The sequence below is a fragment of the Eucalyptus grandis genome, chromosome 8 (genome assembly GCF_016545825.1).
Source record: "Eucalyptus grandis isolate ANBG69807.140 chromosome 8, ASM1654582v1, whole genome shotgun sequence".
In the NCBI taxonomy this organism is placed as follows: domain Eukaryota; kingdom Viridiplantae; phylum Streptophyta; class Magnoliopsida; order Myrtales; family Myrtaceae; genus Eucalyptus; species Eucalyptus grandis.
In genome coordinates this window covers 33,643,874-33,715,962 of record NC_052619.1, presented here as the reverse complement: position 1 = coordinate 33,715,962, position 72,089 = coordinate 33,643,874, and the positions used below count along the sequence as shown (strand labels likewise).

Here is a 72,089-nt window from a genome sequence, read left to right as displayed (position 1 = left end):
AAAGGAATTCAAAAAAAAAAAAGGGAAAAGGGGGGGTTATTTTCAAATGGGCCTTAAACCCATTTGGCCTAAGCTGCTAATGAATGGCCAGCCCTGCCCAATAGTGGCCCAAGGGAGAAGTAGTCGCCGGCCCAAGGAGGGGGAGGCCCAAGCCCGACTCAAGGCCCATCTTGCATGTGTAATGACAAGTGGCATGAGGGGAATGGCATGCATTGGCCATTGGAGGCAATCTCATGATTGCTAATCATGAGCTTTTAGGGAAATAAAGGGAAGGAAAGAGGAGAGAATGGCCGGTTAGCCATTTTGTTCGCCCAAGGAGAGAGGTGTGCGAGAGAGGAGGAGCGGCCGAGAGAGAGGAAGGAGGGAGTCGCCATTCGCCGCCGTGTCCGTCCGCCGTGCGCCGTCGATTGTTCATTATAGAGGCAAGTGGAGTCCTCTAACTTCTCTTGCATGCTTGTATATTGTTTGTTTGTTAGATTTTGGGTGTTTAAGTGAGAAAAACCGAGGTAAGGTTGGTTTGTTCTTAAGTTGTGTGACTGTTCTTGCTCGGGTTGTGTGAGTCAGTAACTTGTTTGAGCTTGCATGTGTGTTTGGAGACCTATTTTGGCTTCTATGTCTTCATGAAAGTTGTAGCTAACATATTGTACTATAATATACTGAAATTTCGTGAAAAATGATGGAGATTTGAGGGGTTAAAGTCTTGTTATACGGAGACCTCAGATCTGGAGAGTATTTACTGACCTCTTTCTGGATTCATGGTTGCATGTTAGTTTTTGTTGAGAATCTCACTTCAATGTCTTCATGAAAGTTGTAGGAGACATCTTAAACTACAACATAATAAAATTTTAAGTGAAATGAACAAGTGTAGCCTAGTTAATCGACTAGATCTTGAAGAAGATGATTCTGGTGATGTATTTTGAGATACCCGAGACTTCAAGGACCTAAATGATGACTCTAATCTGGTTATTTGACTTGGATCTCTTCATGAAACTTGTAGAGGATACCTTTATGTATAAAATATCCAAATTTCAGAGGAAACGAAAGAGAATAGGTAGGTTGAATCTCAATATTTCGGAGATGTGTTCACTGGACGATGCGGTAATGGATCCAGAAGCTTCGTGAGGTTTTATAAAATAATATAAAAATAATATGGCTTGGAGTTCTTCATGAAAGTTGTGCGAAAATGTCTTGGCTATCACTCTGTAAAATTTCGTAATTTTGGGAGGCTATATGGATATTTTAATCGAATTTATTCGGAAACCGTGCATTCTGGTTTCATCCGAAAAGCATAGGATGTTTTGGGAAAATTATGAATTTTATAAAAATTCAATTTGGCCATGAATTTTGCAAGTAATTATCATCCTATGGGTTTGTTTAATAATTTCTTGAATTTTGATAATTTTGGGAGTTTATAGTTATTTAAAAAAAATAAAAAATAAAATTAATAATAAAAAATAAATAAATAAAAAGGAATTATTTCATTGGCCATAGTTTCCATTCAATTAATTTATGTTGCATGTGTAATAAAGCTTTGATATGTCTATGATTTTGAATTGAGATGCACATGTGATAAAAGTCTTGATATGTCTATGATATTGAATTGAGATGCACGCGTGATAAAGTCTTGATATGTCTATGATATTGAATTGAGATGCACATGTGAATAAGGTCTTGGCATATGTATGGCAATTGAATCAATGCATGTGTGAATGTCATGCCTAGTATGATTTGTTTGATATCATGCCATGTGCCATGTTAAAATGTGAATAAAATACTGGTGAACATGGGATGATGGTAAATGAGGAGATGGTTGTGATGGCGGATGATGCTCGGAATGTATAGAGATACATTGCCGAAATTCCTGGGAGATTCGGGATGCTCGGAATGTGGGGGCGGAAAGCCTGTCGGGAGGTTTCTGCCCGAAGGGAATGCCTCGCGATGCCAAGATTGGGGTGCGAGATGCCCGGCTAGAAGGGTAAAGGCCGAAGCCCTGTCGGAGGTTTTTCGCCCGAAGAGAATGCCTCGTGATGCTAGTTGAGATGCGAGATGCCCGGAATGTGGGAGGGCCGGAAGCTTGGTGGCCATGGGACGGCTAGAATGCTGGGAACCCTATCGGAGGTCTTTGCCCGAAGGGATGATGAAATTGATGATATGAGAAGTGGGTGATGTGGTGATCAAATTTAAAGATAAAAGATGAAAAATTAACCCATGATATGATATGCATGATGATGATGATGATGATGATGATGATGATGATGATGATGATGATGATGATATGTGATGTGATATGATGATCACCCATGATATGATATGCATGATGATATGCATGATGATGATGATGATAATGATATGTGATGTGATATGATGATCACCCATGATATGATATGCCTGATGATATGCATGATGATATGCATGATGATGATGATGATGATGATATGTGATGTGATATGATGATCACCCATGATATGATATGCATGATGATATGTATGATGATGATGATGATGATGATGATGATGATATGTGATGTGATATGATGATCACCCATGATATGATATGCATGATGATGATGATGATGATGATATGTAATGTGATATGATGATCACCCATGATATGATATGCATGGTGATATGCATGATGATGATGATGATGATATGTGATGTGATATGATGATGCATGATAGTGTGTGCCTGGCTTCAAGGTAAGTAACGCCTGCAATGCATGTATGATCTGCCTGATGCATTGAGTTGTTATTGGATTTCCCTATCTGCTGAGTGGTTGTACTCACCTCTTTGGGGATAACATTTCTAATTAGCCAGTATGCCGCTTCCTACTATGACGCGTGGTGTATTTTATGGTCTACCATCCGATGTAGAGGTCAAGTGTGCTGAGTAGATTGTCCCTCTGTTCCCGGACTGACTTTTATCCGAGTACATTGTCTAGTGATATATGACGTAGGCCTGGCTGAGGGTCCTGTCATTCAGGAGTTCATTTCTGTGCACGTTCGTCGGGATGGAGCGATGCGAGGGATATTGCCGCCGCCACCGCCTGATGCATCGGGTTGGGTGTGAGACCCGCGTGCGCGATGAGTAGGAGCTGGATCTTTTTGATGTAGATAGCCGACACTTATGATGGGGGTTGTTGCACGTGTGATGTTGAGGGTCGAGGTATCTTTTTGAGGTTTTAGGTTGGACGTGGCTGAGTCCTAGCTTTTCCTTTTGATGTACCGACCCAAAAGAAATCCCATCTTGAAAATATATATGTAAATAAAGTGTCGTGGCTTGTTTATAAAATTATGGTGATTAGTGGTGTGTATTTGTATCATGGTTGGTAGGGAGAGACGGTGATGTTTTAATTTGCTTCCGCTAATGAGTCGCGCTGGGACCGATTGTTTAAAAAAAAAATGTGTCTGCGAATTAGGACACTTCTTCAAAAAAAAGAAAGGTAATAAGGTGTAACATCGGCGCTGGTGACGACTTGCGAAGGGTTCGAGGTGTCACACTATGTCCCGATCAAATAAAGACCATGTAATATTTGTCAAGTCATCAATTCGATCATATGCACAAATCTAATTGACGTGCATTTTATTCAAGACATAAACAATTTATTCTCGGTTACAATCCTAGCCGAAGATTTCAATGCAGTGTCATAATTATATCGCATAGGACATCATTATTATACCTTACATGTAACAATGAGATATATTCCATATTGCGCACATGTGCAACTTCGTATATGAACAAACTATGACTATCATGTATAAAGACAGATCAATAACTCGGCATTATGTGCACCCGTGAACCATAGTTGTTCGACACATAAGTTAACACTATACCTCAGGTCTAAGGATTATTTATACAATACCAAAGCACGAACAATTAGACATTGACCACGGTAAAATCTTCCATGTCGCTAATCATTCCATATGCGTAACGTTCAGTGAACTTGTCTAATACAAACACTTGTGTTCTTAACTTAGGCATCACAATGCCCAATGACTTGTGACTCATCATTCCCTTAAGTATCCAATACTTAATGGTGAAGTTATGAACACACCAATCTTAACAAGTTATTAATATCCACTCAATAATCCATCGACCAGTGTCACGATCAAATTTTCAGGTATGAACCACCTAAGTTTTGGCTAATGGATTGTTAAGCCTAGACTTAACTTGGGCTCTCCCAAGCCCATACCAATTCGCGACTTAAATTTAAATTTCTTAACATATAAATGAATTTTATCTAGGATTCACCACTAATCAATTTATGGTAGGTCGATTAAACACCTAAGTAAAATAATTGGAGGATTATTTTACTCATACGAACAAAAGACTTTGGGTACGAAGACTTGGTTACACTAGACTTCTCTAATGCCCTTTCGGTACCATTTCTTTTTATTTTCAAAAATGTTTTTGCAGACAATTTGGATTGATTTTAAATCTATTTCTCTAACATGTGAGGTGATCATGCGGGTGTACAAACTACCAATTTAACACCCAAGAAAGCGATGAATAAATTACGAAACTTACCTTGTAGTAACGAAAGCACCTGCGTGTTAACGCGCAATTTCTTTTTGTTTTCATTTAACTAATGAGAATCATGTTTTATACAATGTATGCTACTAATCTAACATGAAATGATATGACATGGCAATCTGACTTAAACTAAATGACATAAATAAAATATAAGCATGCAGTCTATCTTAAAGAATGAAATTGATTAATTCTAAGGCAACTTTTTTGTATTTCCATGAAATTCGAAATTGGAAAAATGCAAGGATTATCTAGCTAGATTAAGATATCAATCCAACTTATATTAAGAATTGGGTTAGGCCAAATCCTAATTTAAACTAAGATATTATCTTAATTTAGCAATCTCTAACCTAAGATGCAATCTATCTAAAAATTAATCTAAACCTATAATTACTAAAAAAAAAACATGCGATCTTATCCTAATACGCAATGACGTGAAAAGAATGCCCTAATTCTACATGACATATGCATGATGATTTTGTATTTTTATAAAATTCGAAATTAAAATTGCCAAATAATTAAACGTGTGATTTAAATTTAAAAGAAACTAACATCCTAAATGAATGCATCTTTTTTGATTTTTATTTAAGGAATTCGAAATAAATAAATTTCTTATTCTAAACATGCAAAATAACCCTAAAACAAGTAATGTTCTAACATGAACCTAGTCTAACTCAAACATTTATTTTTTTGGGTTTTTCTTTTACAGGAGCAATCAAATAAAGGCATCAAGAACAACACGGCACCAAATCAAGCAAGATATCATCCATGTCCATTTAATTTTGGGAAATAAATTGACAATTTGTATCTCATGCATGAGATCAGATTGACCAATTTTTAAATAAAATCACAAATCGTATTTCGAGCGTGAGATCGAATTAACAATTTTTCCGTACGATTGCTGTGGCACCCCTCAAATGGCCCCCGATCCGTTGGGGTCGCCGCAGTACGCTTACCTTTCTCTTGTCCTGACAATATATCACTCAATCGGTCCCTGCACAATTTATATAGTGGAAGCGTATCCAAACAACTCCCTTCCCTATATTCAGAAAACAATGCACACCAACTAAACATTTTATATAAGTTAAAACCGTACACTTTTATTTACATAACTTGATGGACATCATTAGTCGGTACATCAAAATGCCAAGGCTTTCTATACTCGGCTAAGTTCAGAAAATTGTGTGATGAAAAAGGAATAGAAAGACAGTTGTCTATTCTATATACTCATCAATAAAATGGTGTTACGGAGAGAAGAAACAAAACCCTACTGGAAATGGTTAGATCCATGATGGCGCATGCTAACTTACCTATCACTTTTTGGAGTGATGCGTTGTTAATTGTTGCCTATATACTTAATCGGGTGCCTTCCAAATCAGTTACTTCCACTCCATATGAGTTATGGATAGGTAGAAAATTGGACTTAAGTTTTCTTAAGTTATGGGGTTGTGCTGCCTATACTCATGAGTCCTCTCACAAGTTTGGGAAATTGGATCCCAAAGGAAATAAGAGTATTTTCATGAGATACTCCGAACACTCGAAATGGTATATGTGTTCATAGGTGAGCAGGAAAGTGGGAGTATAACTGAATTTGAATCACGGGATGTCACATTCTTAGTGGATGAATTTCCTAAGAAGGGCGAAATAGGGGAATATTACTCCATATTTGAAACCTTGGATCAAGATAATGATATTAGTGGAGTTCGTCCAAGTGGGAGTAATATGAGAAGTGATGAATTGAATCCAACTCATTCTCAATTGCAACCACATCATGAGACGAAGTCATTATTATCTAATCCTAGTGGGAGCATAATGGGAAATGATGTGCTAAGTGTACAATCTCCCATATGGTGAACAAGTCGCCAAAGTATTCCCCGTTGACGTTTTGACATTGAAGGGGAAACTTTTATGATTGCTTCACAAGATGAGGATGATCTAAGAAATATTAATGATGCTCTAAATTGCCTTAGTAAGGAAAAATGGATTTATGCAATGTTAGAGGAAATGGAGTCAATGAAGTCAAACCATGTTTAGGAACTGGTTAATCTTCCAAAAGGACGCAAAGCTATTGGGAACAAGTGGGTTCTCAAAATAAAGTGAAAGGCTGATGGCTCAATAGAAAGGCATAAGGCTCGCCCTGTGGCGAAAATATATAATCAACAGGAAGGAATTGATTATGAAGATACATTTTCTCCTGTAGTAAGATTTACCTCGATTCGCATAATTCTAGCAATAGTATTTAGTATGGATCTTGAGTTACATCAAATGGATGTAAAGACTGCTTTCCTCAATGGAGAATTAGAGGAAGGAATATATATGGAACAACCTGCTGGTTTCATAGTGAAAGGCCAAGAAGAAAAGGTATGTTGACTTTGGGGGTCGATATATGGCCTTAAGCAGTCATCAAGATAATGGTATATACGTTTTCATAATGCCATAATGGCATATGACTTTACAGTGATAGATGATGATCATTGTATATATATATCAAAAGATCAAAGGATTAATTTGTGATCATATCATTATATGTTGATGATATACTAATTGCCGGAAGTAATATGGAGTTTGTTAATAATGTCAAGAGTTAGTTGTCTTTCAACTTTGAGATGAAAAACATGGGTGATGTTGCATACATTCTTGGAGTTATGATTTCAAGATTGTAAACCCATAGATACTCATATTACTAAAGGCGAGGGATTGAGCCACAGACTATATCCAAGGACTCCACAAGAGAAGGAACAAACGAAATATGTTCCTTATGCTAGTGCTATTGGGAGCTTGATGTACGCTATGATGTGTACAAGACCTGACATATGTTTTACAATTGGAATGGTGAGTAGATACCAATCCAATCCAGGTCAAGCACATTGGAAAGCCATTAAAAGAATACTAAGGTATCTAAAGGGAACTGCTGATTATACGTTGAGTTATTAAGGAAATGATCTACGACTCTAAGGCTATTTTGATGTTGATTGGGGAGGAGATTTAAATGAAAGGAAATCTACCTCTAGATTTGTTTTCTTATCGAATAATTGCACCATATGTTGGAGCAGTAAGAAACAAACGTGTATTAGAAGTGCTGCAGATTCATTGTTGGTTAACTGTGATAGCCAAGCAGCAAAAGTGTACACAAAATATCCAAAATATCATAGCAAGACCAAACCTATAGATACCAAGTATAACTTTTGTCAAGGATATAATTGCACGAAAACATGTGAACTTAGAGTACATACTACGCATATAATGGTAACAGATCCTATGACAAAGCCAATACCTAGAGATGTGTTTTTGTGGCCATATGAAATCTTTAGGATTGCGTAAAGGCTGATGTACTGAATATTGTAATTTCCCTAAGTGTTCACATATGATGAATTTGTGTTTTTCATCATTAATGCCTATGAATCTTTGTTTGATCTTTATGCATCTTAATGCTTAGTGCATTACTTTAACTTGAGAAAGTATGTCGGACATATATAAGATTAGCCCACTCACACGGGTAATCGCCTCTATTTACTGTGTGATAAATAGAGATGAGATAGTTTTAAGCTTATTATCTAGGTGATAATTGAGAGCTCAAGCTTAAAATATGTATGTCGCCTTAACTGGGTGTTAAGATGAGGACATAATATTTACTATGTCCGAAAGTAAAATACCTCACATATTTTACTTTATTTGTTTATGATGCCAGATGTGAGTTCTGATGAATTTTGTGAATGAGTAAAAATGTGAACTCAAGTTAGACATTGGATATGTCTGAACTATCATCTGTACGGTATTGAAGGTGTAGACATACACTCAATGGGAAATGAGTTATTACCGTAATACGTATTTCATACTACGTATGCATGAAACGACCAATAAGAGTGGCGAAAGTATGATCTCAACTTTTATGTCGTGTGAGACTCTTGAGGAAAAAAGTTCCTTAATTTTTTAGTCCCCTCATGACTCTTACTTATTCTCAAGATTTCTATTTAGTGTTTGCTATCTTAGGATGTTGCCAATGGTCATGTGTTGATTCGATCTAATGGGACATTTCTAGAAAAGCAAACTGAACTGAAAATTGAGAGTTTGAAGGAAAGAGGAAGATCGATTTTGGAGAATCACATTGTAGTTTTGTATTCACCGGTTAACCAATTATGACTGTCTTTGGGATAATCATAATTGTGACAATATTTATATCATTGTTTAAAAGAAATCAAAAGAGATATAAATGTGATCGATCGATCTAGGGTACTGCATACTAAATCTACTCAGGATGTGATGCCCATTATAAGCTGTTATATATTCCTAACAGATGTATGGCAACGAGCTCTCTAAGTATGCTGGTTGCACGGATTATTCACCGGTATGAATGTTGAAGAGAGGTAAAAGAGAATTCTGTTCAGCCCACCATGTGCGAGTGGGAGATGATGGTTTTTAATGTTGGGCTTAAGGCCCATCCGCTCATGTTGGGCCTAAAAGCCCGGCCCACAAGAGTAGGGCCCATGGACGAAGGGACACGATTAATTGTTTTTTTTTAGGGACATATATAAGGGAGGAGAGAGAGGGAGAAGACACCTTTTGGCATTAACGTACATACGTCTCCCTCTCTTTCCAACGCTCTCTCTCTCTCTCTCTCAAATAGAAGAAACAGTAAGCACAAGGCAACTTTCTTCTCCCCTTCCAAGCGAATTGTCGTCATCGGATCGAACAGGACCAATTTCTCTTCTTTACTTCAGCATTGGTGTTTAATCTGTGGCTAAAAGGGTACGCTCGAATCCATGGTGTGCTTTAGGATCGGTGATACGTGATTTTCCCGGGCTTCGTCTTCCGCATTCAGTTTAGGAGTTCGATTTAGTGTCGAATCCGATTTTGGGGATCCGTTAATCCCAACAGGTACGATCTCCTTCCTTCCCTCTCACTCTCTCTCTCTCTCTCTCTCTCTATCCGGTTTCACTCGGTCATTCTCTCTCTCACTCGCGCTTGCTTGGTTTTTCTTTGATTCACCGCCAGTTGACTATCCTAGTCAATAGAGAAATGCGGTGGCTTCATTGATCGAAGACAGCTGGGTATAAACGTGGCAAATGGCCATGGTTTTCGGTCGCCAGCTCTCCCCCCTTTCTGCCTTGATTTTTTCCCGAATGTTGACTGCATGGGTCAACATTTGATGTCTCTCGGTGGCTGTTGCAATGAACGGCAGCTGGATTGTGCGTGTCCATCAGCTGGAGTTTCCTTCTTGGACGCACGCCACCTTGCGTTCCCCATGCAAGGACATGGCCACAGCATTTTATTTTATTTTTCCAAGTCTTCATTTGCTTGTCGAGCACAGAGGAGCAACGTGGCCACCCTTGGCTTTCTCTTGGTCAACAATTCCCTTCTCAATTGACCACCACCATTACGTGTGCATGGCCCAAAAATCTAAAGCCTTCGAGCAGCATGAGAGAAGGCATTCAACGTGGGCTTTCAATCAAATGGACTTCTTTAGTTGACTCCCATAAACGTGATTTTCAATTGCCGCATGAAGAAGGGAAATTTGGCGTGACTAATTGGTCCTTCGTGCATGGCCGCGCATGAATACTCCAATGGTCTCATAGGAAAATATGTTAGATGCTTCGGGACGTTAGGTGGCGATGAAACAGTGGCACATGTGGTGCCGACAATGACGATGATACAACAGGGTCCAAAATCGGTACCGATGGCGGAGTTTGACACAACTTTGTCAATCTTATGGCGTATCATCATTTTTCCAAGATTGGCTAAACACAAACGAGGTTGGTCTCACTTGAACGTATGAAAGGTTTCCAATAAGACTATGATTTATTCAACGATCGGACCATTACTAAACAAGGCACATTGGTCCAATGATAATAACAAAATGATGTCCGTTGTGGTGTCGATAACACCGTCGCTCAGTTAGGGACCGTCGCATATTCGAGGGTCGTCAAAATTTCCGGATGCCACAATTGTGGGTCGTATTTCGAGTGTGAAATTGGATTGTCAATCATATATACGTTGCAAAATTAGGAAAATTTCCTAATTTAAAAGACTAATCGATATTTTGTGGATATGATGGTATCATTCAAATATTTATACGAGATAATCCCATAAATTAGGCATTAAGGATATATGAAAATCGAATCAAAAGCGATTCTTACCTAATATTTGGTGTCACGTGGACTACGTTGTCAAGTTCGGTCGAACGACGGATGGCGGGATGACTCACGGGCGGCGGTTCAAGATGACGTGCTGCTCAATGATGATATCTCACTAATAAGTAATAGCAAATTTTGAATGGTGGCTATTACTTCACTGATTTGGCCTGATAAGGTCAACGAAGTTGACCAACACAGCAAGGGGACGTCCACCAGAAGACTTGAACAGCAAAACGGAAGGTTGTCGGCATGAAGATTTGAACGTCCAGGGCTGGTCTCCAATGTGACTTAGGTGCACGCAAGAGACACCGGGACTCGTGGGAACCTGAAAATAAAAGCACAAAAGGTCGCCGACTCGGTGGGGTAGCATTCACCGGTGGAGAATTGACGGGTCAGGGAGCAACGGTGAACAACGGCAGCAAGTGGTGACAGCGGCTCGTGCCATTGGACCTACAAAACAGAAATTTCGCAGGGAATAGGATGAGCTCGACGACAGCTCAGGCTCAGTGTCAAGTCCATGGGTGGCTCTACGTGATGGCGCAAGGACGGTTTGCTGTGGTGGTTGCTTCGACTAAGGAACGGTTCTGGACAGTAGCCAGGGCGTCGCCGACTGCAATATGCGAATAGCGGCCGTTGCTTGCTATTTGTACGCTTGTCCAACTTGCGTCACAAAAGCGAGAGATGCTGGCTTCGCAGGGATTGACTCGCCAGACTTCATTGGTCAATGAGGCAGGGAGAAGGTGAGACGTGATGGCCTGCAAAGAAAAAGAAAGTGGTATTTCTACTCTCTTTTTTTATTTCTCTTACGTGTCCTCTCTCTTCGCTGGCAGATTTCAAGAGAACAGTGATTCACTAGTACTATAGGAGGCTTGGTGAAGCAGCGCGTCGACACGGCGATAGGACAGCGTCGGAACGGGACTCGTCACACGGCAGGGTGGCATTAGCACAACGAGATAGTAACAGGCCTCGACGTCGCAACGAAGTCAGCAACAACGTCGGGACAGAAGCTTCGGCGTCATAGATGCAGCTGGAGATGACGGCTCAAGAGGATGAGACTCGGCACCACTCGAATCAGTGGAGGGCGACGCCAGCAAAAGTCAGCGGCGGCCTTAGCAGCGCTGAGTCGTGAATTTGGTAGACCCCAGTCGCGGCTATGAAGGCTCACACTCAAGGAAGAAAAACCGCAACTCTTTCTCTCGTGTGTTCTCTATGTATTGCTCGAAAAATTCCCCCGTCTCCTTTTCGGCTCCGTTACGACCCCCTTTTATAGACAAGGAATCAGCTAGGGCTTTCAGATTTTCTTTCCTCCTTCAAATCTACCAATATATTCATTCTTTCAACTTTCTCGCCCGTATCCCTTTTCTTTCCTATTGCCTGCCAGCTTTTGTTTCCTCAAAGACGTCTCCACCACATCTTTCCTTTCCTTAATTAGTAAAAGTCACGTGCCCACACAAAATTGAAAGAATTTTTGCACGGGTCAATGAATCAAAACTTTCACTAAGCTCCCTCGTGACTTTCAAATCCCCATGGCCGACACAATGTATACTTAAATGAAATATGCCCCATAATATCTATATGCTAAGCAATTTAATTTAATATTTTTGCTTAAAGGCTAAATTTTAGTCTCCAATTTTCTATGTAATGAAGGAATGATTAGGTCACCAAAATTTAGATGTCAACAACTAGGAACGGTTAAAGATTCATTCTAACTATAAACTCGTCACATATATTCTTGACGTCTCAAGAATAGGTATAGTTAAAACTGATATTATGGAATCATTCATAAATATAAAATAATAGGATAAATGAATAAATACATCATTTATATTAATTAAATAATAATAATGAAAGTACAACTGAAATTCATAATATGTAACTATTACATAGTAGCTTTAGGGCATACATCCAACATGAACAAGGGTGCAGGTTGGTTGGAATGAAGTTGATGAACTATAGGTTGTTGCTACTAGGACCAAGCATTCTGGTTGGAAGCGTGTCGCAAAAGAGCTTGAGCAACAAAGGCAGGGCCACCATGACAGATCGACTGGCCTTCCTGAGTATACATTAGTACGCGTGCATCATTTGTACCACCATCATCGCTGACTTCTTGGAGAAGTCGGCGATGCAGAGAATACACGAGAGATTGCCACAGTATATTCTCGATCAGCTGGCTGGGTCCCAGATGATGGTGGTACAAATGATGCACACATACTATTGTATACTCAGGAAGACCAGTCGATCTGTCATGGTGGCCCTGCCTTTGTTACTCAAGTTCTTCTACGACACGCTTCCAGCCAAAGTATGTTCCAATAATGACCGTCAGCAGGAGGCGCTGGTCATTAGTCATCGTGCCTTTGCCTGCAGGAGCAGCGGTGGATGGCGCAGCTGTATTCACCAGTTAAGCCATTTTCAATCAGACTGCAGGACAATACGACGTCAGTCGAGGAGCAGGACATCAGCAAGAACATGTATAATCTTTCTTGGACTCAACAATCACAGTAAAAGTTTGCTGGACAAATGAAAGAATTGAAATTGTTGCATGTTCAAAGTACTTTCGTTGTACGAGTATATCATGAAAGATTGACTAATTGTTTCACATCATGTGAATAGATATTTGTTTTTTCATCATTCCTCACACACAACTTCATGAGCACATCAAAATTAACCAAGAAGAACAAGAGGGCAAGGTAGCAAACCTGTATGTATGAAGAACTTGGTCTGATGCTTTGGGCCAGAGTAATCTTTAGAGCATTGACACTAGATAGTGAGTGAAAGAGTTGGGTGTGGCCACAGTACTGGCAGAAGGCGAGATTTTATAGTGCTGGCTTGCCTCTATGAGGGGTAGTATTGCTATTCAACAGCTTTCTGGATTCACTTTGTGGTTAAGATTTTATTTTCCTTCTTTGTTCGGACAAAATTGCTATTAATCCGAGAAAAGAAAGTTATCCATGCGGACCAATGCTAATGAGTAGGCAATTTGGTTTAACTTCCTATTAATACGTTGGTTCTTATCTCCACTTGCTGACTAAAATATGGAAGCCACCTGTTTGTTACGTATCACGTCCAAATGGGGTTAGATCCGGTCAAACATACCAACAAAATCTACAAAATCCAGATGGTCCTTAATGTAACAAAAAAATAAATAGGTTGCATACTATTATATCCATTTAATGACGAGCCCACTTTAGTGAGCAGAATCGGATATTTCTTTCTATTTTGGGCAAATCAGTTTAAATGAATTGCTTAAATTCAATTTTCTCCAAACATATTATGTTTTATTACGTTAACGGGTTGGCTCAATCATTAGCCAGGGAAAGACTAAAAAGAGCATGCAAACTGTATAAGGTGAGTTCAGTGTATTGTGCCAATTAACCATAAAAGGTAATGGCCAATATAAGTAAATAACCATACAAGGTATCGCAAAAATAAAACTAAGCATAAAAGGTGCATTCCAGAATAATAGAATTCTAACCAAAAAATAAAAAATAAAAATATGATACTCAAGTTCAATTACGTGCTTTTACAGGTATCGCAAAAATAAAACTAAGCATAAAAGGTGCATTCCAGAATAATAGAATTCTAACCAAAAAATAAAAAATAAAAATATGATACTCAAGTTCAATTACGTGCTTTTCCAGGAAAAGGAGAAAAATTTATTACTTGTGTTGCCCATTTATGGAATAAAAATCATATGAATTATAGGAATGACAAGAGTAGCAAATCCTTTCATTCAAAATAAAAAAGGTGAAAAAAGAGGACAATTCCAATCTAGTCTGGATTGAGACATTGCTGTTCTCCGTATTGCTAAGATGTAAAATTGTCAATGCTTGATATAAGCTTTCTTTTACAAGAATTATGAATTGAGTCTCTTCCTTTTTGACTATTCCAATTATGATTGCTTGTTCACTTGCCACAGATCCTTACTCAGGGGGTCTCTAAAGTAAAGTCGGGGGTGTAAATTTGCGGTGCCAATTAAATTACACAACATAATGGCCGAAATTAATATATTATTATACAAGGTAGGGCAACGACAAAATTAAAAAGTGCACAAATGAATATTCTGACGGAAAAAAGTGAAAATTATGTCACTCAAGTTCAATAATATTATGAATAAAAAAAGTTCAGTAAATTTTTTTCCTGAGAAAAAAAGAGATAATTGGCTCTTTGTGTTGCCCATCAATAGAACAAAAGTTATGTGAATTGTATGATTGACAAGAGTAAAAAAATATTTTCAGGAGAAAAAAGGAAACAAAAAGTGAAAGAAATGAATCTGTTTTAGATTGAGACATTGATGTTCTCTGTTTTGACAACACGTTTTGGCAAGTACCAACATTTGTTTATATTTAAAAAATTACTAACGATTTTAATAATCTACCAATATTTATTTTGATGACTTATCAATTTTGTAGAAGTTTATAACTTGTCTTCAAACTATTAACATTAATTTGACTAACGTGCCAACATTCGTTATATTAAGACAAATTAATTTTAATCAGTTACCAACTTTTTATTTTGTTTGGCTTTAAAAAGTAGCTGCATTTTTTTTTTCTACTTCCAAGATACCAACTACTTTAATAATGTATCAACATATTTTGCCAAATTGTCCATTACTTAATAAGAGGAAATGAAAATTTGAAAAGAAGAAGAAAGCTCTAAAAATAGAGACATGAAGTGATACTAAGTGCGAAAACAATGATGGAAAAGACGATGCAAACATTTGTTTAATGGTAGACTCAAAGTTAGAGGAAGAGAATGAGGTTACAAGAAAGAGGAACAAGTGATACTTAGATAATGGATGTTCAAGACACGTATCTAGAGATCCAAGCAAATTCATCAATCTTACCAAATTCAGGAAATGTATTATTTGGAGGCAACACCAAAGGAATAGTCATTGGCCAAAGACTATTCCAATAGGATGCTTAACAATTAATGATGCCTCTCTGGTCAAAAGATTGAACTCCAACTTGATAACCATAAGTCAACTGTGCAACAATGGATTCAAGATAAACTTGGCAAAAGAAGCCTAAAAGTATCAAAAGTTGTGTACGACATTTACTTTAATGTTAAAAGTTTTTATAGATCACTAAAGTGTTAAATCAGAGAAAAAAATCATTTAAATGCTAATGGCGAAAAATTTCGACTAGAAATAATACATGACTTTTATAATTAAAAATTCAATGACTCGTGGCATTTCCACATGGCATATTTGACACTAAAGTGATTGCTTTTTAACAATAGTTGGCATTCAAATGATAACTATTTATGACTTTTAAATAAAGTCGTTTAGGGCTTATATGCGATCACTATTTATAACTTTTAGACGACGTCGTTTAGGGATTATATGTTGAATGGGCACGTCAGCAAACCACATAAGATTGATGAAGTAATAAAATATGACCACTTCAAATTTCCAACAACCTAGATTAAAGAGCTTTGATAACTATATAAGAAGATCATTTGATGGTCAACTTGAAGATTGACAACTATATATGAAAATCAATATATGTCGTAGATGTAGAGTTGATGAATAATGAAATACAGAGAAATCAAGAGAGCTTTGCTTCTTAATACATTTGTTGAGCAAAAAGTTCTATTATTGAAAGTAATACATTGATTATAATTTCTTTTGAAAAATTTGCAAGTGTTGTAGTAATGCATTAGTTTTTGTAGAGTGATCTACCAGCTATGGGTAAAGGTAGCAAAAGTTACAATCATAACATCTCAAAGAATCACTACTGGAAAGCCTATTGATGATTAATGTCAAGAAGAGTGGATATAGGATTGATTTAAGTTAAATCACTATAAAATTATGTGCATCTATCTCAATTCCTTTGATAGAAGCACCACACATATCATTGGTAGTTTTTTTTTTTTTTGATACTTAGATCTGCTAGGCCCGCCTTTCACTTACGCTAATTGACAACCCACGGCTCGTATAGTGCTCGGATAGCATCTCAGACCAAGCATCAATACCTAGGGAGAAACTAGCACAAGACCCCACCACCATGATTCCCCACTTAAGATGTTAGCAATTGTAGGTTTCAAACTCTCGATCTCATCGATAAGGGAAAAGCTCTCAACCAACACAACTATCTATCGGTGGGTGATGTATCAATTGTAGTTTTTTTTTTTTTTTTTTGGTAAAAATGTATCATTTGTAGTTCATTCTTACATATATCAACATATTCTGATTTATATCCACTTGACATTTTTGTATGGCAAATTTTTATCAGGTTGTGTAAGTCAACCTATTCACCCTCTTTAAGTTGCATATATACCCATAACAACGGAAACCAGGGATATTATCACAATCTTCTTGAAATTATCAATACTTCATCACAAAGAAAACCTGTAGTTATCAAGTCAATATTAAATCAAAGATAGTTTTGAAATTATCAAAATACCATAGAGAGTTTTCCCAATAAAACCCACAACCATGATTCCTCAGTCAAAAGCACGAGAATGCCCTTGTCACAGGTCAATTATTAAGGGTAAAAAGTACCTATATTTCTTTATACTTCCAAGATTACCAACTACTTCAATAGCCTACTAGTACTTATTTTTGTAGCTGATCAATGTCTTTGAAGTTACTTACTTTCATTCAAAATTGACAACCTTTATGTGACTGGTGTTCCAGCATTCGTCGTGTTAAGATGCCAACTGATCACTTATTGACATCTTATCTTTGCTTAATTTAATGACGTACCAACATTTCTTCTTACTTAAAAGAATCCTAGCTATTTAATCATCCGACAAGATCAACGGCCATGGAGGAGGAATAGCGGAGCCTATCGAGATATGGACGACCCATGGCTGTTGAGCTCACTGAGATCTCGATGAGCTTGTCATCGAGCTTATGGTCATTATTTGATTTCAACTTCTTTTTTTCTTTTCTTTGATTATTGTTACGTTTCATCTTCTTCACCATGAGCGGTCTCTCTCTCTAATCATTCATAACTTTTTTGGGTCAAATTTATTTCCCTCTTCTGCAGCTCGATAATTTCCAAATAATAATAATAATAATAATAATAATAATAATAATAATAATAATAATTGCCAGGTGGACCAGTGCTAGTGAGAAATATCGAAGGTACCTATCTGTCGCTATTAGTAATTATTAGGGCCAAATAAGGTTAGATTTGGTCAATTACACCAGCAAATCTACAAAATGCAGAAGGGCCTTAATTTCATTATTAGAAGGCCCTTCTGCATTATTATATCGTGTTATAAGAAGAGCAAAATTGGATAATTGTTTCCATGCGCATTCATGATTCTTTTAAAGAAAGCAGATATCAACTATCGACAATTTACAGATCTCAGCAAAAATATAGAGCAGCTATGTCTCAACTCAATCAATATCAGCTTGTCCATGAAAAATAATGTTATTGAACCCTTGAGTTTCGTACTATCAGTGAAGGTTTACACATTGCTTTTCCTTTTTCCCCGGAACAAGGGATAAATACAGTCCAGTTAAGGTAAAAAAACATTGTAAAGTATTCCTATTTTGAATTTCTTGATGAACATAATTCACTTCATCCGTCGATTCTGATAGTCACGAACAGAAAGGAATATCTGATCTTACTCAGTAAACCAATCCAACCTCATTGAGCCTAATAATCAAAACCGGTAACAGATAAATACTTTCCATATTTCTAAATATATGGAGACAAGAACATAGCGAAGAAAACAAGGGTTGATTTTTCCTCGGAATTATTCAACTTGTGTCGGAGTGCACACCAAGAAAATAAGAGTTGCCCGAATAGTTGTGAAATTTGAGAACGGTTGACTAACAAAACGACCAGCATAGTAGAAGCTTGAGTTCTGTCGGCCTATAGGCCACTCAGTCGTTACTTACTAGCTAGAATTTCAGTTCACTCTGGTTTGATTAAAACCCCAAATCATTTCCATCCTAGTTCTAAGAGAGAACGCCAAACAATAAGTGCACTTCACACTGCTTGTTTACCTCTTCTACAAGCTGTAGCCTTTAGTTGTTCATGAAGTTACTCATATGTAAAAAATGATGAAAATCGAATGTGTCGTCACAGGACATGAAAAAAGTCGATCCTGCTTTCTGATAAATCTGAATAAAATAACCATTATTTTGATGTCTCAAAAAATAGTTCTTACAATGTTAAGAGTGACTTAAGGGCCCTTGTCGAGACTCTTTAACTCTGTTAATGGCGTTCTTATCGTTTTCTTATTTTCATATCCATTACATGAATGAGATACAGTTCTCTCTTTAAAAACCAGATAATTGTTGCCTTTCCCAGGGAAACAGATTGCGCAAGAAATTTTTATCCGGTTGTGATTTGCCCAGTCTTTTTGTTACCACATCCTGACTCTTGCACATTAATGACCATTAAAAGCAGATATCAGCAAATCAAACGAGTTAAGTTCAATGATAACAGACACATATGACCGTATCAAAGCAGATATCAGCGAATCAAACGCATTAACTTCAATGATTACAGACATCTCCCTATAAAAACGGAAGTTCTGCACTTGTTTCCATTGAATCATAGAGCTCAGAGGAAACTTAACGTTTGGCCTCTTAACCTGTGGAGACTGAACTAAATCTGGCAAAGTACGCCAATACTACATGCTGCAAAATATTGACTTTGGTCATCAGGAACATACTGGAACTGGTGGGAGGCCTTACGTCCAGAGCCATGTCACATTTGCTTTTTCTTTTTCAAGTTTCACGAGAAGCATGAGGAGGCAAGGAGGACTCAAAGTGTCCCTCACGGCACGATTCTCATGATATCACCACAAACCACGCTACTCTCATGTTTTCCTGAAGGAGAACATGATATAAATGGTTAGCATAAAAGCCTCTTTGTCCAAAGGAAAGTCCTCTAACACTGTCAAGGACCAGGCTATATGATAGGAGCCATTTCTTGATTACTCTTTGCAGTGCCGACACTTGGGGCTTCTCTTCTCAGATATCTGGTCTGAAGAACGTTTCAGCCTTCCAAGGAGAGGGAAGCTGTTATCTCTGCTCTATAGGCTGTATGTAGTAATTTAGCTTACGCCACTATAAAAATGACATTTGCATTTCAGAACATATCAGATATTTCACAACTCAATCAGAAAATCATGCAAATTAGCTTTTCATAACTAGCTAAAATTGTTGCTAGGGAACAATTGATTTCATGATTTTCTTTTCTTTCTTTCATTGAGAGAAATGGTAGCAGAGTATAGCTTACTATCATTTTTGTTTTGTCAGTTTCATGAATTTCAGGATGCTCTTGCATTTCATGTATCTGCATAACTTACGTTTTTATTGCTATGACCTGTTCCTCACCCGATACGGCCTTCTGTGCAGATTGCAAAATGGTTGAAGCAGTGAATACTGCTGAACCCCAAAATCGATTCTTTGCCTTGACCGGCAAAACAGCAGTTGAGCTCTGAAGATGGAAGTCCGATCTCTAAGGGCCTGAGCGAAGTTTCAATGATTGGAACTCCGGATAGTTGTCGTCTTGTCGATATATGATTGGTTTGCTCTCGACTAAGAGCATGGAATGTCATTTTTGGAACTCGATGGAAGATGGTGAATCTCCAATAAGACTGGAGTCCAGGCAAGGTTCCTGCCCTTTCTCAAAGGCTTATTTCCTATTGTTTACTCAAGGACCTCTTCTTATTACAGGTATCAATCCAGACAATAAACTCCAGTTCATATAGAGAAGGTTCAGGCTTTAGTATGGCAAGACAGGAAGCCAAGCCAAATCTGCTGTCGCCCAGTGCTGTTGTGGCTAGGGACGTAAATGCTTCTCTTGACAATCATTCTTGGAACATACTTCTGGCTACATCTCAAAGGGGAAGGGCTGGCCCACGAATCAGCAATGCAGAGACTAGTTGAGAGGATGCTGCAATTCACTCTTAAACAGCTGGGCGGGTTCCAGATGATGGTGGTGCAAATGATGCACGCGTATTATCACATACTCAGTAAGGCCAGTCAATCTGTTGTATTGACTGCATCTTTGTTGCTCAAGTTCTTCAATGACGCCTCTTCCAGTCAAAGTGCTTGATCCTGGTAGCAACTACCCTCAGCTTCATTGACCTCTTCCCTGCTGACCTGTACCCTGGTTATTTAGTCAAAGAGAGACTTGAGAATATTGATACATTGCATTCAGCTGTAACCGAGTTTCTCTTGCCTCAGGCCAAAGGTACTTGCAAGGTTAAAGAATGGGATGTGGCTGCAGGATTCATTCTGGAGAAGGATGCAGTCAGGGGCTACCCATTTACAGCACTAATGACGGGTCATTTCCAGTGGTAAGATGAGAAAACTATTCCGATGACAGCATCATCTTTTTCTTGGCTCCTTGTGGTTCCCTGAGACCACGCAAAAGGAATCTTTTTCTTGCCTCCTTGTGGTTCCCTGAGACCACGCAAAAGGAATGTGACTCTAGATATCATGCCTCTCCCAATGGTGCCATATGGGGGCCCATCGTGGTGGGCATTTTCCAACTGGGGTTCTATACCCAGAGAATGTGATACCATTTTCAATGGTCAACATATCCTAAAATGGCAAGATGTTGTCGCAGTTACTAATGGTGGAGAATGATGTGGCCAAGGAGGGTGGCCACAGATGACAAGGAATCGAAGTTATTTGGTCGATGGGAGTCAGATTTGTTCTATATGCTAGTCGCGGCCTTTGCCAGATGTAGCTTGGCTTTATTGGAAGTGGCCAAATACAACTTTCCTTGGTCTTCACAGAAAAATCAGATTCCCAAATCTGTGTATGAAGGGCATGCGAGAGAATTCCATAAAGAGTCCACACGAGGTATATTCTTTACCTTGCTTATCTTGCTTAATACTTGTGCAAGAAAAGATTTTCCGTAAAAGATGAATCAGCTCCTTCAATACTATCATTCATAGCCAAATTAGGAGCCGAATGTAGTTCATGTAGAAATTCAGAAGGAAGCAATTAAGAGCAATTATATTCCAATTTTTGTCTGCATTATATCTGCATCTAAAAAAAGTACAGGAAGAGCAAACATAGGACATGATTTGTGTCTAATTGAGTTTCGGTAAATTCCGAATGACTCGTTTACTAAGTCTGAGCTGCTGAAGCATACATGATTTAGGTCTAATTGAGTATCAGTAAATTCCAACATTAATTTTACAAATTCTGAGCTGCGAAAGAGTCATCAATTGTCGATCAGCTTCTTCACAACTCCTTCGAAGATCCCATCTGAGCCAAAGTTGCAGTTGGACAGTCTGGGATCGACTCGACTGGGCAGCTGAAAACAGAGAGAGAAGTGTCCGGATGGACAGAGATTTCCTGTTCTGCTCTCAACCACCTGCCCACTCGTGGCAGTCTCTCCTTCAATTAAGACCTCGCCGCTCATGTCAACTTCCCAACCAAATGCTGCAGCATCCGAAAGGAAGTTTCAGAGATATTCTTTATTAGAATGAAAATCCGCAAAATGGAGAACGCTCAAAACTTAATAATTATCTTTTTGACCTATAATACTGAGGTTTTTCTCAGACCATCAGAAACTTACTTTGATCTCTTCTGACCCCTGGAAGTGACACCTGGAACAGGTAACAGTCTTCAGACTCCGCAAGGTTCACACGCCAGGTGGTGGATCCTGTAAGCCTCACGTCCGCATTCCCAGCCACTCCGACTCCGGCACTACAGGCGGCTGCAGCACCATGATATTGCACCTCCGTCGTACTGAGTGGAGAAAACACCACCTTAGGATCAAGTTGAGCCTTGATGTAGGTGTCGCGTACTCCAGAGGACCTTGCCGACGTGGAGGAGGGTGAGCCTTCGTGTGGAACCATTCGAAGAGGCTTTACATCTAGAGCCACATTACTCTTGCATCTTCTTCGGTGAGAACCACCATAAGGCATGAAAAAATTATCCTGTCCCTCTGATTGCGCGTCCCTTGCTACCACTTCATAGAATGATTTTTCGGTGACGTAAGCAGGTAGTATGGCCACGTCTTTATCAAGAATGAACTCCTGCAGCCCAGTCAAACTCTTGAACCTTGCAACTACCTCTTCCCTGAGGAAAGAGGTGCTCGGGTTATCGATGAAGACGACATTGTCTATTGCCATAAACCGCCCCTCGACAAAAGACCAAGGGTGCAGGTCAATTGGAAATAGGTCGATGAACCGAGGGTAATTGCTAGTAGGACCAAGCACTTTGGCTGGAAGTGTGTCATGGAGGAACTTGAGCAAAAATGACAGGGCCAGCACGACCGATTTATCAGCCTTCCTAAGTATGTGATAATACATATGTATCATTTGCACCACCATCATCTGGGACCCAGCCAGCTGATCATGAGTATACCGTGGCAATCTCTCACATACCCTCTGCATCGCCGACTTGTAGGGTGACCTTTCACCTTTGAGTTGGGGCCCAAAGTATGTTCCAAAAATGACGGTCAGGAGGAAGCGCTGGTCATCAGTCATCATGCCTTCACCTGCAGGAGCAGCAGGGGATGCCGCAGCAGCATTCACCGGTTGAGCCATTTTCAATCAGACTGCAGTACAATATGGCGTCAGTAAAGGAGCAGGATATCAGCAAGAACACCTATAATCTCTCTCGGACTCAACAATCACAGCAAAAGTTTGTTTGACAAATGAAAGAAATGAAATTGTTGAGCACTACATGTTCAAAGAACTTCGGCTGTACAAGTTATTAAGAAGGATTGACAAATTGTTTCACATCATGTGAATACATATTCGTTTTTTCATCATTCTTCACACATAACTTCATGAGCCCATCACAATTAACCAAGAAGAACAATAGGGGTGGCAAACCTGTAAGTATGAAGAACTTGGTTTGATGCTTTGGACCAGAGTACTCTTTAGAGCATAGACACTAGATAGTGAGTGAAAGAGTTGGGTGTGGCCAAAGTACTGGCAGAAGGCGAGATTTTATAGTGCTGGCTTGCCTCTATGAGGGGTAGTCTTGCTATTCAACAGCTTTCTGGATTCACTTTTTGTTTAAGATTTTATTTTCCTTCTTCGTTCGGACAAAATTGCTATTAATCCAAGAAAAGAAAGTTATCCATGCGGACCAATGCTAATGAGCAGACAATTTAATTTTACTTACCTATTAACACGTTGGTTCTTATCTCCAATTGCTGACTAAAACATGGAAGCCACCTGTTTGTTATTAGTATTACATATTAGGTCCAAATGAGGTTAGATTTGGTCAATCATATCAACAAAATCTACAAAATCCAGAAAGTCCTTAATTTCATAAACCAAAATAAATAGGTTTCATACTAATATATCCATTTAATGATAAGCCCATTCTATTGAGTAGAATTGGATATTTGTTTCAATTCTAGGTAAATCAATTTAAATGAATTGCTTACATTCGATTCTTCCAAACATGCTTTGTTTTATTACGTTAACGGGATTGACTCGATCATTATCCAGGGAAAGACCAAAAAGAGCATGCAAACGGTATAAGGTAAGGTCAGGGTGTAAATTTGTTGTGTCAATTAACCATAAAAGGTAATGGCTAATGTAAGTAAATAACTATACAAGGTATAGCAAAAATAAAACCAAGCATAAAAGAGGCATTCGAGAACGATAGAATTCTGACAAATGAAAATGACAAATATGACACTAAAGTTTTTTTTTTTTTTTGGTCGAAATGACATTCAAGTTTAATAACATGTTTTTCCAGGAAAAGGAGAAAATTTGGTTACCTGTGTTGCCCATTTATAGCATAACAGTCATGTGAATTATAGGAATGACAAGAGTAGCATATCCTTTCATTTAAAAACAAAATGTGAAAAAGGAGAGGATGATCGAAATCTGATCTGGACTTAGACATTGCTGCTCTCTGTATTGCTAAGATGTAAAAACTGTGAATGGTTGACATACACTTTCTGTCACGCCCCGAACCTCGAGCATGTACACATCCCCCGGTGATCGATCAAATTACGACGTTCTTAGGACGCGTCACTGACTCATTCATTTTATTGCACAAGTGGAAACAAAATAAATAATCTCTAGATAATAAACAAACATGTGATAGAAAAGCAGGACAATCAATTCACAAAAACCACACTTTATAAACACATCGAGTTTATATACATAACTAGTCTATAAACAAGAACCTAACTCCAAAAAGAAGAGCTACTAAGCCATCCAGGTACTAGACTCCTCATCCATAGGCTTTGGATCCACCACGACACCATCAGGGGTGTCGAGATCCATGGGATGCGTTGCTTCCCACTCCCTAGTCCCGATGGGAGGCCCGTCGAACCCGAAAGGGACCCTCCGACTCTCTTGAGGAAAGCTGATATACCACGTTATGAATCTATGAGGGACCAACCGAGGTAGACCCTCATTGACCCAAACCGTGGTCTCAACCAACTCCTGGCTTAGGGTGGTCCTAGGGATATGGAAGTAGGTAAACTCAAACTCCATTGTCTGCAGGACCCTGTATCGCACGTGTCATGCCTCGGTCCTCGAGCGTGCGCACATCCCTCGGTGGTCGACTAAAATGCGATGTTCTTAGGACATGTCGTCGACCCAATCGATTCATGCACAAGCGGAAGCGAACTATAACTCAGACAACAAACAACATAGGATAGAAAAGTAGGACAATCATATCACAAAAGTCACACTTTATAAACAAGCTGAGTTATATACAAAAGTTGAAACCAAAAAGAGAGCTACTGAGCTCACTAAACTACGAGCTCTACAGCCGAGGGCTCAGGGTCCACCACAACACCACTAGGGGTATCGAGATCCTCTACATACTCGCCATTGACGACAGATCCGTCAAAGCCATCCAAGGGGCCCTCCTAAACTCCGTTGGGCTCGTGGCAAAACCACGCCTTAAATCTATGAGGAACTAACTGAGGTAGACTCTCATTGACCTAAATAGTAGTAACCACGAGCTCACGGGTCCAGTTGGGATTCCTGTGGATAGGGAGTACGATGCACTCGATCTCGGCCTCTCGCGGCCACCAAAAACGAATGAGTCGCACCTCCATCTACGGACCTGAAAAGATTAAGCCCACGACAGGGTAAAATAATGTCTCAGCAAGTTTACGCCTAAACCTTGATTAGGAAGAAAATACGCCTAGAGGTAGTCTAACTACACATCAAAGAAGACTCACCTCACCTCGCCCCTCCCCGCATGTCACAGTTCATATAACATATGTATATAATAAATGCACACATCAATTGGAATGTCTCACTTATATCTCAATCAATCACAGGGTCTCGACTATAAGGCCAAATCGTTATAATACGTCCCATTCCGCGCCACACAATTTTATCCCATAATCAGATGCATCAATTTCAATCATTCACGTGTCCCAATTGATTACGACCCAACGATCACAGCCGACTCAACAGTTAATGATCTTCCAGCACAGCCGGTCGTCGTCTTGCACCATCGAGCACGGCAACGTCTACTTTTAGACAGCATTCCACGTAGGAGCATCGGTCCAACCTCCATTGTGACTGGCATCCGTTGACTTGGGGCATTCATGAAGAAGCATCGTTCGGCTTAAAAGCTCGTGACGGGTTTCGATAATGATTCTATGCATATCCAATCTCGGCCAAGGACATTGTGCTTTACACTCAAATGTCTCAATTAAAATAATGTGCTTGGCCCATTTTTTTCATATCGAAAACACCCGGTAAAATAATCATATGTGGGTACATGGTCAAATCGAACCTTAAAAATTGATATCATTCATTTTAAAAATCACACTATTTGATATAGTACTTAAAAACATTTTCAGTGTCAAAACCCGACACCCAAAAGATTTTCTAATTTAATACCAAAGTTTCACAATTTTGAAATAATTAATCAAAAATCACAATCACTACTCAATTGCACAAATTATCATTCAATTGTATATACTAATTACACCGCAACAATTGGTACGAAATTCTCGGCGACCGGTTATCCTAGTATAATTTCCAAAAATATTAAATAATTAAAAAATTACAAAATTATTTAAATAAATGCAAATTAATTCAATAAATGCCTAATTAAGCCTAATACACTAATTTAATCCCTAATTAGACCTAAAAAAATAATGCACTATACTAATTAAATACTACAATCTAATTAACCCTTAACTAATCTAATCTAACCACCTAATAAGCCTAATTAATCAACTAAACTACTAATTACTCTAAACTAACCACCTAATCTAAGCTTAGCCTAAGCTAATTACCCACTAAGCATAATTAATCCCCTAAGCAAGGTTTTGCAAGTAAACTCACCGGATTAGCAAGTTGGTGAGTTCACGGCGACGGCAACGCCAAGGCAAGCGAGACTCGGGTTAACGGCGATGCCAAGGGAGGTCTGGAAAGGGTTGAAAACGGGCCACGAAGTCTCGGCCCGTGGGCTAAGACTTCAGTTCTGGTCTTGGGTTGAAGGATCTAGACCGAGGGCGGAATAATGGCTGAAATGGGCTGTGTTGGCGTGGGAGGTGGCACGGCGGCTTGAACAGGCAATGAAGAGACTTGGCGGTGACGAACGATGGTTGGATGACGGACACATGTGCGCGGGGCAGCGAGCAGGAGGCGGTGCATGGCTAAAGTTGCGTGGACTGGCACTTGCGGGTGTGCAACTTCGGTAGCAGCTAGGGCGGGCAAACGGTGACACCAGCGGCTTAACTGGTCAACGGCTGCAGGTGCTTTCTTTTGTTTTCTAGCTCCAAAACAGCCACAATGGAGGAGGAATTGTTGAGGAAGAAGAAGAAAGTGTTCTGTTGGCTTTGGGGGGGAACAATTGACCACAAAGTCAACATAAAAGATCTAAAACACTCAACACTCAGCCCCCACTTGTTGCGGCCTCATCCACAGCCATTTTTCTTCTACAAGTTTCCCCAACAAGCCACCCAAGGGGTCCAAATGTTGCTGACCACCATGGCAAACGAATTTCAACATTTCCCCTCATATTTCAACTCAAATTCAATCCAATTGGACTCAATTCCAAAGCCAAAATGTCATGGTAGATGCCCGCCTCAAATTCCTAATTTTCCTTGCCAATTGATCCATCTTGAACGCAAAAAAATCCACACAAAAATGGCCCTATTAATTTCCCGGTGCAAAATCGCCCAAACTTGAATCTTTGCCATAAATTTCGGACTTGCCAAAAATTCTTCAGAGGATGAGTTGATGTTCATAAAATAAATTGTGACATGACAGAACTTTTAGTTTCTAAAAATCGGGTTCAATTTCGTAGTTAATTTCAATTGAACACGATTTTAGCGTGACTTAACCTATTGAGTAGTTTTTAGGAATTTTTAACGCATTTGACCCATGGTCGATTATTTTCGAGCCACATTGTGCATCTTCGGCACATAAGTGACTCTTGGTTGTCGTGAAAATCTTGGGGTTTCAAATACAAGGCACATGGTATAGAAACGATAGAAAAATCAGTTTAGTGACATTCGACGAGAATTTTGCAATTAGGTAGAATCACCCACACTTTTATCACATACCTTTTTCAAACCGACCTATCTCCGGTCTCTAATCGATTTTGGCAATACTGTATTGACCCTTGTAGATTAGCATGGTTGAGCAGTCGATTTCTAGTCGAATTCTCAAATCAGTTGCGTTTATATTCCTTAACGGCTTTACCAGATAGATTAGTTATCTTATGAGTGATTAGCTCAGAGAAAAAGACTATAGATGCGTCGATGAAAAGCCCAATTCATTTAGCTGAAAGCAGGGTTGAAAATCAGTATATCATAGCATGTAATGTGTCTCCATTTAAGGACATGAAAAATTAAACTCACGACGGGGTGATACAATGTCTCAACGAGTTCACGCCTTAAACCTCGATTAGGAAGATAATACACCTTGAGGCAACCTATACACATCATAGAGGACTTACCTCACCTCAGCTCCTCCCTGCACATCAGCACAGTTCATATAACATATGCATACATCCAATGTATTCGATAATTGAAATGACTCACTTTAATAAATCAATCAATCACAGGGGTCCCAATTATAAGTCCAAATTGTTGTTACAAGTCCCATTCCATGCCACACAATTTTTATCTCATAATTAAGCGCGGTCATCTCAATCATTCAGGCATTCCAATTAGTTATGGCCCCATAGGCATGGCCGACTCAACAGTCAGCAGTCTCCTGGCGTAATTAAACATTGTCTCATCTCATCGAGCATGGCAATGTCTACCTCTAGATGACATACCCGAAGGAGTATCGATCCAGCCTTTACCGTGAACTGACATCCGTTGATGTGGGGCATTCTTGAAGAAGAATCTGTCACCCGATGCCCAAGGACATCATGCCTTGCACTCAAATGCTTCCATTTAAATAATGTGCTTAGCATATTTACTTCATATTAAAAACACTTGGTAAAATAGGTGTGTGTGAACACACGGTCAAATTGAACCATAAAGCGTGATATCCCATCACTTTAAAATTCTATGACTTTATATAGTACTAAAAACATTTTCGGCGTCAGAAACCGACACCTAGTATTTTTCTAATTAAATACCAAAATTCCAATATTTTTTTGAAATAATAATTCAAAATCAACACTTAGCATCAAATTGCACAAATTAACGCTCAAATGCACAAACTAATTGCACCACGGCAATTAGCACAAAATTCTTATGATTGACTATCTCGGTATAATTTTTTTAAATAATTAAATAATTAAATAAATTACAAAATAATTAAATAAATGCAAAATAATTAAATAAATCACTAATTAAGCTATATACACTAACCTAACCACCTAATTGGACTTAATTAAATAATCTACTAAGCTAAGTAAATCACATAATCTAATTAACCTCTAATTAAACTAATCTAACCACATAATTGGACTTAATTAAAAAATCTGCTTACTAAACAAACTAATAAATACACTAACCTCACTTAGACTAATCTAAATCCCCCATAAGTATAATTAACCCTATAATTAAGGTTTAGAAAGTAAACTCACCAGTTTAATGAGTCGATGAGTTCATTGCGATGGCGACGCTGATGCGAGTGAGACTCGAGCGTACGGCGACACCCAACGAGGCTCGAAAGGGCTCGAAAAAGGCTTACATAGCCCACAACCCGAGCTGGAACTTCGATCTAGTGGCTGGCTGGAAGGGTCGGTCAAGGGACTTGGCTGGAGGAACTGAATGGCCAGGCGGTGACTACCAGTGGCTGGAAGGGTAGACGATTGTGACAACGGCTCGAGGACCAGCGACGACGAGCTGGTGAGCTTGGGATGGTAGCTCGAGCAGTCCGGGTCGGGAGCGAGGAGCTTAGACGTAGGCGGTGCAGCAACTGGCTTGGCGAACGACCAGGACAACGTGTGGCGATCAACGGGCATGCGGGCTACTTGGGCGGACTAGCGTGAGGCCTTGCAGGTTTGGCAAGGGGTTGAACTAGCTGCTGCTCTAGAAATGGAGGTCTAAGGAGAAGAGAATAAAGAAGAAACTAAGGAAGAAGAGGAAGAAGAAGCTGCTGTTGGAAGTGGGAGAACAATGAGCCCTCAAAGTCAATGATAAATATCAAGAACACTTGAGTGCAGCCCCACCAGCCTTTAGCCTCATCCAACAGCCCTTTTCCCCCTCCAAATCTTCTCTAACAAGCCACTTTTGATGCCTGAAATGTTGCATCTCCCATGGCCTACGAATTTCATGCTTTCCAACTTCAATTTCCTCACAACCCTCTCCAATTCAATTCAATTTGGTCCCCAAAAATACAAGCTAAGGTGCTCACACCAAATCCACAATTTTCCTCGTCAATTGATCCGACTTGAAGGCCAAAAATTCACACAAAAATGGCCCTCCAAATTTTTCGGTTTAAAATCGCCCAATTTTGATTTTTTGCCAAAAATCCGGGTTTGGCGAAAATTCTTCAAAGGATGAGTCAATGTTCCTAAAATTAAATCGTGACACCACGACTTTTAATTTCTAAAACCCAGTTCAATTTTGTAGTTAATTTCAATCGAACGCTATTTTAGCATAACTTAACCTATCGAGTAGCTTTTAGGAATTTTTAATGCATTAGGATGTCACACTTTCTATTACAAGGATGAAATATTCAGCCTCTTCCTTTTATTGCTCTCCCACTTATGATTGCTTGTTCACTTACCTCAATCCATACTCATGGTAGTCTCTTGTCACAAATCATGTTTTATGATATCGGGAGTAAGGAATACCATAGTTTGAGATCAGCTCCATATGGGCGTTTTTGGCTTTTCATGGATAAAAATCTGTATAAGTTACATGTGGGTAAATTGATAATATGGTTGGTGAATGTTAAATGTCACAATAGACAAAAAAAAAAGTCTTGATAACCTATTTAACTGGTCATGTGTTTGTAACTTACCAACAAGTTTTGACAACTACAAATATTTTCTCATACTTCAAAAATTACCACCTATCTTAATAATCTATCAATGTATATTTTTATGACTTACCAACACCATGGAGGTTAGAAATGAATATCAATATTTGTCATGTTAAGACACGAACTAATTTAATCACTTATAAATTTTTATCTCGCTGGATTTTGAAGATTATGTACATTTCTTTATACTTCCAACATTACCATATACTTTATGTACTAGCATTTACTTTTATCACATACCAATTTCTTTGAAGTTACTAACTTTTTTTTTTTCAAAATAACCAACTTTGATTTGATTTATGCAATAGCATTCATCGCGTTAAAATACCAACGAATGTTAGTTACTTGCCAATTTTTCATCTTACTTGCTTATGCAAAGTAATTATGATTTTGTTATAATGCAAAACGGTAGTAATTTTCGGACTACCTAACAATGAACTAGTAAAATAATTCACTACCATAGCCCCCACTTAATTTGAGTTCCCCCATAATAGGAATTAAATCCACAACCATTAATTTCTAAGCCGAAAGCATGGAAATGCCTTTACCACGGGATCAAATCCCTACTAGTAAAAGAAATGATGACATTTCTTCATACTTCCAAGGTTATCAACTACTTTAATAACAAACCAACATTTATTTTTGTGGCTTATCAACATCTTTGAACTTACTCACTTCCATTAGAAATTACCAACTTTAGTCCGATTGATGTACCATGATTTGTCGTATTAAGATGCCAACTAATTTTAGTCACTTACCAACTTTTTATCTCACTTGCTTTAAAAATTTACCGACATTTCTTTATGCTTCAAAGATAACTAACCACCTTAATTATCTACAAATGCCAAGTGCTTACTTTTATAAAAAATTACCAACCTTAATTTAAAAAGTACCACATCCATCAGCAACTAATTTAGTCACTCGACAATTTTTTAACCTATATATCTTTGTGCTTCAAAGACTATCAATTAGTTTAAAAATCTACCTACATTTATTTCTATGGCTTATTAATGCCATGAAAGTTACTAACTTTACCCAAAATTACCAACCTTAATTTGACTTTCGTACCCACATTCCTCACATTAATATACCACCTAACTATAACCACTTATCAACTTTCGATCTTGTCAGGTTTAGAAAAGTAACGACAAAACCACTGACTCCTTTAATAATTTCCCACGATTTATCCTTGTGGTTTACTTAATTTAAAATAAATAAATTGTTATTTTTATTATTTTGAATTTCTTATATTGAAATTCAAAAAATTATTATATTGAAATATAATTTTAATTTTATTAATATAAAAAGTTTGTTATTTGAAAAATATCTTTCTTATTATGGATGTTAAAAATCATATTCACCTTAAACCTGCATCCCCATGAAATAATTTTATCCGATCTATATTCCCTTATATCCGACTTTATCTATCTTAAATAAGTATCAAACGTAAAATATGATAAATTTTAGCGGAAGAGCTTAAAGTGGGTTATATGAGTTGGTATTTATTTTTATAGTTAGGGTTAAGCATGGATGTGTTTTAGTAATATGAGTCAAGTTGGGTATGGGTTAGCTCAGAATCAGATTGAGTTTGGGTCATTGAAAATATATTGCATGAAAATGGGTCAATATGGGTCAAACTATTTTCAACGAGACTTAACCCACCCATCTGACACCCCAAGTGAACAATGGTACATAGCTTGACACTAGAAAGATACCCATATCATTATGTATCAATAATATTGGATTGTTCTGTTTGCCTTGAGCATATACTAAGATAAAAGTTGAATCAGTTCTTTCAATACTATAATCAAAGTAGAATTTAGAGTCAAATGTAGTTCATTACAGAAAATTCAGTAAAAATAATTATTTGCAATTGTATTCCATTCTTTGTTTGTATTATATTTGCAGTGGAAATGGTACAGAGGACAAAACATAGGACACGATCTGTGTCTAATCAAGTTACGGTAACTTCCTACATTCTTTCAAAACAAAGCCCAAGCTGCCTGCAAGTCATCAATTTTCAATCTGCTTCTTCACAATTCCTTCGAAGATCCCATTTGAGCAAAAGTTGCAGTTGTCACGTCTGGGATAGACACAACCGGGCAGCTGAAAACGGAGAGAGAAGTGTCCAGGTGGACAAGGGTTTCCTGTTCTGCTTTCAACCGTGTTCCCACCTGTAGCAATCTCTCCTTCGATCAAGACCTCGCCATCCATGTTGAATTCATAGCTAAAGGCTGCAGCTTCCACAAGGAAGGTTCCGAAAACCATCGTTAATCAGAATCAACCAAATGGAGAATACTCAAAATTCAGTAATTAGCTTCTTGACCTACAAATATTGAGGTTTTTTAGGCCATCGGAGACTTACTTTGATCTATTCTGACCCCTGGAGGTGAAACGTTGTCAGACTCTGCAAGGGTCACACGCCCTATGATGGATCCTGCAAGCTCCACTTCCGCATTCCAAACCACTCCAACTCCAGCACTACAGGTGGCAGCGGCACCTGTCGTATTGAGCGGAGAAAACGCCACGCTGATGTTGCATTTTCTTCCATGAGAACCATGACAGGGCACGGAAAAATAAGGTTGTCCCTCGGAACGCCCCTCTCGTGCTATCGCTTCATAGAACACCTCATTGGTGACATAAATAGGTAGCTTGGGAGCATCCTTCTGCAGAACGAAATGCTGCGGCCCAGTCAAAATCTTAAGCCTTGCAACAACCTTTTCCCTGAGGTAAGAGGTGCTCAGGTTATCGATGAAGATGATGTTATCTATTGCCATAAATCGCTCTTCGACATGCGAACAAGGGTGCAGGTTGGTTGGAATGAAGTTGATGAACTGCAGGTTGTTGCTACCAGGACCAAGCATTCTGGCTGGAAGTGTGTCACAGAAGAAGTTGAGCAACAAAGGCAGGGCCACCATGACAGACTGACTGGCCTTCCTGAGTATACAATAGTATATGTGCATCATTTGTACCACCATCATCGCTGGAGCCAGCCAGCTGATTGGGAATATATTGTGGCAATCTCTCGCGTATTCTCTGCATCGCCAACTTGTGGGCTGGCCTTTCCCCTTGAGATGAGGCCCAAAGTATGTTGCAATAATGACCGTCAGCAGGAAGCGCTGGTCATTAGTCATCGTGCCTTTGCCTGCAGGAGCACCAGTTGAGCCATTTTCAATCAGACTCTGCAGGACAATACGGCGTCAGTCGAGGAGCAGGACATCAGCAAGAACATGTATAATCTTTCTTGGAATCAACAATCACAGTAAAAGTTTGCTGGACAAATGAAAGAAATGAAATTGTTGCATGTTCAAAGTACTTTCGTTGTACGAGTATATCGTGAAAGATTGACTAATTGTTTCACATCATGTGAATAGATATTTGTTTTTTCATCATTCCTCACACACAACTTCATGAGCACATCAAAATTAACCAAGAAGAACAAGAGGGCAAGGTAGCAGACCTGTATGTATGAAGAACTTGGTCTGATGCTTTGGGCCAGACTAATCTTTAGAGCATTGACACTAGATGGTGAGTGAAAGAGTTGGGTGTCGCCAAAGTACTGGCAGAAGGCGAGATTTTATAGTGCCGGCTTGCCTCTATGAGGGGTAGTCTTGCTATTCAACAGTTTTCTGGATTCACTTTGTGGTTAAGATTTTATTTTCCTTCTTTGTTCGGACAAAATTGCTATTAATCCGAGAAAAGAAAGTTATCCATGCGGACCAATGCTAATGAGTAGGCAATTTAATTTAATTTCCTATTAATACGTTGGTTCTTATCTCCAATTGCTGACTAAAATATGGAAGCCACCTGTTTGTTACATATTACGTCCAAATGGGGTTAGATCCGGTCAAACATATCAACAAAATCTACAAAATCCTGATGGTCCTTAATGTAACAAAAAAATAAATAGGTTTCATACTATTATATCCATTTAATGACAAGCCCAATATAGTGAGCAGAATCGGATATTTCTTTCTATTTTGGGCAAATCAGTTTAAATGAATTGCTTAAATTCAATTTTCTTCAAACATGCTATGTTTTATTACGTTAACGGGTTGACTCAATCATTATCCAGGGAGAGACTAAAAAGTGCATGCAAACTGTATAAGGTGAGTTTAGTGTATTGTGCCAATTAACCATAAAAGGTAATGGCCAATATAAGGAAATAACCATACAAGGTATCGCAAAAATAAAACTAAGCATAAAAGGTGCATTCCAGAATAATAGAATTCTAACCAAAAAAAAAAAAAAATTGAAAAATATGACACTCAAGTTCAATTACATGATTTTCCAGGAAAAGGAGAAAAAATTATTTACTTGTGTCGCCCATTTATGGAATAAAGTCCTATGAATAAAAGGAATGACAAGATAGCAAATCCTTTCATTCAAGATACAAAAGGTGAAAAAGAGATGACAATTCGAATCTAGTCTGATTGAGACATTGCTGTTCTCCGTATTGCTAAGATGTAAAATTGTCAATGCTTGATATAAGCTTTCCTTTACAAGAATGATGAATTGAGTCTCTTCCTTTTTGACTGTTCCAATTATGATTGCTTGTTCACTTGCCACATATCCTTATGCATGGGAGTCTCTTATCACAATTCAAGTTTTATGATATCAGGAGTGAAGAATTTCACAGTTACAAGTGGGTAAATTGATGATATGGTTGGTGAATGTTAAATGTCGCTAGAAAAAAAAATCTTGATAACCTACTTAACTGGTCATGTGATTGTAACTTACCAACAAGCTTTGACAAGTACAAATATTTTATCATACTTCAAACATTACCAACTCTTTTAGTAATCTATTAATATTTATTTTTATAACTAACTCCGTGGAAGTTAGAAAAATTTATTTGAAATTGCCACTTTAATTTAGCTTGTGAACCAATATTCGTCATATTAACAAAATAATTTTAGTCACTTACCAACTTGAAAATTATGTTCATTTCTTTATACTTCCAAGACTACCACATACTTTACGTTACTAGCATTTATTTTTCATAACGTACCAATATTTTGAAGTTATTAACTTTTATTCAATATAACCAACTTTGATTTGATTGATGCACCATCCCATTAAAATACCAACTAATCTAAGTCACTTGCCAACTTTTCATCTTACTTTCTTAAAGTACTTATGTTTATTCATAACCTAAGGGCACGATTGTAATTAGTGGGCTACTTGGAATCGAACTAGTACAATAATTCACTGCCAAAGCCCTCACTTAATTTGAGTTCCTCAGATTAGGAATCAAATCCACAACCATCAATTTCTAAGCTAACAAAAGCATGGGAATGTCTTTACAAATCTCTAGTGGTAAAAGAAGTTGATGTAGCTAGATTTAACACCTAGAGATGGGTGAATAGGTGTTTAAAAAATTTTACCAAACTGTTGCGGAATAAAATTAAATTTCTAGTTAAGTCTGAAAGAGGAACAAAAACAGTTTCGAGAGACACCGGATTTCTAAACAGCAAGTAAGCAACATATTGAAACAAACAGAGTTAAGGGAAGAAAAATTGCAAAGAATTTTATAGTGATTTTGCTCAAATCAACCCTACATCCACTCGCCTGCACTAACTACCTACTGGTTGGATTTCACTATAGGATCAACAGAAAATTATAACTTATGAATATAAACACTCAATGTGTCACGTCCCGACCCTCCGAGCACGTGCCCATCCTTACTTGGTTGATTAATAGTGATGTACCAGGACGCATCGCCAATCCATTCATTTTAATATACTCATGCAGAAGCAGATATAAATTTCCAGACAATAAAACAATGGGATAAGAAAATAGGGCTAACTCTTTCAAACCAAAACAAACCTTTTATAACAAACATGTTTATTCACAATATCAGGTTGCTTACAAAAATATCGGCTTAATAAAAAAGGACAGTCAAATAGGTTTGCCGATTATGTTTTCTTCACTTTCCCAAACTCTAGGGCTTCTGGTCCTCCACCAACATCATCTAAGGACTTGAAAATGGTTATACAATAACTAGTAAGACAACGTCTCAGTGAGTTCTATTCCCTAAGACCCGATTAGAAATAAAATATGCCCTAGGGGCTGTCTAGGCACAACCACGGGCCTCTTGACCTCAGTTCTTTCGCAAGTCAGTTCAAATCATAAATACTAACAATCACGCCATCCAATCAAACAAATCAAACTATCGATCAATTGACTTGGTCGATTACATGTCATTACGACCACTCCCTGGTCATCACAAGTATTCCATCTCAAATTTTACTCCCGGCCCAACGAGCATGATCTATTCAATTAGCAACTATAATTCACAGTCCAAATGACACAACCTATCTTTAGGTGGTAATCATGACCCAATAAGCGCAACCTTTAATAGGTGGTAGATCACGACCATATTAGGTACGACCTCTATGAAGTGGTGAATCACAGCCCAGTGGGCACGACCTCTATCAGGTGGCAAATCACCGCCCTATTAGGCACGACCTCTATCAGGTGACGAATCACGGCTTGATAGGCATGACCTTTAATAGGTGGCAAATCATGGCCCGATTGGGCACGACCAATTCAAATTCGGTGGCGAATCACGGCCTAACCGGCACAATCATACTTTGGCGGCTTTCTAAGTCTACTCATAACCTTTCATGGTTATTTCCCACTCAAATATTGACATTTTCCAATTTGGGGATAATTTCCTCATAATCACCAATTCACTTAATTTTCACAAACCAGTGCTCAATTAAATAAACATAAAGCACCACTGCAATCAGAACAAAATTCTGATCGTCGACTATCCCAGCCTAATTTCCGAAAATAAATAATTACAAAAAATAATTACAAAAATAATAAATAAATGCAATAAATCAATTTAGGCCCGTAATGCCTTATTGGACATTGAAACGGACCCGGAAAAATTTCAAGGTTTGTTAAATAATTAATATAGAATGTCTACTTATTAAGTACACTAACTAACCACCTAACATGCATCGGCATATAATTAAATTAATTAATCTAATCTAATCTATCCACCTAAACATTTTTAATTTAATCTAATCAACCCTAAGCATAATTAATCAACTAAGCAAGGATATTAGTGAGTTCAACTCACTTGTTAAAAGTGAAGGCCGGATCACCGTGACCACGGCGCGATGGCAATCGAACTTGGGCTCGCGACGACACCCATGGGCTTGGACCAAGCTTTAAACCGGCCCAACAAATCTCAACCCAAGCTGAGATTAGTCGCTGAATTGGGCTGGGCCTGCAGCGGGCTGACTTCGCGGGCTAGGCATTTGTTGAATTGGGCTCGACTTCGCGAGCTTTATTGTGAGCTATTGGGCTAATAAACAATTACGTGGGCTGCTTGCTCACGAGCTAGATAGACCGAGCTAGGTTTGTGGATTTCAATTGGGCCAATGGAGCTGCTTTGGCGAGGATGGATGGCGGCTGCTCACGTGGGCTGAAGACGGCACGGGCGATGCTTCGATCGGCTGCAAGGGCGTGCGAAGCAGAGAGATGACATCGAAGAGAGGTCAATGACGGGGATTTCTGCTGGCTTTGCTAACTCAATGTGGCAGTGGTTGGGCTGGCATGTGGATGACGCTGCTGTTTCGATGGATCTCGCGAGCTTCACAGCAAGGGGAACCGACCCAAGAAGTTGGGGCTTGGACGCGTGGAGATGGTTGTCTTCGGTCAACACCGGGGCTCTAATAATGGAAGGTTGATTGGCCTGGGGTTGCTTTGTTTGGCGGGGGAGGAGAAGAAGTGGATGCGGCTATGACTGAACTGAAGAAGAACGTGGACATGTGGCACATGAAGACACGGGCGGGGATGGCTTGGTGAGAAGAAACGAAGAAAATGAAAAGCAAAGTAGGGATCGATGAACATACGATGGTGGAGGAAAAGGCAGCAAAGGAAGAGGAGATGGCTAAGGCATGCATCGCACGAAGGAATGGGAGGAAAGGAATCGGCTGAGGTGTGCACGGCAAGTTGAAGATGAAGGAGCAAAAGTCAATAATCCTTAGCCATTATATTGAATATTTGGTCCCACCAATCCTCAATCTCATCCTTTATGTCTCCCAATTATTTATGGAATATAATTTCCACAAATTGTCCAATTTGAGGCCAAAATGCCACTCATCAACCATAGCTCCAAATTTCTTAATTTTTGGCTTCAATTTCTTCATGAAATTTCTCAAATCAATGTCAATTTAGTCGTGGAAAAAGCCCACAAAATTTTCACACTTTCCTGCCGTCAAGTAGCTCGGTTTGAAAGTAAGAATTTCCTTCAAATGAGCTAAACCGAATTTTCGCTAATTTTCTACGACGTCCGAAACGATTTTCTGTAAAAATCTCGGAATCTCCGAAAATTCTTCGAAGGATGAGTTGACGTTCCTAAAATAGATCGTGACATGACAGAATTTTCAATTTCTAAAATCGGGTTCAAATTCGCGCTTAATTTCAATTTGATGCGATTTTAGCATGACCTAGTCTACCTAGTAACTTTTAGGAATTTTTGGTACAATTGACCCGTGATCGATTTATCTCAAGTCACAAAATACATCTTCAATACATTGGTAACTCTCGGTTGTCGTAAAGTCTCAAGGTTTCAAATACGGGCACCGGATACCAAAACAATAAAAAATCGGTCTAGTGCCAATCGACAAGTATTTTGCAATCAGGTGAAATCACTCACACTTTGATCACATATCTCAGTTAAATCGACCTATATCCGATCTCTGATCGATTCTGACAGTGTCGTAATGACCCTTGCAAATAAACACGGTCGAGCAGTCGATTCCTAGTCGAATTCTTAAGTCCATTGCATTTAGATTCCTTAATTGCTTTCCCTAGTTATCTTAACAGTGATTGGCTCGCACTTGTATCGAAATGCTCAATTTATTTAATTGAAATCATAATTGAAATTCCAAGATGTCACAATTTTCCTCTTATAAAAATTTCATCCTTGAAATTTAAACCTTACAACACTTAAGCAAAAAGGTGGGGTACAATCATCTCATTGACTCCTCAATTTCCCGAGTTGCTCCTTCAGTATCATGGTGTTGCCAGACCACTTTGACCAACGGAATGGTCTTTGTACGTAGAACTTGTTCTTTTCTGTCCACTATCTAAACCAGGCTTTCAACCTATGACACATGGTCATCCATGTCCAATTCTTCGAAATTGAGCACGTGGGTTAGGTCAGGCTCATACTTCCTCAACATCGACACGTGAAAAACATCGTGCACTTGTGCCAATCTCAGCGGCAACACAAGACAATACACTAAGATCCCAATTCTCTCAAGAATTTCAAATAGACTTATGTACCTCGGATTTATTTTTCCTTTATTGCCAAAGTGCGAAGTTCCTCTCATTTGTGACACTTTCAGAAAAACATGATCACCAACTTATAACTTTTCTCGAGGCCCTCGTCGTCGATTGGCTAGCGGACCGCCACCCCCTGGCCAACCCTCCTCCCTCCGTCACTGGCCCTTCCCGACGGTGGCGGGGAGGCGGTAGTGGCAAGGGCTCAGCCCTCAGCCGCCTCCCTTCACCCCCCTCCTTTTATTATTATTTTAAGTTTTTTTTATGTTTTAAAATATTTTAAATAAATTTAGTTTTAAATTTAAATTTAATTAATTTTAATATTAATTATTTACACATCGAGACAAAATGACGTCATTTTTGCATTTTCTCGCCACGTCGGCGTGCAAAACGACGTCGTTTTGCACTCACCTCGGTAGAAAATTGCCACGTCAACAATTTGGCCAGGTTTTGGCCAGAGTGGCACTAAAGTGAATAATTTTACTCTAATTTTAGCACTTAAGTGTACATTTTCAAAGTTTTGGCACTAAAGTGTCCCTCCGTGCCAAGTTTTGGCACTCCAGGTTTGCAAACCTCCTTTTTGTTACGAGGATGGAAAATCCAACCGCTTCCTTTCATTGCTCTCCCACTTATGATTGCTTGTTCACTTACCTCGGATCCATACTCATGGGAGTCTCTTGTCACAAATCATGTTTTATGATATCGGGAATAAGGAATATCATAGTTTGAGATCAAATCCATATGGGCGTTTTTGGCGTTTCATGGATAAAAAATTGTACAAGTTACATATGGGTAAATTGGTAATATGGTTGGTGAATGTTAAATGTCACAATAGACCAAAAAAAAGTCTTGATAACTTATTTAACTGGTCATGTGTTTGTAACTTACCAACAAGTTTTGACAACTACAAATATTTTCTCATACTTCAAAAATTACCAACTATCTTAATAATCTATCAATGCATATTTTTATGACTAACCAACACCGTGGATGTTAGAAATGAATATCAATATTCGTAATGTTAAGACACAAACTAATTTTAATCACTTACCAACTTTTTATCTCATGGATTTTGAAGATTATGTACATTTCTTTATACTTCCAACATTACCATTTACTTTATGTGCTAGCATTTATTTTATAACATACCAATATCTTTGAAGTTACTAACTTTTTTTCAAAATAACCAACTTTGATTTGATTTATGCAATAGCATTTGTCGCATTAAAATGCCAACGAATGTTAGTTACTTTCCAACTTATCATCTTACTTGCTTATGCAAAGTAATTATGAATTTTTTTATAACCCAAATGCACGGTAGTAATTATTGAACTACCTAACAATGAGCTAGTAAAATAATTCACTACCATAGCCCTCACTTAATTTGAGTTCCCCATAATAGGAATTAAATCCACAACCATTAATTTCTAAGCCAAAGCACGGAAATGCCTTTACCACGGGATCAAATCCCTACTAGTAAAAGAAGTGACGACATTTCTTCGTGCTTCCAAGGTTATCAACTACTTTAATAATGAACCAACATTTATTTTGTGGCTTATCAACATCTTTGAACTTACTCACATTCATTAGAAATTACCAACTTTAATATGATTGATGTACCATGATTCATCATATTAAGATGCCAACTAATTTTAGTCACTTACCAACTTTTTATCTCATTTGCTCTAAAATTTACCGGCATTTCTTTATGCTTCAAAGATAACAAACTACCTTAATTATCTCCAAATATTTATTCATGTGCCTTACCAACGCCAAGTGCTTACTTTTATAAGAAATTACCAAACTTAATTTAAAAAGTACCACATCCATCAGCAACTAATTTAGTCACTTGACAATTTTTTAACCTATATATCTTTGTACTTAAAAGACTACCAATTAGTTTAAAAATCTACTTACATTTAGTTCTATGGCTTATTAATGCCATGAAAGTTACTAACTTTACCCAAAATTACCAACCTTAATTTGACTTTCGTACCGACATTCCACACATTAATACACCACCTAACTATAACCACTTATCAACTTTCAATCTTGTTAGGTTTGGAAAAGTAACAACAAAACCATTGACTCCTTTAATAATTTCCCGATATTTATCCTTGTGGTTTACTTAAATCAAAATAAATAAATTTTTATTTTTTGTTATTTTGAATTTCTTATATTGAAATTCAAAAAATTATTATATTGAAATATAATTTCAATTTTATTAATATAAAAATTTTGTTATTCGAGAAAATAACTTTCTTATTATGGATGTTAAAAATCATATTGACCTTAAACATACTTCCCCATGAGATAATTTTATTTTATCTATATTCTCTTTAGAACTAACTTTGTCCTATCTTAAATAAGCATCAAACTCAAAATATAATAAATTTTATCTTGACTACCAAATACAACGGATGAGCTTAAAGTGGGTTATTTGAGTTGGTATTTATTTTTATAGTTAGGGCTAAGCATAGATGTGTTTTAGTAATATGGGTTAGATCGGGTATGTGTTAGCTCGGAATCGGGTTGAGTTTGGGTCATTGAAATTATATCACATGAAAATGGGTCAATATGGGTCAAACTATTTTCAACAAGACTTGAACCGATGTGGACATCGAGCCATATCGAGGAGGAGGTGCTAGGGACCCATTATCTATTTCTACTAGTTCATTACTCGAGCATGAGCCAAGCAATTCAGGCAAGCTGTTGGCGTTATGGTTTGTGATTTTCGGTGTGGAGATGACCTTAGATCAAATCTTGAAAATCTTGGAAATTTTTGTGCAATTTGATTATCTAGTCACCAAATATTTGACCAAGTTAATATATATATATATATATATATATATATATTCTTTTATTTAGTTATATTCTAGAATATGATGCATTATATCTCTAGGGTTGGTTTTAGGGTTTGTGTAGCGGCTAGAATGCCTATATTAAAGACTAACTGAATTTCTTTGAGAGACAAAATATATATTTTTTGGAGGAAAAAAGTTGAAAGACTCTCTTCTACTGTTCTTTTGAGGACTTGACCTTATCAAGGTTCTCTTGTGACGGTCGATTCGACTTATCGAGCGAGATAGGGAATTCTTTCGCTCGTGGCGTCTATAATGTTGGTTGGTTGACACGCGTTCATCAACAGGTCACGTTCATACCAAGGTTCCCAATCACAGAGTTTGATTGGAGGTCGAGGTTCGCAATTCAAACCATTCGGGCCTTTGTAGAATGATATTTCCCAACAATTCACATCATTTGGTATCGAGCTTGCTTCTACAAGGTCTATTTATCTTTAATTTTTGTTTATATTCAGCAATTTGAGATTTATTGAGCTAGGGTTTCGGTTCTAGCCAATTTAGGGATCCGATTGTTTTTGTGCTTCCATACATAGCTTGCTTAGTTTTAATTTTCTTTTTTTCCTAGTATCTAAATTGTATCTGAGTTCGTCAAAAAAAAAAAAAAAAAAAAAAAAAAAAAAAAAAAGAGAAAGAACTGAGGACCAAACCGGTTCCCATTAGTTTCAACAAGAATTTAGAATTGGTTTGATTCTCCGATAGAATCGATTTGATTACACAAATCTAACTTTTGTGTGATCTTCGATTGAGATTTGCGCAATAGAATCAACGGTTGCAATAAATTTTTCATATTATTTGAATAAACACCGTATGAAAGTTATAGTATTCAAGTGATCAATTGAGATATTATATCAATTAAGTGAATTTCATGGGAAAGTTGTCGCATTTGTGATGTCTTGGATGCTAGAGTATCGTGCCTTAAAAATCCAAAATTTTTTAAACGATTACATTAAATATAGATTTGCCGATTATTCACGTCTGGAGAACTTTGGGCATCTGGTATCCCACAAAAATGCTGTTCAGTGAAGCGGAATTAGAATTTGTTACTATTATTTATCAATAGGGCCAAATGAAGTTAGATTTGGTCAATTACACCAGCAAATCTACAAAATCCAGAAGGGCCTTAATTTCATAGCAAGTAATCAAGGTCACATTCATGTTGTTATATCATGTTATAACAGGAGTAATATCAAACATTTCCCTTTTTTCCTTCCTTGGATGAGATTTAATGAATCAAGCAACTCGATTTTGCCAAAGTGGAAAATGTTGTACTATGTTCTATGGGTTTAGCCAGCTTGCATGAACAAATTGCACCGGGAAGAATAAAATGTAAAAACACCCGTACGAGGTTGGAGTGTAAGGCTGCGTAGCAAGATAGGGAGAGTGCCTTCACCTGTTGGTTATTTGGTTGGACTTTTGGAGAAAACATCTTGAAAATGTAAATTGAAGTGGTTTCTCGAAATGCAAATTGTGTTTGGTAAAGTGTAATGTAAAAGCATATTGAGAAGTAATAATGATTTTTGGTAAAAGCACACTTGTAAAGGACTTTGCAATATTTTTTTTTCACAATAAAAAAAAAACTAAAATCCTTTGTTGATGAGTTAGATCTAGCCTCAGCTCCCTAACAAGGTGGGATTGTGTGACCCTAGACAAGACTTGTTGGCGCTAGATCTAGCTTGTTGGTGGTTAGATTTGGCATCACCAACAATGTCTGACGAAGTTGTCAATGGTGAGAGCATTTTGGGAATTTCAATCATTAGCGAGGGGAAAATTGGAAGAAAAAAACATATTAGCATTCTAGAAATACTAAATGCCAAAACTCCTATGAACCTCCTATGGACTAAGGGATTTTAGAATATTTTGGAAATGCGTGCCTTAAAGCTGTGATGGCCAAGGCAGCGGTGTGTCCGCGCTTCGGTCCTTGGACGTGTGCAGGGAGGGGGCGTGTCTTCTATCCCACATCGCTTAGGGGGGAGTCTTGGGCTAGTTTATAAGACTTGGTTCTCTAACCTGTGTAACATGTTTCACACATGCTTCCACTATGCTAAGAACAAAGCCTTGAGGGGTAGCCCGACTGGGATGGTGGTGTGTTTGCACTAGTGTGGGGCCTAAAGAGGACAATATTATGGCTTGGGAGAGGTGAGCTGTTGCTCTTGCATAACGTTTAAAGCCGTGAGGGCCAAATCCCAAAGCGGACAATATTATACAAAGTGAAAAATGGAACAATATTATACAGTGGGAGGCTCGGGTCCTTACACAAGCTCTCCAAAAAATTTCCCAAGCATGTTAACATTCGGCTAAGGGCTTTTAGAGGCCCAAAGGTGTTATGGGCCGAAGGCCTAAAGTGGATAATATTATATAGTGGAAAGCCTGGATCCTTACAAAAGCTCTCCAAAATTTTTTTGCCTTTAGAGGCCCAAAGTGGTTTGCCTAAATGGTCATAGCCGTTGCGCATGACAACAAAAGCTCAATTAAATTCTTTTTTCAGCCAAAAAGAGAACATTTCTTTCTATTACTCATCTAACTGATTGATAGAATAAACATAATGTGCAAAGCCATTTTGATCAAGCCACTTGATTCAAGTGGCATTTCCAGTTGTTGTCAAAGCACAATAATCCACCATAAAGCAGTGGGAATGGAAGAACCAAAAAATTAGTATAAACTATGGAAATTAGAAGTAAAAGCACAATGAAGAAAGAACTTCTTATTGAATTGATAATGCTTTTTTGCTTCGTACTACAACTCCTTGTTTACTAGGGTGAGTATGATCTAGGTTGGGCTGGTCCAGCATTTAACCTAGGGACCAATTGTATAGTGTTGGTTCTCATTTTTTGAGATTGAGGACTCACGTTGTTGAGCTTGAGACCAAGGGCTAGACTGACCCTATGGGTTCGGTGCTGTTCTAGGGTCTATCCCGGATCAACTGTCTATTTTTCTTCCATTTTTATATTTCTTAAAAGGACAAGGACAATCATACTATTTCAAATTACATACATCAAACATAAATATAAAGTAAAGTAATAATAGAAATTTGCACTTGTTAAAAGCTTTGTTAAAAGCAATAAACCATAAAAACAAACATGCGAGGCAAGAGAATAGAGCGAGTAGCAAATTGAGTGAAGAGATGGGAAGCAACAAGACAAGTGACGCAAGTGAAGGAGGCGAGTCATAAGCAAGGGGAGCAAGGCCGAGGCCGAGGCTAGTAAAGAGGGTTTTTGTTTTTGTTTTTTTTAATTTACATGACAAATTGGCCTGCGAAGATAAATGATGAGAAGGTGCTATAATTTAAAGTATACAAAAACATATATTATATATATATATATATATTATATACATGGTTAGTCCAAGTTGGATCAATCATAAACTCCCAAAACTAACAACCAACTCGCATAGTTTAGGGTTTAGGGGTTCTAGGACAAAAGACTGACCTAGTCCCACTTGGACCGGACCAAGATCGGTCGAGTTGGATCGATCCAAGGTTGGTCTAGAGTTGATGCTAGACCAATGCTTATCCTGTTGTTTACAATGCTTCACAAGCACTCTATTTATAGCTAAGGTTTTAAAATTCAAAAACAATGTTGCATTTATTCAACCCAGGACTACCCTGCAAACCATGTGCTCAATTTTTCAACAATCCAACAATCAATTTTATATTATTCTAATAGCTTCCCTTGAAATTGATCTCGAATATAACGACACCAAGCATCGACTTTACTTTTTTCCAAACAAATCTACCTTTAATGGTTTGAATTGATTTGAGTGATTCCATGTTAGTCGCTTCAAAATTTTTGCATATCTTTGTTGTGAAACAAACATGCCATCATTTATATCCATTTTTTGAAAGTTGGATCTGTCGGTTGAGACTATGGAATGTCCCCATTGATATTTGTCTTTGCCAGAGTTATATATCTCAACAACTTGGGACCATAGAACATAGTTGGTGCCATCCAACTTTATGCCAATACATGTAGTGGCAGAATCGTTGTTTGATGCTTGGGTTCGAGTCTGATTCTAGGTCAAGACTCACGTCATTTAGGTCATCAAGTCGTCAAGGATGGCAGTCATTAAGCCGTGCTGTTGGTGCGCCAACAAATCGGTTGGTTCTGTCATAGTTCCTGATTAGGTCTGATTCCTTCCTTTTTGAATTTTTGGTCGAGGTTTCATCATAGCAGAAAACCCTAGGATCCCTGCTCCGATACCATAGTGAGCAAAGATGTTTTTCTGTCCTTTCTATATTTCTTTATTGAATGAACACAAAAACATATATAGTCGTATAGAGCAAAAATTACCAATGCTATTCTAGGCTATTCACTATCTTAGGTTAAGAATCTGATTGATCCTCAAAATAAGGACATTATACAATACAAATTTAACAATTGATCAGCCCTACAGTTTCTCTAATTAATCTTAATTGATAACTCACGCCAACACTCTCAACGTCAAGAGTGCCTTAAAGGCATTTTTTGAGGCTCTTTCAATAATTAACTTTGTCAATGATGTTTTTATCTTTTTCGTATCTTCATATCCATCACATTAATGAGCCACAATTTACTCTTTTGAAAACCGGATCTTTGTTGCCTGTCCCACGAAAACAGATCAGGCGATAAGTTTCATCCGGTCATGATATATGGCTTGTCTTTCTGTTGCTAAATCCTGACTCATGCACACTAATGACCATATCAAAGCAGAAAGCAGCAAATCAAATGAGTTAAAGTTCGATGAAAACAGACGGTTTTCACTAAAATGCTATAAAATGGAAGTTCCGCACTATATATTCATTGAACTTCTCAAGCTATGGAGATTGAGCTAAATCCGGTAAAGTACGGGACTACTACACAGAGCAGGATATTAACTGTCATGTGGTATTTGCATTTTCTTTCAAGTTTCACGAGAAGCGTGAGGAGGCATGGGAGGACTGAAACCATCCCTCGCCGCTTGATTCTCGTGATACTGCTGCAGGCCATGTGATTGTCGTGTTCTTCTTCACGAGAACTGCCAGGAGAGCATGAAAGGACGAAAACTGACCTCGGGAACGAACTTCTCATGCTACTGCTTCATTGAGTGCATCATTGCTGATATAAATGGGAAGCATAGAAGCACCTTTGTCCAAAGGAGAATCATTCAACCCTGTCAAGGACCGGGCCATCTGACCGGAAGTATATAGCAGCGATTCTGTATTGCCATCATCTGGAGCTTCTCTTCTCAGAAATCTGGTCTGAAGTACGTCTCAGCATGCAAATGAAAGAAGAAAGCTGTTATCTCTGCTCTGTATGCTGTATGCAGTAATTTTAGCACATTGACATTATAAAAATTGCATTTTTATTGCTATGACCTGCTCCTCACCTGATGCTGCCTTCTGTACAGATTGTGAAATTGTCTGAAGCAGTGAATGCTGCTGAGCCCCCACAATTCATTCTTTGCCTTGACTTGCAAAACAGTCAATGAGCTCTGATGCTGGAAGCTCGATCTCTGGAGCCTAGGCAAAGTTTCAATGACTGAAACTCCTGATTAGTCTTCTTGTTGATATTCAGTTGGTTTGGTCTTGCCTGAGAGCATGGAATTGCAGATTTTGAACTCAGATTGAAGATAGAGTTTCTCCAATAATGACCTTAGTCCAGGCAAGGTTCCTTCTCTAATTAGAATGCTTACTTCCTATTGTTAAGTAACTCTGCGGTCTAGTAACAGATCTTTGAGAGAAAAACGTCTGAGTCAAGGACCTCTTTTTATTAAAGTGATCAATCCCGACAATAAACTCCGGTTTGAAAAGAGAAGCTTCAGGCTTCAGTGCGCCAAGTCAGGAAGCTGAGTCAAGACTGCTGTAACCTGGTGCTGTTGTGGCCGGGGATGTAAAGCTTCCTCTTGATTGTCATTCTCGGAACATACTTCAGGCCACTTCTCAAAGGGGAGAGGCCGCCGCACGAGTCTGCAATGCAGAGATGAGTTGAGATATTGCTGCAATACGCTATCAATCTGCAGTCCTGGTCTAGTTGATGGTGGCGCAAATGATGCACATGTACTATTACATACTCAGGAAGGCCAGTCAATCTGTTGCAGTGACCCCATCTTTGTTGGTCAAGTTCCGCAACGCCTTGTCCAGCCAAAAGTGTTCAATCCTGTTAGCAACTACCCTTCCCACTGACCTGCACCCTTGTTTATTTGTCCGAGAGATGTATGGATATCGATGACATTGCGTTCAGTGGTAACCTGAGTATCTATTGCCTTAGGACACGGGTAATTACGTGATCAAAGAGTTTGACCGGGCTAAAAGATTTGTTCTGAAGAAAGATGCAGACCGGCTACCCTTTTATGTCACCGATTACAACTAGTTCCATCTGTGATTATATATAATAGTTATATACCTCGTGTGGACTCTTAAAATGACCCGTCATTAGTGGCATAAACGAGTAGCCGGTCCGCATCCTTTTCCAGAACAAATACTTTAGCCCAGTCAAACCTTGAAATTACCTTTGGTTAATTTGGGTGGGCTTTATCTCAACCACACAAGCATGACCTGACCTACTTGTAGACACATGTTCAGTTGGCTGGGTGAAATATAAGTCACCTGAAATTTTCAAACAATTCATAAAAAGTCAACAAAAATAGAGTTCTCATCTTGAGGAGTTTCCCTCTACCCCTCTTTGGTGGTAGCTCCCTTAAACCCCAACCACTTCGGTCTCCTTTCATCCTTGTGCCCTTGCCCGTTGATGATGTTGATTTCTGATTGAAGAACCATCCCTGTTTTCATACTACAATTTCTTGGTCGCTGAGAGAAGATGGCATTCCACTGGTAATGATGGAATCCCGAAAATAGAAACATCTGATTCTTCTCACTAGATTATCCTTATCATTAATGAGATATAATACTTTGAAACCTAATCACTTTTGTGAGATTTTGTAGCACAATTCCTATAACTGTTAACTGTTTTAGAAGTTTAAGCTATTAAAAAAAGACGTAATTTTATTATTTAAATATTCTAACACTCCCTCTCACACTTAGTTTGATTTTTGCCTAAATGAAGCGTCTAAATTTAATTGGGGAGGCAAATAGGGCTTAGAAATATTTGAATTTATTACCTTTAACTCTGATATCATATGAGATATTGTAGCGCCACAGCCAAATTATTCTAAAAGTTGAAGTTATTAGAAGAATATGTGATTTATTGTTTAAATATTCAAATAAATTTCTATATAAATAAACATGGCTAATTTTTTTAGTCAACAACTGGAGATAAGAACCACTGGACAATAGGTAAGTAAAATTAAATTGCCTACCTATTAGCATTGATGTGCATGGCTAATTTTTTTCTTGGATTTCGAATGAAGTAGGAAAATAAAAGTTCAACAAAAACTTTACGGATCTCGAAAGCCTTTGAATATAAAAATACCCTGGCATAGCCAAGCCAGCACTTTAGACACTCGGAGTGTCAAAAGTTGGCATAAAATGACACTTAAGTGCAAAAGTTACGAAAGTGACACTTAAGTTCCAAAATCGGAGTAAAATGAATCACTTAAGTGCCAGCGGAAAAATCCAGCCAAAATGCTGACGTGGTAATTTTCCGGCGAGTTGCGCACAAAACGACGTAGTTTTGATATAATTTGAATTTTAATATAATAATTAATTTAATTAAATTTTTAAAATTTATTTATTTATTTATTTTTAAAAAGGAGGGGAGAAGGAGGAGGAGGGAGGCAATCGGTGGCTGAGGGCTCAGCCCTTGCCGCCGCTGCTGCCGCCTCCCCTCCGTCGTCGGGGAGGTGGGGAGAGTCGGCTGGGGCCGCCAAGCTCGGGCTGGGGCCGGCGGCCTAGCCGATCGACGGCGAGGGCTGCGACCCTTACCCACGGGCTCGGTGGCCTGGCCGACCCTCCCCCACCTTCCGGTGACGGTGGGAGGCTATGGCGGCGAGGGCTCAGCCCTTAGCCGCCGGCTACCTTCTTCCTCCCCATCTTTTTGTTTTTTTTAAATAAATATAAATATACATGATTTTGTTTTAAATTAAATTTAATTAATTTTTATATTATATTAAAATTTAAATTATTCCAAAATGACGTCGTTTTTGTGTGTGTTTTGCTGATTTGGCATTTCGGCAAGTCACGTAAGCGAGAAAATTAATAAAAAAAATGCCACGTAGGATTTCCGGCAAAAGTGGTGCTTAAATGGCACTTTCGTAAGTTTTGACACTTAAGTGTCCCATTTGTGACAACTTTTGGCACTTGAAGCATTTTTTTGCCCAGCACTTTATAAGCTTGAGTAGTGCCACTTTGGCGAGTCCAACTCTTTCACTCGGTAATTATTGTCTATGCTATATTATTTCAGTGAATATTAGTTCACTCTGGTCCAAAGCATCAAACCAAGTTCTTTAGACTTACTAGTTTAATTCCCATGATGCGCAATAAGTTCATCTTTCTTGTCTTAAAACCAAAGCAAAGTTGTTGTGTTCTTTTTTTTTTGATAAGAACAGAGAACACGTAGACAGCAAAAAGAACAGAAAAAAGGAGTTTACAGCAGAAGCAGAGAACAAGTTTACAGCAAAAACAGAGCATCGTATTCAGGAAAACTGAAAAAAAAAAAAAAAAAAAAAAAAAGGTTCAAAATACATACTAAAACGTAACCACAAACCCACGTCGCCGACTAACGGCTTGCTTGATCCACAAAATCAGCAACATATCAGAATATCTAAGATACGTGCAGCTAACTGCTCCCGGAGATAAGATTGACTAACCAACTCCTAAAAAACAGGACACTAACAAACTGACTAAACAAAACAAAAAGAGAAAAAACAGCACGTGCAGTCTTGATACATCAATACTCTCCTCCTGGATCAAGTACTGCACACTCCTAGCTTTGCCCTGAGAAGTTCAAATCGACCAACATGAAATGACTTTGTGAATATATCTGCAATCTGGTTTTCTGAATTGCAGTACACCAGTTTCACCTCTTCAGCCTTTTGCACTTCTCTCAAGAAGTAAAACTTGACCTTAAAATGCTTTGTTCTTCCATGAAATACCGGATTTTGTGAAATGGCCAAAGTAGCTTGATTATCCACAAACACTTCTATATCTTCTTCTTGCTGCATATGCAGATCATCCATTAGCTTCTTCAACCATAATGCCTGATTCACAGCCGCAGTAGCTGCAATGAACTCAGCTTCTGCAGTTGATTGAGCCACTATTTCCTGCTTCTTTGAACACCAAGAAAAACATGCCGACCCAAATGTAAAGCAATAACCTGAAGTGCTCCTCATATCATCCATTGATCCTGCCCAGTCACTATTAGAATACCCCTGCAACTTAAACTCCTGAACTCTACAAAACTTAATCCCATATGAAAGAGTACCTCTCAAGTACCTCAATACCCTCTTTGCAGCTACCATATGCAACTCACTTGCACAATTGAGAAATCTAGATAAGACACTTACAGGAAACATGATGTCTGGCCTAGTTGCAGTGAGATACATAAGACAGCCAATCAAACTTCTATAAACTCTTTCATCTGCAGGTGCTGATCCATCCTCCTTTTGAAGCTTTTCCTTATGACCCATTGGAGTACTCACACTCTTGCTGTGACATCCTGAAATTCGACCCCATTTCGATAAAGTGAAATGGGCATTTCGTCAACGTGTTTACGGCCCTTTTTCTCTGAGCTGATCACTCACGAGTTAACTAACCTATTGGGTAAAGCCGTTAGGGGATGTATCGGCCGTAAAATCCCTAAAAGCTACCTAATTGGTTAGATTGAGCTAAAATCACGTCGATCGATTTTTAACCACGAAATTGAACTCGATTTCGGGAATCGAATTTTTAAGCTCGTCACAATTCTTATTTTTAGGATCTGTCTCATCGCTCGTCAATTTATTGACGAGTCCGAAATTTCAATAAAGAAATTATCGGAAGAAAATTGAAGCCCGAAAGGAATTAGAAAGGGAAAAGAGAAATGAAATAAAATAAGTGGAAAGGTAATATTTTATTTCTCTCTCTCCCTCTCTCTTCTTTTCTTTCTTTTCTTTTCTCTCTCTCCTTTCCCCTTTCCCTTTCCCCCTCGTGCGAATTGCCCCCACCGCTCACTTTCTCTCTCTCCTCTTTGACCGGTCCAACCCTATCTCTTCTCTCTCCTCTCTCTTCTTCCTTCCCGCACACGACAGAAGCAGCTCCCATCTTCTCCTTCTTTTCTTCGCGAGCGAACCAGAAGCTGAAGAAGATCGGAAGCAGCGGCCAGCCGCCCATCGCCGCCGCACCGGAGCCGGACTGCCCGCGCCCGCGCTCGTGCGCGCGCCGCTCGCCGCCGTGTGTCGCGAGCCCCATCCGCTCCTCCCTCCGCGCGAATCAGCCCTGTTTCGCCCCTGTTCCGCACCGACCAGCCACCGTCCGGCCACCTCCGGCCACCGCCTAGCCCCGCCGGACTTCCCCGGCGTCCCCCTCGCCCTCCGCCGGCTTCCCCTTGCCGCCCTAGCCGCCGGAGCAGCCCCGATCGGCTCCGTCTAGCAGACCCACGGAGTGGGTTTCAGCATCTTCGGGCCCGCTTTTTGGGCCGTTTCCCGGCCCGGATCCGCGAGTCGCTTTGGGAACAATTGTTCCTCGCGTCGCCGCCGTCGGATTGATCCGATTTGCGCGCGATTTGGTGAGTAATCTCACTAATCTTGGATTAGTTGGCTAATTATGCTTAAGGTTGGTTTAGATTTAATTAATTATGTTTAGGTTGTTAGATTAGAATAAATTAGCAATTATTAGTCAATTGTGATGCGATTTAAATAAATTGATTGCGCAATTAGCAAGTAGACGTGGTCTACTAATTATTGGAATAGCTTCGGGATTTTTCCCGACCCTTAGTGGGCTCCAATTAGGCATTTCGAGCCTAAGGGGATTTTTTTGGTATTTAATTATTAATTTTCGGAATTAAATTAAATAATTATTTATTTTCTGAAAATTCAACTGAGATGGCTCGGGACCGGAATATTGTGCTGATGACCGTGGTGAAGTCCGTTTATTTAATCGGGCTTTATTTTGAGCTAAATTGAATTTTTTAATATTAATTATTTAATTTTCGAAATTAATAAATTAATTAATTATTTTTCGGAAATTAAGATTTTGATGGCCGACGACCGAAATCTCGTGCTGATCGTCGTGGCGCAGTCCGTTTATTCATTTGAGCTCCACGTTATATGGAATTAAATAAATTGTGATATTTTAGAGGTTTACTCTAAATTGATTGGAATTGATAGAGACTGAATTATGGATTAGTAAATGGTGTGGTTAATTTATGCAATTGAGTGCTAAGTTATGCAAATTGAGTGCTGATTGGATTTTTGGTATTTAATTCCAAAATTGTGAATTTCCAATATTTATTCAGAAAATCCCAGGTGTCGGGTTTTGATACCGAAAATGGTTTTTAGTACTATATGAAAAAGTGGGATTTCAAAAAGGAGGAATATCAATTTTTTCTGGATCAAGTTGACCGTGTACCCACGCACGAGTAATTTCAGGTGAATTTTTAATACGAAGAAAAAGGCCAGGCTCACCATTTTAATTTAAAGCATTTGAGTGCAATGCACGGTGCCCTGGGCCATATTTGAGTGATCGTGTGATGGTTATGAGAAATCGTCCCGGGCTGTTGAGCTGGACGTTATCCCTATTTGGGATACCCCCTGGACAACGGGAAGCCGGTCGCAGTTGATTCTGGACCCTATGTTCCTTCGGGAAAGCCGTCTGATAAAGAGACGTTGCCGTGCTCAATGGGGTGAGACGATGCCGTGCTCCAAGGGGGGAGACGATGCTCCTTCGGGAATGCTGTCGACGTAATGACGAAGCCGCGCTCCATGGGGGGAGGCGATGCCTGGCAATGCCAGAAGACCGCCGAACTAAGAGTAGGCCGTGCTATATGCCGAGATCAAATCTAAGAATGCATGATTAATTGAGTGTGAGAATCGGGAGTATACTATATCAGCCTACGGGCGATATATCAGTTTAGAGTGAGCAGTCCTGGACTATGGTCGGACTTATAAGTAGTATTGAATGTGCCGACCAAGCATGGGTCGTGGCGTCATGTAATCGACTAGGTCGATTGATCATTGCTTTGATATGAGGTTATGAATTGATTGATTGAATGGAAATGACCATGGGTGGTCTCGTTGTCATGTAATCGACTAGGTCGATTTGATCGATGCTTCGATCGGTGATATGATTGCTTGGGTGCCTATTATGAATTGTACTGACTTGCAGGTGGGATCTGATGCTAAGGTATGTCTTCTGACCTATGCGTGTTTAGGCAGCCTTTAGTATAATGGTTTACTAATTGGGCTTAGTGGGGTAGAACTCGCTGAGACGTAGTCTCATCCCAGTTTGGGGAAAACCATTTCAGGACCCCGCTAAGGAGCTGAGGAGGAAGAGTTGGAGAAGGATTTTTGTGGGAGAAGAAGACAATCTCGAGAGGGGCCGTGAGTACGGCCAAGATGGACTGAAACTCTATCTTCTTTGATATCTCCCTTTTGATGTGAATAGAGTTTAGAATAAAAAGATGTGAAGTGTTCTGGTTTGTTGTTTGTATAAAAGTTTGGTTATAAATTTCAATATGAAAAATATGGCCCTGCTTTTCTATCCCATCGTTTTATTGTCTAGGGATTTTAACTGCTTCCGCATGCGCTTAATAAATGAAAGGGTCGGCGATACATTGTCCTGAGATATCGCATTATGAAATCGACCAAGAGTGAAGGATGTGCGCGTGCCCGAGGATCGGGGCGTGACACTTGCACTCCTCCATGTTGAATCTCCTTAGGATCTCCTTCAAATACTTCTTTTGACAGATAAAAACTTCATTCTGAGTTTGCCTAACTTCCATTCCTAGAAAATATGACATCTCACCAAGATCAGTCATTTCAAACATCTTCATCATCTCTTGCTTAAATGCAGTAATCTGAGCACTATTGCTCCCTGTCACCAGCATATCATCCACATAAAGAGACACCACCACTAAGTCAGATAGTAACTTCTTGACATATAGAGTGGATTCACTGAGGCTTTTCTTGAAACCTAGACCCAACAAGTGCTCATCCATCTTACTATACCATGCTCTGGGAGCTTGCCTCAAGCCATAGAGAGCCTTTCTCAGGAAATAAACTTTCTCCTCCCGGCCTGGTGTGACAAAGCCTTCGGCTGCTCAACATAAATCTCCTCCCCGCAACACTCCATTCAAAAATGCAGATTTTACATCTAACCGATATACCTTCCATCCTTGTTGAGCTGCCAAAGCAAGAATCATTCTAATTGTATCAAGTCTTGCCACAGAGCAAAGGTTTCGAGAAATCAACTCCCCAAACCTCGTGCATATCCCTTCACCACCAACCTGGCCTTATGCTTATTCACTGAGCCATCAGGATTAAATTTGGTCTTAAAAACCCATTTTACTCCAATCACCTTCCTATCTTCAGGCCTCTCCACTAGCTCCCATGTCTGGTTCTTTTCTATCATAGCCAACTCTTCCTTCATTGCATTCATCCACCTCTGATCACTTTTAGCTTCCTCATAACCCGCAGGTTCCAAAATAGCCACACTGCACCTTTGATATATATCGGTCAAAGATCTAGTACCTCTAACTGGAACATCATCCACCGCCCGTCGGGTTCCAATGAGACCTCTTTGTGCTTGCCTTGTGGCTCATTTGTCCAATCCCATTTCTCATCTTCTAGGAACTGAACATCCCTGCTAGTGATCACCTTCCCTGTCTGTGGTTGATAGATCCTGTAAGCTTTTGATACTAAACTGTAGCCAACAAAGATCCCGTTCAGCTTTTCTCTCCCAACTTGTCTCTCTTGATCTGTGGAATATGAGAAAACACAAACAGCCAAACACCTTCAAATTTCTTAGAATTGGCTTCACATCAAACCAGGCTTCAAAGGGTGTCTTCATCTCCAATACCCTTGTAGGTAATCTATTCAGTAGAAAAACTGCTGTACTTGCTGCTTTTGCCCAAAACTCTTTTGGTAGACTCTTCTCATAAAGCAAACACCTAGTCATCTCCATAATGGTTCTATTCTTCCTCTCACTAACTCCATTTTGCTGTGGAGAGTAAGGAGCAAAGTAAGCTGATGCTCAATTCCAGCCTCTTCACGAAAGATTTAAACCTCTCGTGAAGTGTATTCTGTTCCATTATCGATCTAATGACCTGAATTTTGCAGCCACTTTGGTTCTCAACCCATTTCTTAAACTTCTGAAATACCTCAGCAACTTCGACTTCGCTTCATAAAGTAAATCCAGCACATTCTAGTATAATCATCAATGAAAATAATGAAATACCTGCTGCCATTTAGTGAAGGAGTCACTTGTGGACCACATAGATCCGTATGAATCAGCTGCAGCTTCTCTGTTGCTCTCCAAGTGGATTTCTTGAAGGGAAGTCTTGTCTGCTTGCCTAGCAAACAAGCTTTGCACCTTGTGATTTGCTCCTCCAGGTTTGGTAACCCGGTTGCCATTTCATTCCTCTGCATGAACAACACGCCTTTATGATGAAAGTGCCCCAACCTCTTATGCCATAATTCTAAATCATTAGCCTGACACTTGAATGCCCTCTGCTCCTTCTCAAGAGGATTCAAAGAAAAACTTTTCTGTTGCATTTTTATCTTGAACAACTCCTGACCATTGGAGTCAAAGATCAAAAACTTCTCCTCTTCAAATATCACCTTAAATCCCTTTTCTACCAACTGCCCCACACTCAGCAAATTCTGATCAATTTTGGGCACATACATCACATCATAAATCAGCTTAGTTCCAGCACAACTCTCTATTGCTACAGTCCCTTTACCTTTCACTTCTAAGTACTCCCCATTCCCAATTCTCACTCTTGACTTCAACGACTTGTCAAGGTTTATAAACAGCGTTTCATCACTTGTCATATGGTTCGTGCAACCACTATCAACAAGCCAACTGTCACATGGAGTACTAGAGGAGAAACAAGAGGCAACAAATAGTTGATCTACCTCTTGTTGAACTGCAGCATGTGCCTCACCCTGCTGCTGATCTCTCTTCTCTTTGCAGAACTTCTCAATGTGTCCAAGCTTATGACACTTTCTGCACCTTACATCTGGTCTCTTCCAACACCTAAAATGTGGATGATTCTTTTTTCCACAGTGCTGACATGAGGAATATCTTCCCCAATTGTTCTTGGAGTTGCTCGCACTATTCTCTCCCCGCAGCAGCTTCGAACCAATACTTTGCCATTTCCTTTCTTCCCTTTCCACTTGTTAACTTTTCCTCCTACATTCTACTATTCTTTGGCCGGCAAAGCTCCTTCTATACTTCCTTCCACCCTCATTAACCTCCTTTGCTCTTGTGCTTGCAAAGCACTTAGCAATTCTGCCAACTTGATCTGAGACAAATCCTTGGTATTCTCCAAAGAGGCAATAGTTGCCTCAAACCTTTCGGGCAAGGAGACAAGAATCTTCTGCACTAGCCTATTATCAGAGAGGTCAGTGCCTAGAACTCTTGCCTGATTTGCAATGTTTATCAACTTACCAAAATACTCCTTAATTGTCTTAGATTCCTTCATCTGCAGTCTCTCGAATTCTGTGATCAAGTTTAACCCCTTCATGCTTCTGATCCTCTCATCTCCTTGATACTCAGCTTTGAGGAAGTCACAAATAGCTTTGGCTGATTCACAAGCCATAATTCTGCTGAAAATGGCAAGCGAGACAGCAGCATATAAACAAGACTTTGCCTTTGCTTTCCTTGTCGTCCTCTCCTTGTGAAACTTGATTTGATTGGCGACTTCATAATCTTGTTCCACAGCTTCCCAAAAATCACAACCCTCTAGATAGGCTCGCATTCTCACTGCCCAGGCTTGATAATTTTCTCCATCAAACGTTGGCGGAGCCATTGCTGAAAAACCACTCAATCCTGCCTCCATCTTGCTTTTAACTTCTATGGATGCAGACACCTCTCAATCAATCAATCTCACAAGTCACTCACAGCCCCTTAAGATCAAGAGAGCTCTGATACCAGTGTTGTGTTCTTTTTTTGATAAGAACAGAGAACACGTAGACAGCAAAAAGAACAGAAAAAAGGAGTTTACAGCAGAAGCAGAGAACCAGTTTATAGCAAAAAACAGAGCATCGTATTCAGGAAAACTGAAAAAAAAAAATTCAAAATACATACTAAAACGTAACCACAAACCCACGTCGCCGACTAACGGCTTGCTTGATCCACAAAATTAGCAACAGATCAGAATATCTAAGATACGTGCAGCTAACTGCTCCTAGGAGATAAGATTGACTAACCAACTCCTAAAAAACAGGACACTAACAAACTGACTAAACAAAACAAAAAGAGAAAAAACAGCACGTGCAGTCTTGATACATCAACAAAAGTGCTCCGTCCGGGTAGCAAATACCCTTAGTTCATTTCTCTGGCCGACGTGCGCCCTCGTTTGTTGGTTTTAGAGCGACATATGGCGATAGACAACATGGTCTTTGTTGGTAATCCGAGCACCGCTTACCTTAGGGAAGAGGTTGTTTCAAGGTTAAGTGCTTGTTTGGGCTAGAGTAGCTTGGTTTGGAGCATATGCTGCCAAGCTACCGATTTATGCCATGGATGAGGTGTTTTATGAAGTGGTGGCACGAGAGGTGCGGTCAGAGGGACGATCTCTTTTTTGTCCTTCCTCCTCGTGATTGTCACGGAAGAAAATGCGAGAGCAACGCAGCTCTTCGAATGGTTCCATATAACGCTCACCCTCCTCGACGTCATCACGGTTGTCCGGAGAACGCAACACCTACTTGAAGGCTCAACTTGATCTAAGGTGGTATTTTCTCCGCTAAGTACAACAGAGATGTTGTGGTGCCGCCATCACCTGCAGTGCTGGAGTTTGAGTGGTTGGGAATGCGAATGTGGGTCTTACAGCATCCATCACGGGGCGTGCGAAACTTGTGGAGTCTGAAGACTGTTGCCTGTTCTTGGTGTCACTTCTGGGGTCAGAAGAGATCAAAGTAAGTTCCTGATGGCATAAAAAAAACCTCATTATAATCGAAGAAGCGAATTACTGAGTTTCAAGTTTTCTCCTTTTTGCATATTCTGAAACTTCCTTTTGGATGAGCAGCTATCAATTGTAAATTCAATATGGATGGCGAGTTCTTGATTGAAGGAGATACTGCAATGGGTCGAAAGGTGGTTGAGAGCAGACCGGGAAAACTTTCGTCCTCCTGGACACTTCTGTCTCTGTTTTCAGTTGCCCGGTTGCGTCAATTGCAGATAGTCTCCCTACAACTTTGGCTCAGATTGGATCTTCGGTGGAGTTGTGAAAAATCATGTTCAATGTTTACTCCTCCCGTACCTTTTTCATATGCAGAGAAACTCGATTAAAGAATAGACATTGTTTCTCTGCATTATATGTACATCTGGAAAAGGTATAGAAGGAGCATACATAGAACTCGATTTGTGTCCACTTGAGTTTCGATAAATCCCAACATTTTTCTTTTCCAAAGTCTACCTGGCTAGGAGTCATCAATCATTGATCTACTTCTTCACGACGACTCCGAAGGTTCCATCTGAGCCACACTTGCAGTCGGACCATCTAGGATTGACACGACTGGGCAGCTGAAAACAAGGACAGAAGTGTTTGCGGGGAAAAAGTTTCCTGTGATGCTCTTAACTACCTTCCCACCGGTTGCAGCGTCTCCTTCGATAAAGACCTCGTCGCCATCCACGTTGAACTTACAACTGAATGTTCCTGCATCTTAAAAGGAAGTTTCATGTAAATCTGCAATTATCTTACCATCACCATATGAATCAAAATATACAAAAGGAGACATCTGCAAAGTTGGTAATTACTAATTAGCTTGTAGGCCTAGAAATATAGAGGATTTTTTTTAGGTCATAAGGAATTTACTTTGATCTCTAATCCCTGGAAGCGACACTTGGAATGGGGAACAGTTTTCGGACTGCACAATTTTCACACGCCCCAAGATGGAAGTGAGTTAAAATGGGGAACAGTCTTCGAACTCTTCCGTATGAGGAGCTAGGACATAAACTAGGAAAGATTACACCAGGCAACATTAAAAAGAAAACTTTAAGTTGGGGAATAGTAAACTATGAAACATCAAATTAGGAAACATTGAACTAGGAAACGTTAAATTATAAATCTTATTCACAATTGAAAACCAACTTGAAAAGGTAAACCATTGACTCCGTCGAAAGAGTTTTTATTCTTAGACTTCATTTTAAATGCTGTATCCTCATGAACATTGATGCTCCCGCATCATCCACCCCAGGTTGATGGATATTTGACCTCATTTCTGATGGGATCTTCAACTTTAAGATAGGGAGAAAGGTCTCTAATATTGAAAGTAGCTAAGTTGCCACAATTACCATTACTAAAAGGAACTCGACTCCATAAGTTCTTAGGCGGCCTTTCGAACGAATTAGATAATACGTCAGTTCATCCAGATAAAAATCTTAAAAGGCAAGTTGGCAAGCTGGCAAACTGAAAAATAAATCGGACATATTTTAACAAATGATGAACAATTCCAGATATATTATTTCAGGGCATACGAAATGAACGTGGCAATTTGTGGCTCTCTTACCACTGTAATAATTCGTTCTCTAGAATTTTTGTCTTCCTCAATATGAGAAAATTTCTCCAATGGATGAATAGCTAGAAAATGAAAAAATTACCAAAAAATTATAAACCTATTACAATTTTTCTAATTCAGTCATAAACTTTTTTTCTGGCCAGTTCAATCTTAAACCTTTTGCAATTGTGCTAATTCAGTCCATTAGGCCAATTTTGGTGGATGGATGTTGACATGGATACTGGTTGGCATTGGCCATTCGGCCAACACCGACGTGGATAAATTTTTAATTATATTTTATTTTTTCAAATTTATTATTTTTTTCTTCCATTTTTTTCCTCATTCCTTCTCCCTCCTTCCTTTGGCTGGCCGGCTAGAGGCGAGCGCCGGCATGGTCAGCCTCATTGGCCAATGGTGAGGTTTGCCCCCATTGACCATTGGCGAGGGCGAGCCTCGCCCAACAACGGCAAAGCCGCCGTCGCCATGGTTGGGTGAGGCGGAGCCTCATCGAATTTGTTGAAGTCGAGCATCACCATGGTCGGCAAGGGCTAGCCTTGTCCAACCACCGGTAGCCATGGCCGAGGTTGCATGAGGTTGCAGCCTTCAACCTAGCGGTGTCGTCGAGGCTCGACCCTTGCCAAATTAAGTGAGGGCGAGCCTTGCCCTTGCGAGGCCTCCAATGAGGTCCTCACCCATAGTCGAAGGCTCGACTATTACCAAATCTAGCAAGGGTGAGCCTTGGCAACTCAGCGGCGGCTTGGGCAAGGTCACCTGGCCATGACTAGACTTCCTTGAGGCTTGGCCTTTGGCCAGTCACAGGCGATGACTGGCTAGAGGAAGGAGAAGGAAGTGAAGAAAAAAATAAAAAAAATAAAAAAAAATATATATTTATTATGTCTACGTCGGCGTTGGCTGGCATTCATGTCAACACCGGAATGGCCAAAAATGGCTGAAATGGACTGAATTAGCATAATTGTAAAAAGTTTATGATTGAATTGACCAAAAAAAAAATAATAATAATTTAAGACTGAATTGGAAAAGTTGCAATAGGTTTATGACTGTTTTGGTAATTTTCTCGATAGAAAAGAGCCATACAATTGGTGCAGCTTCCGCCATCAATAATCAATTTATATATTTTCTCTCTTCTTCTTTTTTTTGAGATTTTGTAGTATTTCCACCAAGTGAGGCATGTTTCTTAAATTCAAGAGAAGCAAGCTTGCACTTCGTTTCATCTGAAATAATCTAAACTCAAATACTCATTTGATAGCATGCAACCAATCAATAAAGTCACATGGATTTAGGCTGCCTTCAAATTCAAGTGCTTCCACTTTGATTTTGTTGTCATTGTCTTTGTGCCTCCTTCTTCCTCTAGCTCAATAATTCGAATCACTGGAGTTGCCTCTAGTGTTGTTGGATTCGTTACTGTAGCTTGGATTGTCATCAGGATCAGAGTACCGTGGACAATGAACCGGTGGTGTATGTGGCTATACTTGTCTCGCTTGATTCTCTAGCAGGTTGAGAACTCGTGCCATTTATCGTGGGAGATCCTCTATGCATAGTCACGCCATTCATCATAGGCTTATCCCAAGGTCAAGCATCCAGGAGCCCGATCATTCATTCCTTTTCAGTATAGAAGTATGAACCAGCAAATAGAAGAACTTACCCATCTAATTCACCCTTGAAGGTTTGTAGTAATTTGATGCATGGTGAGTTTAAATGAGATTGCTGAATGAATTTGCTGGAACGAGAGCATTTGATGTTCTCTGTGGAAAAGAGAACTTTGGTATAGAAGAGTTCATCGCCAAGGCATGGAGGAATACCTTTGCAACCAAGGAAAGAACTAGACTGTTCACCACCAATGAATTGGATAAAGAACCGAAAGATTTTTAAGGTATAAGGTCGATGTAAATTGCATAAAGAACTCAACTAAGATAAATTCTTATGTATTATCAACTCCCAAATCTGTCTCTTACAATTGAGAAGCACCTCTTATTTATAGAGGAGCTATGGCACTAAACTAGGAAAGACTAATTAGGAAACACAAAACTAAAATACTTTAAATTAGGAAACATTGAACTAGGAATCATTTAACTAGGAAATCAACTTGGTAGTAAACCTTGACTCAGCTGAATGAGTCTTTATTCTTGAACTTCATCTAAGATACCGTACCCCATGGATCTTGATGCTGCCGCATCACGTCCTTTGCTAGATTTAGCTTGGCCGTTATTGGAAGAAGCCAATGACAAAGTTTCCTCTGCTTTTCTAGAACAATCAGATTCCCAAATCTATAGATGAAAGGCACTGAAGAGAATAAAGAGTCCACGTGAGGTGCAATCTTTACCTTGCTTATCCTGCTTTTATATACGTACAAGGAATGATTTTTCGACAAATGACAAACTAGATAAGAAATATTACAATGAAATCACAACCTGAATGGACTTTCTTGGACATTCTGATTTTTTCCCCATGAACGGCAACATATTCTGTTAAGGAACAACTAAAGGAGCTTCCTAGAATTGCTTCTTATGAATTTTTTTTATTGTTAGGATCGCACAACAGAAGCCCAATATTTTCTTCCAAGGAGATTGCCAAAAGGGAGCTCAAGTCAGAGCCCATTAATATGTCCAGTTAAATTCACCTTCACTCAAAAGCTTAAGTGAATGAGTTATCGGCCATTTAGTATACGTTAACTGCTCCACACCATATAAATTATTTGATGTGTGACTTTTCTAACATACCTCATTCACATGTGCATCCTAACAATCTTCCCCCACATGTGAGCTCAGTGTTAAGCTCGCTCTCCCTTAATTTAGGTATTTTTCTGCATCAACTTTGGGCCCGTGTTGCTTCACCACAACACCCGCCTACTCGAAAATTCTGATACAATTTGTTAGAAGTGTGCAGTAGAAGCTTGATACCTTCTTTCAGGGAGATCGTCAAGAGAGAGCTCAAGTCCGAATCTGTTAATATATCCAATTGGACCACCTTTATTCAAAACTTAAGTTAATAAGTTATGGGTCATCTATGATATATTAACTATTTTGCACCATATTAATTCTCCAATGTGGGACTTTTCTAACATAATTCACTCACACATACATCCTAACATTGATGTCTCCCTTATCTCGTGATGTTAACAGTGGTAATTCCATAGCTTGACACTAGAGAGATACCCATATTATACTGCATCGATAAAATTGGATTGTTCTGTTTGCCCTAAGCATATACTAAGATAAAAGCTAAAATCAACTCCTTCCATACTATAATTCCAAGCAGAATTTAGAGTCAGATGTAGTTCATGATGGAAAATTTAGTAAGAAGAATTAGGAGCTGTTGTATCCCATTCTTTGTTTGCATTATATTTGTAAAATATGGATTGAAAAGTCAAAGAGGAAAAGCAAAAAAAAAGAAGGAAAAAAATCGTGAAGAAGTCAACAAAAGAAGGGAAAAGGGGACCTAAGCTATTAAAAGGAAAAAGGGATGTTCGGCTCATATTAACCGAGAGCTCACACAACAAACATAAATAACGGAAAGAAAAAGGGAAAAAAGAAGAAAAAAAGAGGGAAAAGAGAGAGTGCGTTCACTCCACAGAGGCCTCGGCAAACCGAAGTCTATACGTATTGCAATGCCTAATGAGTGCTCCTATCATCCGTTCGTCCAATTGAAGTAGTTTTTGGAATTATGGCTTAAATTCGAAGTTTTGTGAAACTTGAGCCGTGTTGTTCCATTTTTGAATTGTTGAGCGGTGGGATTTCAAGGTAACGGTGGATTATGGCATTGCGGAGCCATGGGTTTGATGGGAGTCAATTTGAATAAATGGTTTGGCCGAAGTGAGAATTTTGGGGTTTCACTTATGAGTTTCATGTTTCATTTAGATTTAAATAATTGCTTCAAGTGAGTGATTTGTTAATGTGTATGAGTCGCTTTGTTAGTGTTAGGCATAATTTTTACTCGATTTTAACGTTATTTTTCGTTTAATTGTTGGATCACGAGTTCGACGATTGGCATTCCGAGATGAGTAATACTATCTCTTCTTTGATTTTAGAACTTATATTTCGAAAACGAAATGGATTAGTTATATTATGAGTTAAGAATGAGCATATTTCTTGCATAAATTGGAATGAACATTTGCTACCATATGTGTATTAGATATGGATTTTTTTTTTTTTTTGGGGGATGATAGTCTAAATTGATTGCTTGCAAATGGGTTTGCGAATCCTTTTGAAAGACTCAAGAGAAGTCTTTGACTTCAATATGGAGTATAAAATATTATATATTGATTTGTGAACTATTTCAACGAAATGGAGTTCGAAATAGTTTAAGAAACGTATTATGATATATGAAATGGTTTTTGGATTTGGCTTTATAGCATGTGGAGGATGTTGTAGATTGGTGTTGGTGCTCAATATTGCTATGAGCCCAATAAGGGGTTGTGGATATCTATACTAGTTTTAAAGATCTTTGTGGCCCGGCCATTGGTGATATAGGTGGAGACCTTGCTAGGGGAGAGCCCGGTCACCTTGTCATAAGGCATTATGCGTGATCATAGTTGATATCTTAGCTTGACATTGGTCATTGGAATGGACCTATAACGCGTGTGTTGAGATTGATCAATGGGCTGGATCATTGATATTTGTTTTGATATTATTGATTTAGATGAGTATTTATGGCACGAAAATGTTATGTTGTAGTAATATATACACACACATACAAACAACTCATTTTAATCTTAAACTTTGTTGTATTCTGGATTTGGTGTAAATGATTTACATTTGTTTTTTTTTTCCTTAAATGATAGTAATTGCTTGATTTGTTTAGAAGATATGTATTACTCATTGGATTGTAGTTGCTCAATTCACTAGTCTTTTATATTTTCAAGTTCTTGGGTTAGGGGCACGTAGGAAGAGAGTGTTAGTGGTGGAGAACTTTTGGGAATTATATTTGAGAAGGACAACGGTGCCATCTCTCACTCTTGTTAGTTTAAGGGTGTGACTATATTTGCATTGAAGAAGGTACATGAGGACCAAACATAGGACGCAGTTTGTGTCTAATCGAGTCACGGTAAATTTCAACATTATTTCAAAACAAAAACCAAGCTGCCTGCAAGTTGATCAATTTTCGATCTGTTTCTTCGCCCTTCCTTCGAAAGTCCCATCTGAGCGAAAGTTGCAGTTGGCGCCTCTGAGATAGATACGACCAGGCAGCTGAAAACGGAGAGAGAAGTGTCCAGGTTGACAAGGGTTTCCTGTTCTGCTTTCAACCGTGTTCCCACCGGTTGCAATCTCTCCTTCGATCAAGACCTCGCCATCCATGTCGAATTCACAGCTAAAGCCTGCAGCTTCCATAAGGAAGTTTCCGAGAAATTCGTCAATACATATGCATCACTATGTGAATCAGAATCAACCAAACGGAGAGCGCTCAAAATTTAGTAATTAGCTTCTCGACCTACAAATATTGAGGTTCTTTTAGGCCATCGGAGACTTACTTTGATCTATTCTGATCCCTGGAAGTGATACGTTAAACAGGTAACTATCTTCAGACTCTGCAAGGGTCACACGCCCTGTGATGGATCCTGCAAGCTCCACTTCCGCATTCCAAACAACTCCAGCTCCAGCACTCCAGGCGGTAGTGGCACCTGTCGTATCGAGCGGAGAAAACACCATGCTGATGTTGCATTGTCTTCCATGAGAACCACAACGGGGCACAGAAAAATGAGGTTGTCCCTCTGAACGCTCCTCTCGTGCTATCACTTGATAAAACACCTCATCGGTGACATAAATAGGTAGCTTGGCAGCATCCTTCTCCAGAACGAACTCCTGCAGTCCAGTCAAATTCTTAAACCTCGCAACAACCTCTTCCCTGAGGTAAGAGGTGCTCGGGTTATCGATCAAGACAATGTTGTCTATTGCCATAAATCGCTCTTCGACACGTGAACAAGGGTGCAGGTCGGTTGGAAATAAGTCGATGAACAGAGGGTAGTTGAATCCAGGACCAATCATTCTGGCTGGAAGCGCGTCGCGGAAGAACTTGAGCAGCAAAGGTGGGGCCACTATGACAGATTGACTGGCCTTCCTCAGTATATAATAATATACGTGAATCATTTGGGCCACCATCAACTTGGACCCAGCCAGCCGATCTTGAGTGTACCGTGGCAGTCTCTCGAGTACTCTCTGCAATGCTGACTTGTGGGGTGGCCTTTCCCCTTGGAGATGAGGCCCAAAGTATAATCCAAAAATGACGGTCAAGAGGAAGCGCTGGTCATTGGTCAGCATGTCTTCACCTGCAGAAGAAGCGGTGGACGGTGCAGCAGCATTCACTGGTGGACCCATTTTCAAAGAGAATCTGCAGGAGAGCAAGGCATCAGTTGACGAACAGTACATGCAACGTAACTATTAGAATCTTCCAATCGCACATTATTAATGTTTCAATCATTTTTCACAGACAACTTCATGAACACATCGAGATCCGTAACAAGAACAAGAAGGCAAAGTGGCTAACCAGTAAGTTTGAAGAACTTGTTTGATGCTTTGGACCAGAGTAATATTAGAGAATAGACACTAAATAGCGAGTCAAAGAGTTGGGCGTGGCCAAAAGTACTGGCAGAAGTCGAGCTTTTATAGTGCTGGCTCGCCTCTACCTGGGGTAGTTTTGTTATTCAGCAGCTTTCAGAATTCATACTTTTTGGTTAAGATTTTATTTTCCTTCCTCGCCAGGACAAAATTTCTATTAATCCAAGAAAAGAAAGTTATCCATTTGGACCCATACTAATGAGTAGGTAATTTAATTTTACCTACCCATTTAAAGATGATTTTTAAGGGTGTGCAAAGGAACCGAGGCTGCTTGGAACCAGACCAGACTTACGGTTTCTTGGTTCCAATTTACTAGAACCGTTGAGTATCGGTTTAGTTCCCGGTTTTTAAGTGTGGAATCGCCCATCTAGACCGAACCGGTTTATAAGTTTTCATTTTTCAAATCAAAACTCTAATTTCCTCTTCTTCTCTCTCCATCTCTCGCCTTATTTATCTCGCAGCCTCGCCTCCCTCTGTCACTCTTGCTCTTGGTGGCCTCTGACCTCGTGGATCCCTCTCTCACTCTTGCTTCAAGTCACCTTTGGTCTCCTCACTCTCTCTATTACTCTTGCTTTTGATCACCTCTGGCCTCCGACCTTGTCAAGTGCTCTCAAATTTCATGCCTCTTTCTCAGTGGGGACATTAATCTGGTTCTTGGGTGGGTCTATAAAACCAACGGGTGGTCTTGCATTTCAATTTTTCGAAACCGGTCCTTAGTGGACGGTTCCAAGTGGTTCCCGGTTCTAGAGTGGCACTCACCCTTGAACCGCCCACGCTAGTTTTTATCTCCAATTGCCAACTATAATATGGAAGCTACCTATTTGCTAGGTTCGGTCAATTATGTCAACAAAATCTACAAAATCTGAAAGGTCCTTAATTTGATAGGAGGCGATTAGGTTTCACACTATCATATCCCTTTAATCAAAAGTCCAATCTAGTGAGCATCATCCATATTTCTTTCTGCTTTTGTGGCCAATCGATTTTAATGAATTGCTTAAATTTGATTGCTCCATACATGTGAGGTTTTATTACCTTAATTAGGTTGACTCAATTAGGGGTATGCAATCGGATCAGTTCCATCTGAGAGCCGAATCAAACCACCCAAAAAATAGAACAAGGAACCGATTCTCATTGGAACTGGCCCGGGGATAGGTTTTAAGTGAATGCCCACCCGAGAATTAGACCGGACTGCCTAGTTTTGGAACTAGTTTTATAAGCTAAAAAGCTAAAATGCTAATTTCTTTTTTCCTAAATTCTAACTTTAGCACTTCTTCATCCTTTGTCTTTCCTTAAACTCTTTGTTAGTCTTTCCTCTTCCCTAAATTTTTATGGATGCATGAGGAATGAAGTTTTATAATTTATGTTTTATGTTACGCGTTTAAACTTTTTATTATTTATAATTGTACGTGATCACATGTTCGTCTTATGAATTGTTGTTTTTGGCAGATATGGATTTATACTATTCATCCTTACTTTGAATCATTTTATTACTCATAACCTCATATGATTTTGCTATAAAAACTTAACCAAAAAGAGGGGAAAAAACTAGGAATTGGTTATAACAGGGCAGGTTTCGAGTTTTAGCTCTAGAACCTATTCACCTTGGAATTAATCACTCATAGACTCAGTCATTGTACAAGGCAAGAAAAAAAAAAGCAATATGCAAAGCATCTATTGGGTTAGGGAGGGGGTGGGTTGTAAATCCCTTTACCCTCAATCCTTTCTCTCCCAAAAAACCTCCCTCAAAGAAACTTCGCCCCAAGGTTTTGCTTTTCTTTTCTAGGTCTAGATTTTCTTTTTTTCTTTCTTGATCTAATATGGGAGTCCTTTTTTTTTTTTTTTTTTGCCTTGTTTGGCGTCTTCTTTTGCTTGTTGTTGTTGCTTTTTTTTTCCTGGTCTTGGTGAATAAATCTACTTACTTGCAGCTGAAAATTTGTGAGAATGTTATCATTGGTCTAGCCAACAAGATGACTAAGATGTGGTTCCATGACTTCTTCAAGATCCTATAGAAGTTCTCATCTGTTGATTTGGGATTATATCTAAATTTGAGAGCTTTTATCTCTCAATCTAAATATAGATATGAGATTTTCTCAAAGGTATTTGATTTGTGGTGGTTCAACATGTTGTTGCTATTGTCTCCGAATGACAATGGTGTTACGGACATTGGACTTAGACATGCATTGCAAGCTGTAGTTTTTGGTGTGCCCATCGCTAAATGTTCTAATGATTAGCAATCGATTGTTTTTTGACATTGGGACAAATATGACCTTTTGGGATGAGAGCGTGCTAATGGTTGTAGGCTGTACTCTATTGATTTCTAATTTATTTTTTATTTTTTTCGTTTTGCTAATCTTTTGGGATTTGGTTTTCTTAAAAAAAATTATATTCCTCTCATTTTGATTATGTCAAATGAATGAAAATTTCTTTCAACAAAAAAAGAAGAAGAAAAAGTTAGGGGGTGTGAACTATGCGATTAAATTATACAACATAATGGCCGAAATAAATAAATTATTATACAATATATAGCAACAATAAAATTAAAAATGTGCATAAATGAATAATATGATTCTCATAGAAAAAAGTGAAAACTATGTCACTCAAGTTCAATAATACGCTTTTTTTTTTTAAGGAGATAATGAGCTCTTTGTTCTGTTCATTAATAGAATAAAGGTTAATACCTTAAAAAAATCCCAAATCGGTACACCTATAACTAATTTACCTCAAACTAATCTTTTGACCATGGAAAACCTTAAATTGATACACTTGTGACAAATTTATTCCAAATTACTGCAAAAAAAGAGAGAAAAAAACCCAAAACTTGTACACTTGTGACCCTAAACTAATTTGTTCGATAACAAAAAAATCTCAAACTGGTATATTTGTGATAAATGTACTCTCCATTAAATTGGATTAATATTATAAAAAACCAAAAAAATGATACAAAAGTGACAAACAGAGAGTAAAATTCCAGACGGTATACTAATTAACTGTCACATGTCATCTAACTTAACAATTTGATAGTAAAATTTAACAGAAACTAATATAGAGTAAAATTATTACAAATGTACTAGTTTGAGGTAAATTTATTAAATGTATACCGGTTTGAGGGTTTTAGTGGTTAAATTTTTTTTTTTTTTGGTATATTTATCACTAGTGTACAAGTTTAGAAATTTTCAGGGTATTAACCCTAGAATAAAAGATGTGTGAATTGTATGATTGACAAGAGTAAAATATGTTTTTAGGAAAAGAAAAAAAAGACAAAAAGTGAAAAAGAAAGGACTAACTGAATCTGATCTAGATTGAGACATTGATGTTGTCATGCCCCGATCCTCAAGCCCGTGCCCATCCTTCGGTGGTCGATTATTTGCGACGTCCTAGGACGCGTCGCCGACCCATTCATTTTATTGCACATACGGAAGCGAATTATTAATCCCCTGACAATAACAAACGTGAGATAGAAAAGTAGGACAACAAATTTCAAATCAAACACATTATTAAAAACCACAATATGGTTTACAAACAGATGCCAACTCTAGGGTCTAAGTACAAGAAGTCTATCTTCAAAAAGAATTTATGCATCATCCACGCTCATGACCCTTCTGCCTCAAGCTCCAGTTTCTTTACCCTAGGGACCTGAAAATGTTATCTCACAACAGGGTAAGACGACTCAGCAAGTTTACCTCATAAACTCTGATTAGGAAGGAAATACGCCCTAAGGGCTGCCTAAGCACAAGCACAAGCACAAGTCAGAGGACTTACCTTTGCCTTAGTTCCTTCCAAAGAAATCAATACAATTTGTATCTTTAACCAATC

At 38.9% G+C, this 72,089-nt stretch overlaps 3 protein-coding genes and 1 long non-coding RNA gene across 4 annotated transcripts; 1 reads left to right on the top strand and 3 right to left on the bottom strand.

The window, feature by feature from the left end:
- Positions 1-21,810: 21,810 nt before the first annotated feature.
- On the bottom strand, positions 21,811-23,143 carry LOC104416997 (increased DNA methylation 3-like). The gene is made up of 2 exons (XM_010028324.2): positions 22,168-23,143; positions 21,811-22,031 (listed from the first exon to the last, which is right to left on the bottom strand). Exons 1-2 carry the CDS (start codon positions 23,141-23,143, stop codon positions 21,811-21,813), a joined length of 1,197 nt encoding a protein of 398 aa, XP_010026626.2.
- A 9,867-nt stretch (positions 23,144-33,010) lies between these two features.
- LOC104416996 (increased DNA methylation 2-like) lies at positions 33,011-34,131 on the bottom strand. The gene is made up of 2 exons (XM_010028323.2): positions 33,363-34,131; positions 33,011-33,237 (listed from the first exon to the last, which is right to left on the bottom strand). Exons 1-2 carry the CDS (start codon positions 34,129-34,131, stop codon positions 33,011-33,013), a joined length of 996 nt encoding a protein of 331 aa, XP_010026625.2.
- Positions 34,132-53,350: 19,219 nt separating this feature from the next.
- LOC108958931 lies at positions 53,351-55,753 on the top strand. The gene is made up of 2 exons (XR_005545660.1): positions 53,351-53,777; positions 55,515-55,753. It is a non-coding gene; the product is annotated as an uncharacterized LOC108958931 (long non-coding RNA).
- A 4,899-nt stretch (positions 55,754-60,652) lies between these two features.
- LOC120287185 (increased DNA methylation 2-like) lies at positions 60,653-68,036 on the bottom strand. Its single transcript, XM_039299896.1, has 3 exons — positions 67,193-68,036; positions 60,793-60,866; positions 60,653-60,733 (listed from the first exon to the last, which is right to left on the bottom strand). Exons 1-3 carry the CDS (start codon positions 68,034-68,036, stop codon positions 60,653-60,655), a joined length of 999 nt encoding a protein of 332 aa, XP_039155830.1.
- Between the last annotated feature and the right edge of the window lie 4,053 nt (positions 68,037-72,089).

Bases quoted from the DNA above. Each gene is read 5' to 3' on its own strand.
- LOC104416997 (XM_010028324.2), bottom strand. From the start codon at position 23,143: ATGGCTCAACCGGTGAATGCTGCTGCGGCATCCCCTGCTGCTCCTGCA. The intron at 22,032-22,167 runs GTAAGTTTCTGA...CGGATGCTGCAG, and splicing joins AGGGGTCAGAAGAGATCAAA to CATTTGGTTGGGAAGTTGAC.
- LOC104416996 (XM_010028323.2), bottom strand. From the start codon at position 34,131: ATGACTAATGACCAGCGCTTCCTGCTGACGGTCATTATTGCAACATAC. The intron at 33,238-33,362 runs GTAAGTCTCCGA...TCCTTGTGGAAG, and splicing joins AGGGGTCAGAATAGATCAAA to CTGCAGCCTTTAGCTATGAA.
- LOC120287185 (XM_039299896.1), bottom strand. From the start codon at position 68,036: ATGGGTCCACCAGTGAATGCTGCTGCACCGTCCACCGCTTCTTCTGCA. The intron at 60,867-67,192 runs GTAAGTCTCCGA...TTTAAGATGCAG, and splicing joins AGGGATCAGAATAGATCAAA to GAACATTCAGTTGTAAGTTC. The intron at 60,734-60,792 runs GTAGTTAAGAGC...CCTTGTTTTCAG, and splicing joins ACGCTGCAACCGGTGGGAAG to CTGCCCAGTCGTGTCAATCC.